This window comes from Lepidochelys kempii, chromosome 14, assembly GCF_965140265.1.
Source record: "Lepidochelys kempii isolate rLepKem1 chromosome 14, rLepKem1.hap2, whole genome shotgun sequence".
NCBI lineage: Eukaryota > Metazoa > Chordata > Testudines > Cheloniidae > Lepidochelys > Lepidochelys kempii.
Window position 1 is genome coordinate 24,393,554 of NC_133269.1, and position 70,955 is coordinate 24,464,508.

Sequence of the window (70,955 nt, forward strand, 5' to 3'; positions counted from 1 at the left end):
AACAGCTGCTGGAGCGGCGTGATTCCTCTGCTAACCTGGGGGAGATGCCCCAAGCGCCAGGGTGGAAACGCAGACCCTGGTGCCTTCTGAATTGATGTCCAGCCCCTGCTGCTCCAAGCTGCTCCACTCCAGCCTGTGCAGGCAGGGAAAGCAAACCGAGAGTTGGAGCCAGCAGGGCACAGTGCAGGTAGGGGGCACTGAGGAGCTCTCTGGCATGAGAAGATCCTGGCGGTGGCAATGGATTAATTGTTTGGCAAAGGCTCCCCTCTCCGACAGGTCTCTGAGGCCTTAGGGGGCAGGAATGGCTCCAATGCAGACATTTCTTAGCATGGGCATAACCCTGGTGTCCCTGAAAGGAATAGGAAATGGGAGAGGGACACATCCTGGTTGCTTAACGGACCTCAGACTCCATCGATGGCATCCCTTTGCCACAGCTCACAGCACCTTCTCCCTTTTGGGCAGTGGCTTGCTCTTGTGTGTGGCACACCCTGCACCCTGAGACTGCCCCCAGGCCTCAGCAGCATATACCCAGCCAGTGCAGCCGCTTCCCGAGGGGCGACCCCCTCCTCCAATGGGGGGAGCTGAGGCAAGCAGGGCTGGGATGTCCTGCCAGCTCCCTTCTCTGCCCAGCCCCAGCCAGTCAGGGCTCCGGGGGCAGGGCCGCCCCGTACAGCTCTGCTGCTGCCATGTGGAATGGGGGCTGCACAGGTGGCTTTGTATTTTGCAAGCAAAGACACAAATAGATCCCTGCTGAGTGACAACAGTGATGGGAATGGAGCACTAAATGCCTGCCTGGGCCAGGGCGTTTGCACAGTTACACCACGGGCCCTCAGCCCACCCCTGAATCCACATCTGCAGCTTCGTACTGACAACTGACTGCAGGCACCGAGTGAGGGCACAGCCAGCTGTAGGTGCAAAGGTCACTATGTAAATGTTTAGCTGCCAGGTTGGGCCAGCATCCATGGCCCTTCTCCCTGCTGCCCTACACACTGAGCACACCTATACTGTGGAGCATCGCATCTCATATTGCCCTAGACACAGGAAGACCGGAGCGCGGCTTCCATGCAGAGAATCCAGAGGCTGGCAAGGGGATGGCAAAACGCAAGGAGCTAGCCTGCAGGCAGAGCTGCCTGTGGGCACGCCTGTGATAACAGGGCAGTGGGACAGGAGAGGAAAGGCACAGGGACGGGGATAAAGGGAAGTTGAGGAGGAGAGGCAGGAGGAGTGTGATTGTGGGGAAGGGATGAGGTGACAGTGGGGTGGCAGGAGGGTGGGTTAGTCTCTGTGTGAGGCCAAGAGATGTTAGCGACAGACCGGAGTTGCTACATCAAACCCTACCAGGCTAGAGCTTTGCAAGGAACCTTTCTCGGTTTGCTGGCCGTGCTGAAACACGGGAAAACAGATTTGCTCCTGCCTGACCCACAATGAACATTTTTTGATGTTTGGCAAACTGAAAAGTAAAAAAAAACCCAAAAACCAAAAAACCAAAAAGAAACCAAAAAAACCCAGAACAAAAATCATTCTGGGTTGGATGAAATGTTTTGCATGGTGGTTGAACTTTTTAACCTTTCTAAAAAATAAAATTGAAAGAAATTTCACATTAAAAAACTGTTTCAAATAGAAAATGACAAAATGTAACATTTTGGGGTTCGGATTTTTGTTTTTCTTTTGTTTTAGGTATTTAGTCGCCTGAAAGAATTTGGCAAATTCAGCATGGATTTGCGATATTTCACTCAACCTGAAGCTGATTTTTTGTCAAAAAAATGGTTTGGATGAAATATTTCAGCCAGTTCTCTATTAAAGACTAAGGTACTAAAGGCCAGCAAAAGTTAGAGTCACCCAGAGCAAATGGGCTGGACTGGCAAAGCAATGATGTGACACACCAAGCCCTTTGTTCTGTTAGCGAGTTGCTCCCAATCACAGCCTGATGTTAACACACGTATTCACTTTGTTCCCCAAACAGCTCCTGCAAACAACTTTCATGGGTAGCTTGAGAACCATTCTGTCGACCGTTTGCTATTCACCAGTGGTGGCAGGAGACCAGCCATCTCAGTGTTCTTTCTGCTCCCTGACTGGCTGATGAAACATTTTTAAATAGGTGAATAAAGAATGAATATGATGAACAGTAAATAAATAACAGATTCTCTTGTTCACAGAATCATAGAAATGTAGGGCTGGAAGGGATCTTGAAATGTCATATAGTCCAGGCTCCTGCAGTAAGGCAGGACGAAGTCAACCTAGACTGTCCCTGACAGGTGTTTGTCTAACCTGCTTTTAAAAACCTCCAGTGATGCGGATTTCACAAACCTCCCTAGGTCACCTGTTCCAGAGCTTAACTATCCTTAGAGTTAGGAAGTTTTTCTTTGATATCCAACCTAAATATCTCACTTGTTGCAAACTAAGTTGATTTCCTCTTGTCCTACCCACAGAGGACAGGAAACAATTGATCACCCTCCTCTGTGTAATAACCTTGTATGTATTTCACGGGGGGATAGCTCAGTGGTTTGAGCATTGGCCTGTTAAACCCAGGGTTGTGAATTCAATCCTTGAGGGGGCCATTTGGGATGTGGGGCAAAAATTGGGGATTGGTCCTGCTTTAAGCGGGCGGTTGGACTAGATGACCTCCTGAGGTCTCTTCCAACCCTGGTATTCTATGATTTGAAAACTGTTATCAGCTCCCCCTCAGTCATCTCTCCTCTAGTCTAAACATGTGCAATTCTTCCAACCTTTCCTCACAGGTCAGGTTTTCTAAACTTCTTCTCTCTCCTCTGGACTCTCTGCAATTTGTCCACATCTTTCTTAAAGGATGGGGCCCCAAACTAGACATAGTACTCCAGACGAGCCCTGACTGGTGCTGAATAGAGCAGAACACTTACACTCCTGTTACTGCACACCAGAATATTTTCCTTTTTCACAACTGCATCCCATTGTTACCTCATATTCAACTTGTGATCCACTATAATCTCACCTCACCTCACTCACTCCATGAGTTCTCGGAGATAGTTGCTAATGGTTCAGCGATTGCTCTGGCTAGTTCCTGGAGAACTGTAGGGTTAACTTCATCGGGCCCTGCTGACTCAAATACATTTACCCTATTTAAATATTCTTTAACATGTTCTTTCCCTAGTTTGGCTGGCGTTCCTTCCCCCATTATTATTAATGCTAATTGTGTTTAGTATCTGGTCACAATTAACTTTTTTTTTTAGTGAAGACTGAAGCAAAGAAGGCATTAAACACTTCAGCCTTCTCTGTGCCATCCGTTATTTGCTCCCCTTGCCCAGTAAGGAATGAATGCACATTTTCCCTTCATGCATGAGTACAGAGAACAGCTGTTCCCCAGCCACAACAAAACTCTTTCTGCAGTGTTTCCAAACAGCTGGGTTGAAGGGAGTGAATGATCCCACCTACTTTCTTTTCAGCATGTGACCATTTTGTGGAAACACTGATATGTATGACACATGGAGAATATTTAGCATAATTTGCACTCTCAGGTGCTCAGCAGAACAAACCACAATGCAGCCTCCAGTCATAACTGGACGCTCAGCACCCTTCAGACTTTAGACCATTGACCCTTTGTTCTATATGTTGTGGGGTGGGGGGAATTAGGCCATTTAAAGATGTTCCAGACGTGACCTGCTTGAACGTTTTCAGTCTGCTTATTGTTTGGAGAGGGCACAGTTCAGGCAGCTCAGTTGACACTAACTTTAGGTACCTTTAAGCTGCATAGCCTTGTTTGTGCATGAAGTTGCCCGAGTCAGGCCCATCCCACCATAGGACTTCCTTTGCCCCCACAGAGAATAATAAATAACAATAAAATACATTTAATTATTGAAGATGGTTTCTAAGTACGACTCCGATGGCCAATTTATAGTTTTATTTGAAGATTCCCAAACTAATTCGGAATGTGTCAGTGGGTTCCAGAGCATTGTTCTAAACACGTTTCACCTTCTTACTCATTAAACGGTTTAAATTGATTTAGCAATAGGAAAGGAGACGGGAAATGGAGGTTTCCAGACCTTCACTCTCACCCACCAGTTAAGGAATTCCACTTGTGCAAGCAGCTGCATTTTGCTATGGAGCAAACCCTTCAATGATTTAATCGTAACTGTGGTGCAGGAATCTGTATGGTCCTTTTAGCTTCGCGGGAAGGAGCATTGTTTTCTCTTGTGCCCCCACCACTTCCATATTTGTCTCTAGTTCTTGTTTCATCTGGCCATTGCAACTCCTTTCAGTTTGTTTACTGAATTTCAGGGTTGCCTTCATCCTAATCCAATAGACAAGCTGAAGAAGCCTTGAGATCAAGAGTCTGCATGTCCAGATCAAACAAGAAGCAGAAGATGCAAGTACGTGTCTGTCCTTTTCCCACACCTGGGACTATATTAGATATCAGCATCATGTGACCATTTATTGCCTGGAACCTCAAGCCATGAGTTACTCCTGTACACACATGCTCAGATAAATCATGGTTTCCAAAACCAAAATGGCCAATGCAGCACACAGGATTTAGGCTGGACAGGGGTGGAAGAAACCCCAGAGACTAGAGTTATGAACCATGGAGTTCAGCTCCAGCCCAGATTTTAGTAGTCTTAGAGTATGGAGCAGGCTCCCCGGAGCCTTGGTCTTGATTCAGCCCACGGCGGAGAGGGGCTGGAGTCGCAAAACTTAGATCCAGACCAGAACGACCCTGAATTTGAGGATGTATCTGGGATCCCTGCAGAGGGGGAGACGAGGTATTGTGCCTCTGCAATTGGAGCATGCTGGGAGGACGCAGCCAACAGCAGGAAGCCAGGAAACCCGGCTCCATTTGCAGAGCCCCATAAAAGCAAGAGATTCCTCGATCAGCACCCGACTAGGGAAGCAGCTGTGGCATCCCTGGCAAAAGAACCAGTTATCCCCTTGGAGGGAGACTTTGTCCCCCAGGATGGTACAGGCTGTTCAGCTGAAGCTTTCTTAGGAACATGGAGGCATCAGATTCAGCTACACAAAGAGTGGTAGACGCCTCTCCCTTCCCGAGGGTAGCGGTGGTCCGGGCCAACAGTCGGAAATGCTCAGCCCAAGGCAAACACCTTTTGTTGGAGCACAGAAAGGGAGCCATGGAGACGTCTCTGTGGCAGGCACATTCCTTGACACCATTCACTCCTCAGCATGATCCGTCCCCCTCGGTCTTGTTTCACAAAGGCCATGGGAGGACAACGCCCCAGCAATGCTGCTTCTGTCCTTGATCATGGGATTGTGCTTCCTGGGGTGCTTGTAGACAAGGCAATGGCAGAGCCAAAGGGTCAGAAGTCTCTTCTCAAAATCAGTCAAAGATGGTGCTCAGTGTTCTCCACAAACCCAGGCCTTCTTTTGTCCCTACGGCCACCAATAAGGAAGCAGGGATGACTCATCTTCTTGGGTACGAGCTGGTCCACAAGCATAGAGGAAGAAGGGATCAGGGTTTAACCCATCGGTCCTCTTTCCCTTTCTAAGAAAAACACCCTCCAAATCTCATCCCTGTCAGTATAATGCTGCCCGGGTAGGGGACAGGTTTTGACAGTTCCTGGAGGAATGGAGGCTTCTGGAGCTCAGCATCCCCTCCCACAAGGCATCTCAGAACCTGTCTACATGGCCAGCCAGTGTGGTTAGACAGGTGTAAACTCAGCGTGTTTGAGATCAGAATCAGGCCCTTTGACTCTGGAGAATCAAAGATTTCAAAATCTTACATGGTTTGGCCCTTTCTGGATACAACCCGCGGTGCGTTGCATGGCAGAGGGTGCAAACTCCACGGCTGTCCAAACTGTGGCTGCTTAGATGGACCCAGAACTAGGGGGCCAGGACAGATAATTGTGGCAGTGGGTGGGTATGAGATGGGCAAGAACTTTGTGCCCAGCAGATTGGCAGAGGGCTCCTTTGTATCATAACTGTTGCCACAGACACAACTTCAGGATCCAACAGAAACAATAGCAATCTGAGTGTTACACAGTTGCGTCAGAAGCAGAATGTTCCATCAGTTGCTTTTAGTGAACCAAGTGTTTCAATGAGGCAACCCTGGGGTTGGATTTTGGGAATCCGGCATATAATAATGCATGGAGGAGGCTTCCACCTTTGATTTGCTATGGGAGGGAGAGCTTGCATTCAGGAGCATTTGAGAAGCAAAGAAAAGGGGAGCAATGTGTTGATAGCAGTAGCGATAAAAGAAATACGAAGGTCTGAATAAAATTGCTTACGTGCTTAGAAATGAATCCTGATGGTTCCAGATCTTCACTCAACACCACTTAAGGATTGAAACTGTGCAACCAGCTGCACTTTGCTATGGAACAAAACAAGAATATTAAAAATAAATAAATGAAATAGAGGCAAGCACTCTGCCTGTATCTCTCTGTCGCTGACACTCCTGGAAAGGAGATGGTAGTGGAAAACACTATCTCTCTGAGCTGGCCCAGAGCAGGTTTGCAGAAAAATGTGGCAAGAGGGAACCAGTTTTTCAAAGGAAACAGTGAATGTTCCTTCCCTGGGTTACATATTAGTCTGGCAGAGCAAGAATGTGAACAGGCGAATGAAAGCTACATGGCAATATCTTTGGCTAGGATGAGCCCGTAAATATTTATTTAACTGCAGACTTTCATGTAGTTAAGACAGAAAACCCAGAGTAGCTTTTCTTGCCTGTGTCTCTCCACAGAGCACGGTATGGAGAGAGAATTCAGAGTGATTGTTTGAAACACAGAGTTTAATTTGAAAAAAAAAATCACCCTCCCACCCAATCCTCAGAAAGGAAGAAGGTTATATTGCTGCTCAGGTAGGGAGGCAAAGGAGAACTTGCTAGCATTAGTATTTACTAGAGGTGGGGTGGCCTAGTGGAGCATCCATTGGCCTAGGGTGCAGGAGAGCTAGGGTCTATTCCTGGCTCAGCCACTGGCCTGCTGGATGACCTTGCACAGTCAGTCAGCCACCCCGTGCCTCAGTTTCCCCATGTGTAAAATAGGAATAATAATACAGACCTCCTTTGTAAAGTGCTTTCAGACTGAACACTATCTGTGTAAGAGCTGAGCATAATTATTACTCACTTATCTCTAGTTCAGAGCCAGCCAGTCACTCAGAGTAGGTGCACTGGGTGGATGGCTCCAGTGCATCTATCAGCAATGACTGTTGGGATTTTTAAAGGAGGGTGCAGGAGGGTGGCTCCCCGAATCCTTTCAATGGAATTTAGGTACCTAAATTCCCAGAGGCTCCTTTGAAAATCCCAGTTGAAATGACTAATGGGGCGTTTATCGGCTCCTTGAGATAAGAGGGGTGAGAGGCTTCAGCCATGAAGGGGACACCTGGGAGCCATACAGGGGAGCAATGCTTTTCCTCTTTGTAATGGTTGCTGGCAGGTTCAGCTGGAAGCATTGGAATCCAGCCCTTTAGCCAGGGCCGCCCCAGCGTGGGGTGTGAGGGGGGGAAGTGGGGCAATTTGCCCCAGGCCCCGCAGAATACTATAGTATTACAACTTTTTTTTATGGAAGGGGCTGCCAAAATTGCTTTGCCCCAGGCCCCCTGAATCCTCTGGGCGGCACTGCTTTTGCCCATCTGCATGTCCCTCCGTGCTACACATTCATAGTCACTTCTGCAGTGTCTGGTCACCTGGATGCGGGAGCACCTCACTGTGTGGCATCAGCTCTGTACATGTCCTCTGCTCACGAAACTGACATCCCATAAAATACCGGAGTGTGTCAAGTCCAAGGTCTTGGTGCTTATCTTCACGACGCCTAACAAGCTGGGCCCAGGATATCTAACAGATCACCCTGTAAACAGGGATGCGGACTGCAGTTGTCATCTCCACTCCTCCAGCACAAGGAATTGTTCACCTTGAAGGGGCAGAGGCTTGGTGCAGGGGACAGAGCATTCTCAGAGGTTGGGCCGAATCTGTGGCACTCACCACTGCAGGGGCTAAGAACTACCTCACTCTGCTCTGCTCCCAGTGCAAAGTTCTCTTCTTCGCACTGCCCCAGCTAATAAAAGCTCCTAGCATTTTACAAATACCCCCATTGACTCCCCATCCTGGGGAGAGGAACAGGGGGAAAGGAACAATGCAACAGGTAGTGGTCATGTTGCTTAAGGAATCTCTGGAAGGTGCTCAGATGCCATGGTGATGGGCACAGAATAAGAACCTACACAGAGGAGATTATAATGAGCCCTGTAGCAGGGGGAGGGATACCTCAGTGGTTTGAGCATTGGCCTGCTAAACCCAGGGTTGTGAGTTCAATCCTTGAGGGGGCCATTTAGGGATCTGGGCCAAAAAAATTGGGGATTGGTCTTGCTTTGAGCAGGGGGTTGGACTGGATGAGGTCCCTTCCACCCCTGATATTCTATGATTCTCTCCTGTGAGAACAGCTCAAGAGGCCAGCCACCTCTCCCTTTTCTGTGCTTCCCTGTGGCTGACTACCGTCGAGCCTGGGGATGGATTCTCTTCTCCACTGGGTCTGTGGGGTGAGTCCGATGAAGGCAAGGGTAGGAATCTCCCTCATCTTGTCAAGGAAACCTTCAGATTGCGATTGCCCCAGCTCAGCATAGGCTCAACCCACAATGTGCTGGCTGGAGCGTCACTGCATCACTGCCCTCTGCTGATAAAACACAGATGCAGCACTTTAAGTGCTCAGCAGTTTGTGATGGAGGCTGACGGCCTGTATAGAGGAGTCTCGCTGTGACCAGCAGCCAGTGAAGTGTCTCTTTGAGATCAGTAGTTGGCAAGCTGGGTTTCTGGAACCAATGGCCATGAGTTCTAGTAGCCAGGATCTGTGTGGGGTTAGGAGATGTGGTGGGCTCTGCATCCAGATGGACCAAGAAATGTTAGGATGCATGTAATAAAACTAAATTGCAATACACGTGCCAAGTGGTAGCTGGCGACCATTTGTATTCACGCTGATGGCAGTTAGAGGAGTGTATCATAAGTCACAACAGTTGGATCCTGCTGGACAGCTAGCCAGCCAGCTCCCCCAGTGCATGCAATGTAATCAGCCATGTAAAATTCTCCTTGTCTTCGCAATTGGGCAAGGCAAGTATAAATGCTTTCCCTGTCATCAAGGTAGGAGGAGATTTTGTGACTGGGCCAGTACATCTACAGAAGAGACTGGCAAGGCTGATTGTAGATACACAGGTTTTTTTGGTTGTTATACATTAAAGGAATGTTATTTAGGTTTCCAAGTCACGCACTCAAAATGTAGGAAATGCCAAAATTCAGGTTGCCGATCCAACCTTAGTTGTAAAGTTCATTAGCATACAGCCTGTGATCCATCGACCCCTGGGGGTACGCAAACTACGTTTAAGGGGTCCAAGGAAGGGTGTAAGCATAGAACAGTAGTTTTCAACCTGTGGCCTGCGGATCCCCATATCTAAGATTTCTAAAGGGCTCCGCACCTCCATTTGGAATTTTTTAGGGGTACACAAATGAAAAAAAGTTGAAAACTACTGGGATACAGTCTTGAATTACGTGGTCATATGCTATTTCCATAAGATCCCTGCCTCGTTCAGTGCACAGAATGGGCGGTGCTCTGGGAACGTGCGGCGAGGGAGGCTGCTGTCTGTAGGCCTCCAGCCGCATTTGTTGGAGAAGTTGGAAGGTGTGCAGTGAATGAGGCGGGAGATTGCAGGAAGAAAAAGATGGTCTCATGGTTAAGGCAATTGAATGTTGCCCAGGGGAAGGAGATTTTACCCCTGCCTGTGCCACAGAGTTCCTCTGTTATGCTGGACAAGTCACTGAAACCTAATTTTTCACACTAATTGGGTGATCCTCATTTTCTGGGTGCCCAACTTGAGGCATGTGGGATCTGACTTGCAGAAGCGCTGAGCACTCTTGCCATGCCACTGCAGGCAGTGGGAGCAGAGCTTTGAACAAATATAGTGCTACTAAATGCTAAATGCTCTGAAAAACCAGGCCCTAGGCATTTCAAATTGGGCCCCCCAAATTAGCGTATGTTCCCTACGTTAATCCTCCTGTGCCCATGTGCTGGGTCTGTAAAATGGGGATGAAAGCACCCCCTCATGTTCCCGGGGGGCTGTGGAGCTAAATTCAGCAATGTTTTGATGCATGCAGTACTACGTGATTAGTGCCAGAGAAAAGCCCAGGAGGGAATTACTAGCCCTGTGTTCAGAGCAGGGTTTGGATGGTGTGCAGTAGATAGCGCCTGGGGCCATGCACTGACTGACAAGGATACAATAAAATATTCAATTCATGCTTATTCATGGGGTGCTGTCCTCCCTGTGCACTGAATGAGGCAGGGTCCGGGCGGGGGTGGGGCGGGAAAAGAGTGTGTGATTATGGAATAAAAAACCATATCATCATCACCCAAGCAAATCACAAAGGGACGTAACCTCCTTGAAGATCAAGCGCCATCTCGATCGAGCTCCAGCTAGGTTCTAAAGATGGTCTGGCTGGATGTGTCTGTGGGAATCACTAGCGGCCTTATTGCACCACCATAGCTATGGGTGACCACGTGACTGGTGGCCGTGTGGCAGCATTCCTTGGTAAACATGCTTCGTAATTCATTGGCCTTCCATCCTCATCATACGTTCATGCCAATAAAGCTGCGGAACCTGAGCCAGTGCTGATGAGGGCAGTTGCAGGGTTCAGCGACGAAAATCCTCACCATTGATCTTGTCCTGCCACTTAATATGGAGCAGGTGGTGAAGATGACGAGAATTGAAAACATCAGTCTGCGGCTCTTCAGCCTTCCTCAGTCCACGTTTCACTGCCATACAATAGAGCTGTTATAAGCATGGCTCTAGTCTATAGATCCGCAGCTTTGTGGTAAACTTGATGTTGTGACATTACCATAGAGGCAGCTGAAGGGACTGGAACATGGAGGTGGCTGTTGCTATAAGAATACCCACCTCTTTTGAGCATCCTCCAGCTGCATCATACATATGCATAAGGAGGCTGAATTAAGTTTACATGGGCAACCTTAATGCTGGCTTTTCCTAACTTCTGAAGGCTTGACTTTTCGACCTTCATAATGTTCTTGTAACTTTGTTTTATAACAATTTCTTACTTTTAAACTTAAAAATTGAAAAAACAAACAAACCAAACCTTCCCCAAAATTCCATCCTGTAAAACCATATTGAGTCTTCACCTGGGTCATCAGCAGAGTTTGGAATCTTCAGATCCATGGTCCTCTAACACTTGAGTTAACAGAGTAACTGGTAGTAGTAGAAGGTTGTTACCTTCTATGTGGACCTGTTATTAGAGGGTGATGGGGACTTTGCCAGCAGGTTTCACAGCTGTTTTCTGAACAGCAAAGGAATGCTGCGCTAGTGTTTACAGCCTCTTCTGCCCCCGCCCCAGCTCCTATCCCTGCTGCCTCCGATGGGATCATCTCAGCTCCTGCTTGTCTTACCACTTCCTCCCTTGCTTCTGGCTCTGCCCTCCTCCTTTGCCCCAACTCCTTTCCATGTTCCATGCCTCCTGCACCTCTGCTGCCATCTGCTCCTGCTCTGTTCCCCCTCCCAGCTCTTGCACCTAACTCTCCCTAGCTCCTCAGCCCCTTCCCGGTGTTTCTTCTCTGCCTCCCTGATCCTCCCCCTCTGCATCTGAGTCCAGTGGCTTTCGCCTTTCACACTGCCTGGGTGCCAGCAAAGGGGGCACCAAGAACCCTGCTCTCAGCTCTGGAGCAATTGCGAAGAAAGCACAGCTCAGCCCTGGGGTGGAGCATGCTCAGTTGCTCTTTGGGGATGTCACATGCATAGTCCTGGTCCATACACAGGAGCTGAGGGGGTGGCACATGCTCAGTGCAGAGGGAACCTCAGTGCAAACTCTAAGAAGTCACTATGGAGCAAATGTGAGCTGAGATTTTTTCAAAGGTTTATAATTTGGCCAAATTTAGGCCAAGTTATTCCAGAGATGGCAAAAGGCAGATCCTTGACACAAACATCACTTGCAAGCATGTACACAGAGAGAGAGAGAGAGTCCCTGATCCAAAGCATGGGGGCACGAGAGCATCTCAGTGAAACAATGGCAAGAATTTAATTATTTTGAACACAGGCAAAACACCACATTTTCTCCAGCCTCATTCTCAGACAGGGTCCAACCACTATAGTGGAGGTGGACACCCGGGCCTGGGAAATTTCAGCCCAAATGGTTTGAATTTGGCAGTTATAATAATTTGAAAATGGGGTCTTATAATGGACAGTGCTGAGTAACAACTACAGGAGTCACTACCAGCACTGCTGAGAATATACACACATTAAATACTTTCAGACTTTTATTACTTTCCCTTATCTGCCTAGCTGTAAGTCTTAAGAGACAATCTCCTATACCCACCACACACACAAAACCACTGCGTGCATCCTTCCCCGCCCACTGGCTTTTGCCAGTTGCTGACTGTAGCTAAAAGATCTAAATACACCAGGGTTCCTTTGAATCACAGCCGCTGTCCGGAATTGCTGAGCAGATGATTGCTTGGCATATGGAATGATATTGCCTTACCAGTTATTAATTGAGGCAAGCTGCATTGCCTCGGATGTTCTAATGGCAGCAGTAAATACTGATTTTCCTATCAGAGAGGGAAGAGCTGCTTTCAAGTGTAACTGATGAGATTTTAGATTACCCAGCGCTCATGTATTATTCCTTCTAGGATGCACTCTGGCTTTCAGAGCTCACAGCAGGGAATGGAAGTGACAGCACCGCTTTGTGCCCAGCGGACCAGCATCATCCTGCACAGGAAACAAAGTAACAACAGATTCTAGCCTAGCAGAGTAAGAGGCTGCAAAGCCAGTTTGAGGCTGTTCTTTCCTTCAGCTGTCTACTGTGCTGTGCAGGCAGCACAAGAGGGGACCTACAGGCGCCTAGTCTGTTAGAGAGATGGTTTCTTGCGGTGAAAAGTTTAGCACTAAAATCAGTTCTTGAGGGCAAGTATTATTAGCAGGACCTTCCTTTGGGTCCATCTCTTCCTCCATCCATGTCACTGGGACTTTTGTCTTTTACTGAAACAGATTCAGGCACCCAGACTTACCAAGGGCTGGTCACACATAAAGCAGGGAGCTCATAGCATTTCTCCCTCTCCCACTGCAATCCCAGCATCAGGGCTTTTGGGGATGTTGGCTGAGAAGTTCCCTCTCTAGGGCTGTCATGAAAACAAAATAAAATAAAAACCAAAATGCAGGTGGGTGCACATGTTGGAGTCCTTCTGTATCAAGCCAACACCAGCATCATCCCACAACCCAGACACGTGGGGAGTATTTCTAAAGCCTTGACTCTACACCATACTTCACCGCATGGCAGGGTTACCAGCCTAAAGAAGTGAGGTTTGTCTATGCCCTGGTCTACACTAGGACTTTAGGTCGAATTTAGCAGCGTTAAATCGATTTAAACCTGCACCCGTCCACACAGTGAAGCCCTTTAATTCGACTTAAAGGGCTCTTAAAATTGATTTCCTTACTCCACCCCTGACAAGTGGATTAGCGCTTAAATCGACGTTCCCAGCTCGAATTTGGGGTACTGTGGACACAATTCGATGTTATTGGCCTCCGGGAGCTATCCCAGAGTGCTCCATTCTGACCGCTCTGGACAGCACTCTCAACTCAGATGCACTGGCCAGGTAGACAGGAAAAGAACCGCGAACTTTTGAATCTCATTTCCTGTTTGGCCAGCATGGCAAGCTGCAGGTGACCATGCAGAGCTCATCAGCACAGGTGACCATGATGGAGTCCCAGAATCGCAAAAGAGCTCCAGCATGGACCGAACGGGAGGTACGGGATCTGATCGCTGTTTGGGGAGAGGAATCCGTGCTATCAGAACTCCGTTCCAGTTTTCGAAATGCCAAAACCTTTGTGAAAATCTCCCAGGGCATGAAGGACAGAGGCCATAACAGGGACCCGAAGCAGTGCCGCGTGAAACTGAAGGAGCTGAGGCAAGCCTACCAGAAAACCAGAGAGGCGAACAACCGCTCTGGGTCAGAGCCCCAAACATGCCGCTTCTATGATGAGCTGCATGCCATTTTAGGGGGTTCAGCCACCACTACCCCAGCCGTGTTGTTTGACTCCTTCAATGGAGATGGAGGCAATACGGAAGCAGGTTTTGGGGACGAAGAAGATGAGGAGGAGGAGGAGGTTGTAGATGGCTCACAGCAAGCAAGCGGAGAAACCGGTTTTCCCGACAGCCAGGAACTGTTTCTCACCCTAGACCTGGAGCCAGTACCCCCCGAATCCACCCAAGGCTGCCTCCTGGACCCAGCAGGCGGAGAAGGGACCTCTGGTGAGTGTACCTTTTAAAATGCTATACATGGTTTAAAAGCAAGCATGTGAAAGGATTACTTTGCCCTGGCATTTGCGGTTCTCCTAGATGTAGTCCTAAAGCCTTTGCAAAAGGTTTCTGGGGAGGGCAGCCTTATTTCGTCCTTCATGGTAGGACACTTTTATCACTCCAGGCCAGTAACACATACTCGGGAATCACTGTAGAACAAAGCATTGCAGTGTATGTTTGCTGGCATTCAACCAAAATCCGTTCTTTCTCTCTCTGTGTTATCCTCAGGAGAGTGAGATATAATTCATGGTCACCTGGTTGAAATAGGGTGCTTTTCTTCAGGGACACATTCCTGCTGGGCTGTTTGCCTGTGGCTGAACAGAAATGTTCCCCGCTGTTAGCCACGGGGAGGGGGGAGGGTTGAGGGGGTAGTCACGCGGTGGGAGGAGGCAAAATGCGACCTTGTAACGAAAGCACATGTGCTATGTATGTAATGTTAACAGCAAGGTTTACCCTGAAAGAGTGTAGCCACTGTTTTATAAAATGTGTGTTTTTAAATACTGCTGTCCCTTTTTTTTCTCCACCAGCTGGATGTGTTTCAATGATCACAGGATCTTCTCCTTCCCAGAGGCTAGTGAAGCTTAGAAAGAAAAAAAAACGCACTCGAGATGAAATGTTCTCCGAGCTAATGCTGTCCTCCCACACTGACAGAGCACAGACGAATGCGTGGAGGCAAATAATGTCAGAGTGCAGGAAAGCACAAAATGACCGGGAGGAGAGGTGGAGAGCTGAAGAGAGTAAGTGGCGGGCAGAAGACAGGGCTGAAGCTCAAATGTCGCGGCAGCGTGATGAGAAAAGGCAGGATTCAATGCTGAGGCTGCTGCAGGACCAAACCAGAATGCTCCAGTGTATGGTTGAGCTGCAGCAAAGGCAGCTGGAGCACAGACTGCCACTGCTGCCCCTCTGTAACCAACCGCCCTCCTCCCCAAGTTCCATAGCCTCCACACCCAGACGCCCAAGAACGCGGTGGGGGGGCCTCCGGCCAACCAGCGACTCCACAACAGAGGATTGCCCAAAAAAAAGAAGGCTGTCATTCAATAAATTTTAAAGTTGTAAACTTTTAAAGTGCTGTGCTTAATGTGCTGTGTGGCATTTTCCTTCCCTCCTCCACCACCCCTCCTGGGATACCTTGGTAGTCATCCCCCTATTTGTGTGATGAATGAATAACGAATGCATGACTGTGAAGCAGCAATGACTTTATTGCCTCTGCAAGCGGTGATTAAAGGGAGGAGGGGAGGGTGGTTAGCTTACAGGGAAGAAGAGTGAACCAAGGGGCGGGGGGTTTCATCAGGGAGAAACAAACAGAACTTTCACACTGTAGCCTGGCCAGTCATGAAACTGGTTTTCAAAGCTTCTCTGATGCGTGCCGCGCCCTCCTGAGCTCTTCTAACCGCCCTGGTGTCTGGCTGCGCGTAACCAGCAGCCAGGCGATTTGCCTCAATCTCCCACCCCGCCATAAACGTCTCCCCCTTACTCTCACAGATATTGTGGAGCACACAGCAAGCAGTAATAACAGTGGGAATATTGGTTTCGCTGAGGTCTAAGCGAGTCAGTAAACTGCGCCAGCGCGCCTTTAAACGTCCAAATGCACATTCTACCACCATTCTGCACTTGCTCAGCCTGTAGTTGAACAGCTCCTGACCACTGTCCAGGCTGCCTGTGTACGGCTTCATGAGCCATGGCATTAAGGGGTAGGCTGGGTCCCCAAGGATACATATAGGCATTTCAACATCCCCAACAGTTATTTTCTGGTCTGGGAAGAAAGTCCCTTCCTGCAGCTTTTGAAACAGACCAGAGTTCCTGAAGATGCGAGCGTCATGCACCTTTCCCGGCCATCCCACGTTGATGTTGGTGAAACGTCCCTTGTGATCCACCAGAGCTTGCAGCATTATCGAAAAGTACCCCTTGCGGTTTATGTACTCGCCGGCTTGGTGCTCTGGTGCCAAGATAGGGATATGGGTTCCGTCTATAGCCCCACCACAGTTAGGGAATCCCATTGCAGCAAAGCCATCCACTATGACCTGCACATTTCCCAGGGTCACTACCCTTGATATCAGCAGATCTTTGATTGCGTGAGCTACTTGCATCACAGCAGCCCCCACAGTAGATTTGCCCACTCCAAATTGATTCCCAACTGACCGGTAGCTGTCTGGCGTTGCAAGCTTCCACAGGGCTATCGCCACTCGCTTCTCAACTGTGAGGGCTGCTCTCATCCTGGTATTCATGCGCTTCAGGGCAGGGGAAAGCAAGTCACAAAGTTCCATGAAAGTGCCCTTACGCATGCGAAAGTTTCGCAGCCACTGGGAATCGTCCCAGACCTGCAACACTATGCGGTCCCACCAGTCTGTGCTTGTTTCCCGAGCCCAGAGTCGGCGTTCCACAGCATGAACCTGCCCCATTAGCACCATGATGCATGCATTGGCAGGGCCCATGCTTTCAGAGAAATCTGTGTCCATGTCCTGATCACTCACGGGACCGCGCTGACGTCGCCTCCTCGCCCGGTATCGCGTTGCCATGTTCTGGTGCTGCATATATTGCTGGATAATGCGTGTGGTGTTTAATGTGCTCCTAATTGCCAAAATGAGCTCAGCGGCCTCCATGCTTGCCTTGGTATGGCGTCCGCACAGAAAGAAGGCGCGGAACGATTGTCTGCCGTTGCTCTGACGGAGGGAGGGGCGACTGACGACACGGCTTACAGGGTTGGCTTCAGGGAGCTAAAATCAACAAAGGGTGTGCCTGTACATCAAGGAGTATTTCAGACAGGACTGCACGGAGGGTTCCAATAAGAAATGGTGCACCAAAGTTATCGTTCTTATTGGAACAAGGAGGTTAGCCTGGCCTCTGATTGATACATGGCTAGATTAACCTCGCTGCGCCTTCTCTGTGACTGACTGCAGTGTGATCTAGACAGGGGAGGAGGAAAATGAGTCCAAAACAAATCTGGTCTATGTCTTGTTCTGACCCACTCCATCGATCCTTTACATCTTTGGCTGGCAGCAGACAAAAAAGGCGCGAAATGATTGTCTGCCCTTGCTTTCACGGGGGGAGGGAGGGTGGGAACGGGGTCCTGACGACATGTACCCAGAACCACCTGCGACAATGTTTTTTGCTGCATCAGGCATTGGGATATCAACCCAGAATTCCAATGGGCAGCGGAGACTGCGGGAACTGTGGGATAGCTACCCACAGTGCAACGCTCCAGAAGTCGACGCTTGCCTCGGTACTGTGGAAGCGCTCCGCCGAGTTAATGCACTTAATGCACTTTAGAGCATTTTCTGTGGGGACACACACACTCGAATATATAAAACCGATTTCAAAAAAACCGACTTCTATAAATTCGACCTAATTTCGTAGTGTAGACATACCCCTGTTAAATAGAAATATGCTGAAAAGTAAGTCGAGACCAGGGATCAGGGCCAACGTTTAGGCTTGATAATAGTGTGGCCTGATAAACTGTGGATAAAGTCAAAAATTGTGGGTGAAGTCAAGCAAGATAGCTTCAAGGCAAGTTAGACATAACCCCAGGTCATGTTGTAAACGTGTTTGGTTCTAACTGATTTTAATCACAGCGTTAGCTGAAACGGGACTGTTTTGGGAGAATAGTGATCTTAGGAAGGGTAGCATGCTAATTTTAAGATTAGCACACTCCTCCACCATCACCATACCATTAGCGAAAAGACGACAAAGGATTACAGACCCATTCTTTTTGTCCAGGACTAATCACCCCTGCATGAACTACTTCATCTTGGAATGTGAGAAGAATTGCAGCATAGGGTTGTACTGTAATTCCTGTTTGCTTTAACCAACTATTCTCTTTGAAATAAAGTCTTTGATTCCATCACACATTGTCTCTTTATTCTCCCCTACAGTAAATTATTTGTAACTACCCCAGAGGTCAGAACCTAAAGAAGTTGATTTGGTTATTGGTATTACTTCCACTTGAAATTTGAACTGAAAATATTTAAATCGAAGGTTACACAGGATACTGCCTGGACAATGAGTTTTCAATACATCCTACCAGGTTATCTCAGCCTGGGCCAGGGCACATGACCTCGGGGGTGAGGGGGAGGGAGAATCTCACTCTCCACCTATACTCACTGCTTTTGCTTGTTGCCTAGTCTGGACATTGTCTATGTTTACAGGTGTGTGTGTTTTTAAAAGAGGAGCATACTATTAAATCCCTCCTGATCTTTCACCCTCCCATGCACCCTCTCCCCACCATGATCCCTTGCTGCATTAGATCCCAGGAGCCTGGTAGCCAACACTCCTCCATACACAGGGGAAACAGTTCATCAAGCTCTCCTCTTGCCTAGCCTCATGCTCAGAGCCCACATGGAGCCAGGGGCCTTGCCTATACCCTAAGGAAAGCCTGGATGAAGAGACTGATCTTGGAACTTGTGGGGCACCACCCCAGTAGCCCCTGAATGCCGAACACTCTTATCCTTACAACGCCCCTGGAGAATGGAGGCTGCAGAAGAAATAAGAAGCAGATTTTTGAAGGTATTTAGGTGCCTAAAGCTGTAGATACAGGGCTTTTCTAAAGCACCTGTGATAGGTGCAGGAGGATCTCTTGCCTTACACCTAAAGGAAGCAAAGACTGCACATGTGTGTATTAAAGGGGCCAAGGCTTTATTTGAAAATCCCACTAGGCATCTGCCAGCTCCTAAATCCTTTGGCAATCCAGGCCCTTGCCCAGGTCCCACAGGAGGTCAGTGGAACAGCAGGAATTGAATCCAGCTCCCCATAGTCCCAGGCCACCAGCAGCTCCTCCACCCAGAGAGCACTGTGCCCAGCTATTCTAAGGGGTAAGCTGCACTATGCCATCAGTTGCCATTCTCAGGGATGGAGCATGAAAACTCACAGAGAGCTGGGCTCTGTAATCACATCTCAGGAGCTTGGAGTGGACTCAGAACAGCAGAGATAGCCAGCAAGAGGCCAGGAGCACTGGTAGGATACAGGCAGCCCTAGTTTACTCTTGGTGTGGATGGGCAGTGAGGAAGAACAATTGATTAGGCTATAAGTATGCACATGAGGGGCAAATTAAGTAATGGACTCTTCACTCTAGCAGAGAAAGGTCTAACAATCCCATATTTGGACACTGAAACTAGATTCCAGAGTGGAAATAAGGCATACTTTTATCAGTAAGTAATTAACCATTGAAACATTTTACCAAGGCCTGTGGTGGATTCTCCATCACGGACAATTTTTCAATCACGACAAGATTTTTCTAGGAATTATTCTTAGGCCTGTGAATTGATACTGCTGTGCCCTGTCCTGCCTCTCCTCCCCACAGCTAGAGTAAAGAAAGAGCAGGAGGTTTTGCACATTTGCTTTCTAAGCCCTTCAGCATCACTTCTAGTGTCCCTTGCCAGAGCCAGCAGAGGATAGGGGAGCCCCAGCACTGATTGGGTGGTACAGAAAGTTCCCTCTCGGACTTGCTTTTCTGTTCTTTCACTTAATGGGTCTTTACTCAGCTCCTCTGAAGCGCACAGGTTTGGAGAGGTCACTAAACACACCCAATCCTCACCAGGGTACCCGTTCCTCAGAGGAGCAGGCAGCCCTATCCCAGGCTAAGGTTACCTAATACTTTCCCCTGTAAGAGCCTATTCACCTGTTAATTTTGCCAAACTCCAGCTATTCAGGTTGAAGTTCTCCACAGCAGCCCCTTTGCCAGAGTTTTTTGACATTTCAGCCATTTTAAAGAAGGAGGCTAGAGGGTAAAAAAACCCCATTGTTTGATTTGTGCCCAAGAGATTCTTGGAGCTGTTTTGCTGAGACACTAACACGTCCTTGCTTTGGAGCAGGGACTTAAAACTTGGCAGAGAGGTGCCTTTGATAATCCACTGAAAACCTACCCTCCTTTGACAGTTCTAAGCCTTGGAAAAATCTGTTTTAAAACTACTTTAAAAACCATCTCCATTAAGGGAGTAGTAAGGTGGCAGAGTCATGCACTCAGAAGTTTGCCTACATTCAGGCAGTTTCTCTCCATGCACTGTTAATTCAGCCTGTATACATGACAACAGTAATTACATTACCACACACTCTGTTTTCCGTAAGACCCATCCCTCATTCCCTTCCACGAGGGACAAAGTCTAGAAAAACATTTCGCATGACACCAGTTCACAGGGCTGTTTGGAATATTTCAATCTATCCATCATGTTCTCAATAAATATAATTTTAATATTTAAAAACTCAAGGTCCCAGTCCTCTTATATAAAGAGCTGCACATAAAATTAAACTGTAATACCTGTAAACATTAGGAAGACAGCATAAAGAATTGGTGAATATTACTTCAAAGGAGCAAGTCTCAACATGGGTCTCATACATCACATACAAGAGGTAAACACTGTACACAGAGGATGTCATACATACTGGGGCAATATAAAAAAATAATGGCATACAAAATAAATAAACTTTACTTAAGGCTCGGCTTGTGAAAATGCTTAATGAAGATGCAATTCTGAAGTCATTGACCAGTCTCAAGAGATCCCTATTGTGTGAGCACATGTCCTAGGTCAGCAATCACATCTGTGCACATTTCAGTTTTAAAAGGCTGTGAAGTATAACACTTCGGCAGAACGGCCTTAGCAAAATGAGCATCCTCCACCAGACAGCTTGACAACTCCAACCAGGATTCTTCCAGCTCAAGATTCCACACGAGTGGTGAGTATGCACGAGGACAATATTTCCAGGTATTCTAGAAAGCAAAGGTACAACTTGATTGGTTTCCATTCATCCATTCCCAAAGTTCACCTTAGTAACTCAGAGGACTCTATTGAAGCACTACTGCCTTCAATGTTTGCAAGCATCAGGACAGATGGAAGAAGCAGTCAGTATCAGAAACAGCATCTGCACACGCAGTGTGAAGTGTTATTTTAACAATTTTTAGGTTTTCTGCATTAGAGATCGATCAGATCTCTGGCCATCAGCTGAGGCAGGGAGAAGCTGGGTATGAGAGAAGCAGTTTTGTCTACTCTTATTCTCCATGTTTGACATCTAGCCAGAAAGCCACGGACATGCTACGGTGCAGGATGAGTAGAGACTAAGTTGGGCCAAGTACTAGTGCTGCAGGGTCCTAGCTCTGGTGAGCACCTGGTCAAGGCCAGTTTAAAACTATGTAAAAGTACATCAGTATGGTCAACTCCACAATGCATTCTTGCTGTGCAGAGGGTTTCATTGCAAGAACGAATATTAGAGTTAGGCTAGGTCTACACTTACACCACTACAGCTGTGCTGTTGTAGCACTCCAGTGTGGACACTGCCTACAATGGAAGGATTCTCTTATCAGCATAAGTGATCCACCTTCCCAACCCCAAGAGTAGGTAGGTGCTAAGTCACCAGACAAACTCTTCTGTCAACCTACTGCTGTCTACACTGGGACTTCGATTGGCTTAACTACACTGCTCAGGGGGTGGATTTTTACACCCCTGGCTGACCGTTAAACCGGTCTAATTTTCTAGTCTAGACTAGGCCTAAGCGGACAGAAGAATTCTTCTAGTGACCTAGCACCATGGACATCCGGGTTAAGTCACTAGAGCTACATCCCTCAGATGTGTGGATCTTCCATACCCGGGAGATGGAGCTATGCCAGTATAAATTTCCAGTGTAGACCAGCCTTGAGAGGGAGATGGTTATTCTGCTATAATAGATCTATACAACTGCTTTCAAAACACTAGAAGTTCCAGTCTGGTCCACCCTGGAAGATTCCAGTGACTGGAGAATTAGTGAAATTATGACATCACAAGAATCTTTTAGAACATTGTTTCTAAACTTTTGTCCCCTTGATCAGTCTGTTAAATTCAGTGTGCACAAAGCTCATGCTCTAACCCCCATAGGACCTTCAGGAAAAGGACAGCTTTGACCAGAAGTGACATTCTTAATATTTCTAAAGGTAGTAAACAAGTAGGGAAGAGATGCTGAGGTTTTTGCTTGTTATATTCTCCCTTTGTGGGCAACAGCATCCAACATGCTAGTGAAAAACAGAATAGTATGGCACATGAGATCTAGATCTACATCTAAAGACACAAATTGGAAAAGAGCTTAAACATTGAGCTTTAGATGTATTTCTGTGTCAGGGAAGTGGAACTAGGCAAGGGTTCCTTAAAGAACTGGAGTTGATTAACATGATAGTTGCTTCAAACACCTATGTAGAGGAGGAGGTAGGAACCTCAAAACCTGTGATCTAGTCTGTTTAGAATGACACCAATTTGCAAAGTAGCTTTGTAATAGCATTCAGATTTCTTCCATTCCCCTGCACCCTGCTGATACAAATCCTTGGGGTGTGGAAGGGGAAGTCCAGCAGCCCTGAGACATTTCACACAGCTGAGTGAGAGATCAGCACCATTCATATGCCAGCCAAAGACATTAACATACAGCTGGAAGCCAGCTGAGAGAAGTCCCCATTACACCCCAGGCTGACTGTCAAGGATTTTACAAAGCAGTCACCTCATCTTCCTCTCTAGACTGAAATCCCATGAGATTGGAAATATATTATGAGTTTGGCTACACACCAAAGTTATTCTGGAAGAAGGTAGGGGGTGAATTTAAAGCAAAATAGCTATTTCTGAAGAACTATTTAGCTGCACTCCAAGAAATCCACCGAAGACGGATCTGGAAAACAGTGACAGACCCTTTCGTCCTAAAGCAACAGCGCTAATTTGTTACAACACAGGGTTTTCCCTTAAGGTACAACTCAAGGCAAGTTGAGTCAGTGTGCAAGAGCAGCTAGCAGGCATATAAAACACCATATTAAATACTCCAGTTCATTCAGAGCCGTAACATTTTCCATATTGTTTGAAGCTTGCACAAGCTCTGCTGGTGCCCAAACCACTGCATCAATGTAAATTGTATTTTACAGTGGGACTCACACCAGGGCATCCACAGCAGTGGCTAGAAAACACTGGAAATAAATGGGCATAAGCATTGGACCTTAAGTACAGATGTACTGGTCTCTTCAGTAAACGCTCTCTAATGCTACTTAAAGCATCCATCCCCTTGCCGCAGTAATTGAACAATATCAGTTTACATAGGCCACAGTCCAATCTGGTCACCCAGGGGCCATCTATTGATCTGACACAGAAGAAAATAGTGAGGCATCTATGCTAGACATACCACTGTTGGTACAGCTTCCAGACAGGTCACAGAGGGGAGCAGTTGCTTTGGTTCAAGTCAGCCAAGGAATTGGTGTCCTTACAAAAGTGGCTTTTCCTATACTGCCGGCCAAAAGACTGGGTAGGGGGTGTGTAAGGTGCAAGAGAGTTTCTGCTCACTAAAGGGTTAAACAGATACTGCCACAGGACCTTCTTGGGCTCCTTTGCTGTTCTCTCCTCAGCAACCTCACCCTCAGAGGCAGCAGGGTCTAGCGGGCTGAGCAGGGGCTCAGAGAACATCTAGGTTCGAGTCCCGGCCCCTGTGGCTTGTACAGCCAGCCACCATCGGGCATCACCCCATAGGACCGCCTGGCTGTTCCAGCTGGGGACCCAGGCCTGCGCTCCAGGCTCGCCCTGCCCGGTACACAGCTCCTGCGCTGGAAACTCTGCGCCCCTGCGGCGCCAGCGGACCCGCGCTGCGTCCCGAGGGTCCTGTGCCAGCTACCAGCTCGGCACCGCGTCCGCGGCCACCGGGGGCTCGCCCTGCTGTGTGTGCGGCAGCGGAGGGCACGGGCGGTTACCTGCCTCTCCGGGCGCCGCGGGCGGACTCTCACACCAGCCGGTCCCCGGGCTCTCCATGGCGCACAGGCGGCGGAGCTCCAGCGACCCGGGGGCCGGCGGGGAAGGGCCGGGCAGCGGCGGGCGGCGCTGGGACAGGCGCTCCGAGAGCTTGCTAGCCAGGCGGAGCAGGCTAGAGCGTGGCAGCTGCCCGGGGCTGCGGGCCCCCGGGGGCAGCTCAGAGGCCGGCACCCCGCGCAGGTTCCCCGCGTACCACAGCAGCCAGCAGAGCAGCGAGAGGAAGAGCAGCAGCGCCCCGGACAGCACCAGGCAGTCCCCATACGGCCGCCCAGCCCGGCTCGGCTGCACCACCGACCCCACCAGCACCAACACTAGCCCGGCCGCGTCCAGAGCCAGAGCCCCAAGCAGGAAAAGTGCGCAGCGCCCGCAGCTGTACGCCATAGCGGCGGTACCTGCAGCGCCGCGCACCTGAGTAGAGCGGCTGCTAGCCCCGCCCCCTCTACATATAGCACAAACCACGCCCACTCTGTAGCCGTTTCCCGCCCACCTGGTCTATATAAAGCCTAGACCACGCCTATACCTCCATGGAAAGGGATGGGCTCTAGATACATGAGCCAACGTTCAGGGCTGGGCCACCTTTCCTCCGACTTAATAGTTAAGGGGTTGGAGTGCAGATGGGGGCTCGAAGTCCCCTTTAAGGACTGTGCAGTTCAGCCCTGAGCTGCAGTGCCGCCCTGGCTTTACACAGCTAGGCGGTAGGGAAGGTTAGGAGTGAGAATGGGTATAACCGGCAGCAGCTGTAGCTGGTGTTTGAACAGGAGACTCAGTGGTGCGTAGAGGGGACTTATCACGCTTGTGTTGGTCCTATGAGGAACCTTAACACTGCTGCTACACTGCACAATGCTAAGCTGTGCTGTGCCTCAGTTTCCCCTTCAGTAAAATGAGGATCATAAGCCTGTGCCTTTGTACAGAGCTTGAAAACTGGAAGAAAATCCATGCACCTGAGAGATGTAATTAAGCAGACTTGAGCCTCGGTACAGACACTGCTAAATCAATGGAAGAATTGTTTTCTCCACCTGGCTACTGCCTCTCAAGGGGGTGGATTTACTAATGATGGAAAACCTCCTTCCCTGACTACTGAGTGTCTAGACTACAGCAGTGTAGCAGCAGCACTGCAAAACTTGCAGAAAGTAATGTAATTTCAAGGGCCATAATCTGTTTGAATGTGTCAGTCCAGAGTGGTGATGCCAAATTGTATGTTTTAGTACTATAATCTGCAATCCTTACCTGTTCAAACCCAATGTAATCTCTCAGCAGAATTTAGACTCTTCTTAGGTTTCTCTACTCATGGATCAGAGTAACAGCTGTGTTAGTCTGTATTTGCAAAAAGAAAAGGAGTACTTGTGGCACCTTAGAGACTAACCAATTTATTTGAGCATGAGCTTTCGTGAGCTACAGCTCACATGAAGTGAGCTGTAGCTCACGAAAGCTCATGCTCAAATAAATTGGTTAGTCTCTAAGGTGCCACAAGTACTCCTTTTCTTTCTACTCATGGAGTTATTCAGGAACAGCTATTCCTGAATAGCTCCATGTGTGGATACTATTATTCTGGAATAGGAGCACCTTGTTCCTGTTTAGCTTGACCGATAGTTAACTTCATGCATAGACAAACCCTTAGATTGTCAAACCAGGATGAGATGTATCAATGCAAGTCAGTTTTTAGGTGGGGGATCTACCCTAGGGGTTTGCATCATGGTGCTATGGTGGTGAAAGTACAGATTGTAGACAAGGCCACAGCTTTCTAGCCTGCCAGAAATGGTGTGGGGTGTGTGTGGGGGGGGGGAGGGAATATGCAGGAGACCATGAGAGCTATTACTGTATGTAGGCTCTGAGATTTGGGGTGAGGCTCATGGATTTGTTCAGATTAATTTAATGCCATATACAGACAGTAACTCACAGCATATTCAGTGTGAGGGAACAACCTTTTTGTTGCCTAAAGGCGCTTGTAGCAGAGCGGGTCAACCACTAATTGGTGAAAATGATACAGATAAACCCAGTGATTTGGGGAGTGTTCAGCTCAATTTGAACATATTTTATATAAAACACTGCAATATTTCCTAGTAAGAGCTCCCAACACTGCACCATTGTAAACTGTCCTATTCTGAGGCATTACTGCAGAATACTCCAGCACTTATTTATAAAGCTGACAAATCCACAAACTGTCTTTAAAAAAAAAAAAAAAATCAAGGCCATATTGCTTTACTGGTTCCTGCTATGTCTAACCAGTAAATCTCCAAGGTAGCAGGCAAGATATAATCCAAGCAAACACAGAACACTTGCTCATGGGTTTTCCAGGACAGAGCATTCTGGTTTACTGTAGGCTCTGAAGAGAAACACTTACTTGGTGCCTCAGTCTCACATTGTATGTAACCCCAGGGGCAATTGCTAATTGCTCTGTTATCACTAATTAGTTACACTGTCATAGATTCCAATTGCAAATCTTATCCAGTGATGGTATCTCTCACCAGGGCTAAGCCTTGATCCAATCCCCACTGAAGTCAATGGCATGGCTTAATTTTCCCTTTCCAAAGGTGGTCTGAGAACCCACTGCTCCCTTTGACTTCTCTGGGATTTGTGGGTGCTCACTGCTTCAAAAAACAAACAAACAAACAAACAAAAACAATGGCTAATCTCCCAGCTGTCTAAAGGGTATAGAGAAGGAACTCCCAAAAGTGTTAAATTTAACAGTTGTTTGCCGCATTATTGTAGCCATGTTGGTCCCAGCGTATTAGAGAGACAAGGTGAGGGAGGGAATCTCTTTTATTGGATCAGTTTCTTGTCTCTCTCCCCAACAGAAGCTGGTCCAATAAAAGACATTCCCTCACCCACCTTGTCTCTTCAAACTTAAAGGGACAGACACCATCCATTTGCAAATCACTCTGAAAATATTTAACCTGTGAAAAGAAACCAATCACTAGAACTGAGACATTAGAGAGAAAAAAGCATTTGTCTCTGGTTTTCAAGGTGTTTACACTGAATTTGCTGGCGCTTTGTGTCTGGTCTGTTCCACTCTTTCTCCTAAGTAATCAGCTGAGCTCACTGGAGCCAATGTGAGTAAAGTCACTGGTGTGTAAGCATTGGCAAGATCTGAGCCTCATTGATTTATTTGTATTGCAGAATACTGAGGAGTCTTAATCACAACCCAGGCTTCCATTGTGCTGGACAAACCGAACAAAGGGATGGCCCCTGCCTTGGTTTCCCCTCTTTGTGTGAGTCTTTCACTCAGTAATAGGGCATAGGACATTTTCTTTTTAAGTACAAAAAATGTGACTGTAGAAATGACAGCCAGTGGCAGGGGGCCCAGGGGCAGAGCCAACAAGTGGAACTATTTCAGTTTCACATTTGGAAACTGACTAGAGAGTGCCCCTTGAAAGACACAGGTTGCCTATTTACATGCTGAGAAGGGCAGGGATTTTTACTGTGCAATTCCAAGTTTCATTCAGGATACAAAGGGCTGGTATTTTAGACCGGACAAAAACCAGGCTACGCTGGAAATCTCTGGAGAAAGCCTGTTCCTGTGACATTACCTGCCCAGCCTCCAGACAAAAGAGGTTGGAAAACAGATAAGCATCTGAGAAGCATCTGGACTTTTAGCTTTTTAGGCATGCTGAACCTCTGACCCTTTTGTAGTTCCCCCCACATGCCAAGTTCACCCAGCATACAAGACTGCTCCCATCCTAGATAATTCTTCTGCTGCATATGGCTTACAGAAGATCATAACCATAGAAGTGCTTTAAATGTCCTCAGTCAGGGCATTTTTAAGTAAACAATTCCCCCTTCTGTGCTGGCTTCTGCTGAAACATGATATGCCCAAGGAGTCGGTGAGATCCATCAGGAAAATCAAGACTACCTGCATTGCTGCAACACCTGGCTTCTGATGAGGGAATTTCCCTGAGCCTGCAGGCCCACCACCCTTAAGAGATAGCACCCAACATCACAATGACTGCTGTAGGGCCACTGGGATCTCACGTCCTCTTGTTGCAGCTCTCACAGTGGTGTGATTTTCTGCTCTGTGGGTACTTGGGCTGCAGAGTCTGTTGCTATTAATGTTGGGGCCATGTCTACACTAGAAAGGCTTTACTGGCATAGGAATACTAGGGCACTACACTAGCAAAGTGCTTCTAGTGTGGCTGCAGCTGTACCAGAAAAGCTGAGCATTTACCATTGTATTGAACCTGCCCCCCACGAGTGAAACAAGCTATATCAGTAAAAGTGCAGCCTTGCAGGTAGGGCTGCATCTACACTAGGTGCTAGTCAGGGATCACACTTTTTCCTATCCCTGCCCGACACGCTAGCAGAAGTCTAACGTAAGCATAGCCTAGGATTGAAATAGAGATTGGATATTTGATATGAAAAGGAGTACTTGTGGCACCTTAGAGACTAACCAATTTATTTGAGCATGAGCTTTCGTGAGCCACAGCTCACTTCTGTAGCTCACGAAAGCTCATGCTCAAATAAATGGGTTAGTCTCTAAGGTGCCACAAGTCCTCCTTTTCTTTTTGCAAATACAGACTAACACGGCTGCTACTCTGAAACCTGATATTTCATATGGATATCCAGCATATCCCTAGTTATTGTGATTACTGACAGTACACATTTTGGAAGGGACATTGAATCTAGCATGAAAACATGAGGAACTAGCTTTTCCAGAGGTGGTTACATTGACTCTGCAGTAAACAGAGACAGGTAAATACCTGAGGTCTGGGTTGCACTAGGAAAGTGGGTCGGTATCACCGTTGTTCTGGAGTGTGAAAAACCCACACCCCTGAGCAATGCGCTTAAAGCGACCTAACCCCTTGTGTAGACAGCATGATGTCATCAGGAGAATTTTCCCATCGACTTATCTACGTCCTCTCTGGGAGCTGGATTAGCTATGCCAGCTGGAGAAGCCCTCCCATTGACGTAGGTAACATCTTCACTGAAGTGCTACAGGTATGCTGCTGCAGCATTTTAAGTCTAGACAAGCCCTGAATGCTGCTGGGACATAGGTTAAATACATGGAAGATACTTGCATTCCAGCAGCACCTTGGTGTAAACATGGAATTAGACACTGGATTAGTGATTCCAGCTCTTTCACACACGGGTGACACTGATCTTTGGATCCAGGCTTGGAAAGGAACATCCCTCCATGACTGGCACTCTAGGGCTGCTTCCTCCTTCTGTGGGCCCCTAAGCCGGGATTGCCTGTTAGACTGAGATGGGTATGTGGCACTGATGAATTCCCTGTGATGATAGGGGCATCTCAGGCATGGTGCCCACGCTTGTTTCTTCCTCTCTTCCCCCTTTGTCTGCTGCACAATTGTTGTGTTTGCGTGCTCCAGCATCCCCCGGGGACATGGTCAGTATACAATAACATGGATCCCTGTAGAAGTGGACAGCAAGGGTGTCAAATTCAGTAAAGTTACACTAGGGATGACTTTGGCCCCTCTGTGGTGAAATGAAACCCAATTCATAGTAAGAGGAGACACAAACACAGCCAGACATAACACCTGCTTTTGGGCTTGTCTCTGCAAATGCTGGATGACAATGGGCTCAACCCTGCGGCCATAACCCACGTGCATAAAGGCTGCCTGATCGCGCCCTGACTTTTCTATTTGTGCTAAAAAAGAGAACTTGAGCCTTTCCCAGAAGATCTGCAATAACCGACAGCCTAAGGTTTAAACCAGGGACGAGTTGCGGTCAACAGGTTTGGCTGGGTCACGACCTTTCACGTGCACATTTGAACTGCTGATGCCCAGCACTATTGAGTTGTGTAATGAATTTCCTTCTTGTTTTATAGAACCAGGGGAGGAGGCAAGTAGCATCTAACCTTGTTTTAGCAAGAGTTGGAGATAATCAGATTGGGCGTGTCACCTGATACCTTCTTAAAACAGCTCTTCTGCCCCATCCAGACTATTCTGGAAAGGACTCACGTACCTTTATTCTAGAGTCTGATGAGCTCTTTTTTCAGTCTTGCTAAATCCTTCACCGCTACAACTTTCCGTGACTGTGACTTCCACAGTCTAGTTGCACATTTCCTTTTCTCGCTTTCAGGTTTGGCACCTTTTAATTGAAGTGACGCTCCCCTTGTTCTTGTGTGACGACAGGGAGAAGAGACGTTCCTGAGCTACTTTCCTCTAGACCACTAATTATTTTACGTAGTTCTATCACATCCCCTCTTATCTGTCTCCTCTTTAGGTCACAATCCCAGTCTTTTCAATCTCTTCATAGGAGAGTTATCTAGGCTCTCGGTCATTCTCAAAACCCTTCTCTGATCCCCTTCCAGTTCCGCAATGTCCTTTTTGAGATGGGGTGTCCAGTACTGCACACAGTACGCCGATAAGGGGGCACCATTGATTATATAGAGGCATTACTCTGCTCTCTGTGTTATTCTCCATCCTGTTCTCTATGCATCCTGACATCTCCTTTGACCATAGCTGCACACTGAGCAGACACTGTTAATTGAACTGTGTGGGCCCTTTGTAGATCAATCAATAAAGACACCTGTTCAGTGGGAAGCTGCAGCCAAGAAAAGCAAACACTGTTGGGATGCACAGGCAATGGGAGGGGAATAATACAGAGCATATGATAAAGCCTTTACACAAAGCAATGGTGCACCTGGAAAATTCACCTGAGTAGAGGGGTCAGCACAAGACCCAGGCATTGCTCAAGTTTCACAGCAGCCCTGAGGGGCCCCGGGAGCAGTTCTTACTCACATGAGTAGCCCTTGCTCATGTGGGCAGGCCGTCTTCAATTTTTGAAGGCAGGACAGCTTGTGACCCCAGCAGCAGCACAGACTCGAACGCCCTCTTCTCAGACTGGGCTGGGAGCGGTGACCCCTGGGGGTCTTTCCATCACCACAGTTACACGCAAACAGCGAGGGGAGTTTGGTCCAGTACTTTATTCATTGCATTCGGAAATCAGGCACCATCCGGCCAGAGCGATATCCACCCCCCCCAACAAGGCATTAGCAGGCACAGGAGTAAAATCAGGGCATGGGAGAGATTTAAGAGGAAGCCACCCTCAGCTTGTCACATCCCAGATGCGGACTCCCCTATGGACAATCCAACCACTTCAGAATACAGTCAGATACCAGTAAATCAGCTTCTGGCCGAGTGCTCTGCCCACGGCAAGGTTGGGGTTTGGTGTCTTGTGCGCACGGCACTACCGTCCTTTAGCAGGTAGTGCTCCGAGCCCGGGGAGCATCTCAACCCTCTTGGGTACCTCACCTCATCTGAACCTTCAAGAGACGGCTGGCTGAGCTGCATTTGTTTCAGGCAAAACTGAGGGGACTCCCAGGAGGAGTCTCAGACAAGGAGACTCCCTCACAGAGCCAGAGTCAGTGGAGCTGCACCTATGAACGTCAGTGGATCTGAGAATCTGGAGAGTCCCAGACACCTTGGAGTACAAGGGATGTTAACCCGCCAGAGGCTCTCCTTTGGAGTAGAGCTGAAATTTAAGGGGGGAGGGGCAGGGCATTTGGGTGGGAGTTAATCATTTCCATGCCAGCCAAGAAATGGCTCGGATTCCTTCGGGATCTGCTCATGGAATACTGAACAAATTCACCAGGGCCGCCCCCCAGAGCCAGGGCTGTATACTTTCTTATCTTGAATATTGGGCTCCCTGTCCCCACCTGCCACCCACATTCGCTATTAATATGAAACCCCAGGGCTCAAACCAGAGCAGCATTCTCCAGGATCTATTAACCCTAAGGCCCCAGAGCCCCTGCCCAGGCCCAGCACTGCACTTGCTGCAAGAGGGTGAATTTCAGTGCATTAACATTAATGCAGCTGGATCCTTCCCTTTGCAGCTAAGGGCTAGACCCACGCACCGGGTGCTGGTGTCCATGGAAGGAACTTTTGTGTTGTGGCAGCTGGATTTATTTTTTGGTTGAATTGCTTTGGAAGCAGGCCTGGTTGGCTTAGCTCTATCAGCATTGTAGTAGGTAGAGGGCTCTGAAAGAGACTTTCCTCTTAGCTCAGTTTAATAACAAGCCCGATGGACATGTTAGAAAACTGTCATTCCGAGGAAAGAAAATAGGATACAAATGTGGTTAGTGCAAGAAACACTCAGCATGGTCTGATCTCAGCACCCTGCCCCAGACTCAATGGGAAGCTGCCGCTGTGAGTGCAGAATGCCATGCATTGTGACAGGGCTGCACTGAACCCAATGTGATCTTCTAATAGATGCTCCAGTTTCTTCTCCAGCTTAAGATCCCTTCATTTCATCAGCAGGGAACAAGCGTCTCAGCTTCTCAAGCAGCAGTCCTGCTCTGTGGCTGGGCAAGGGAAACGCAGGCTGTCCCCAGGGACTGGTGTCAGTTCTCATTGCTCCATTGCCTTGTAATGGTACCTGGCTCTTATATGGCACTTTTCACCAGAAGATCTCAAAAGCATGTCACAATCTTCCGTGTATTTATCTTCCCAACCCCCTTGTGAGGTAGGGCAGGAGGGGAACTGAGGCACTGAGAGGCTGAGTGTCTTGCCCAAGATTGCACAAGGAAGTTTGTAGCAGAGAAGAGAATTGGATCTCAGTCTGCAAAGCCCTAGGCTAGCGCCCTAGTCACTGGACCCTCAGTGGCATTATGACAACATGCAGCAGCTAAGGGTCTTCCCCACAGATTTTAAGGTCCAAAAGGATTGTTCAGATCACCAGAAGCGGTGGCAGTCTGATCACCTCTGACGTTTGAAACAAAATCGTTAAGCTTTGTGAAGACTAGAGAGGTTCTGCAAAACACAACCAGCGCCACACAGACTTTCATTCCTCTTTCTCCTAAGGAATTCAACTTGCTATCCAGGCTGAATGGCTGCATTTGGCTCAGAGGAGGGTTCTCGTTGCAAAGAAGAGCCAGACTGTGCCTTTTCCATGAGTCGCAGCCATTTGGTCTCGGATGAGTGTTGTTCTACATCAGAAAACATCTGGGGCTGTTACAATACCACCTCACCAAAGCTAGACGCGTCGGTGCGTGGCCGTGTCCTGACACGGGAAAAAGAGTGGTCTGCATGCAGGTATTGGTTTACTCAGTGCTATGCTTATGGGGCTAACCAGAGACACAGTCCAATTGTGGTCGCTGAGTCTTCTCAGCTCCCATTGACTTCAGTGGAGTCAACAACAGCTCTGCTGCTTTGAAAATCAGGCGATTTATGTAGGCGCCTAACTACGAACTAGGCGACTATTTGTAAAAATCTTGTCCCTAGTATCCAAACCAAAGACCAGTTGCACAGTTGGATTTGCAGCTGGAATGTTGTATTTACAAGTTTTTTAAAACTAACTGGGCCCCACTGGAAAAAGGCAACTACAATATTAACCAAAAATATTTGGTAATGATTCCCACTTTTGTAGGTAAATTTCCCAGGGTACATAATTCTTAACAAGAGGAGTTCAATGGCCTTGAGTTAAACAAGGCATCTCCTTTACATTTGCTCTTGTTCCGCCCAGGTGGAATGTTTGAGGTTTGTGCTGTGCTGGAATCCATCATGACAGAGACAATCACTCCAAACCGAGATAAATATGTAATTGGTGCAGTATAGCCTTGCAGCCAGAGACCTTGAGGAACGGAATTTCTTAGACAGTCTGTAAAATTGAACAGAGAAATGTTACGTCTGTGCTCAGTTGCTCTTCAGCTTGGCTGTTTAGGTAGAAATAAATATCACCCCACACTTCATCAGAAAGTCTTGAGTAAGCAACATACTGGAATGCCCTTTGGAGTAGCATCGCACACAGACGCTCGTTTCATAGTGACAATTATGAGATGAACTTCATACACATCCCCATCTAAGTCCTTTCATTCTCAGCTGTGGATCATGCATGTTTATCATTCTGGATGTATCCTCTGAGGTCCAATGCAGGGTTGGCTAGAAAGAAATGATTCTGTTTGCCCTTGCAGAGCATTCTGAATGCATGGTCTCCTCCAGATCCCATTGACATATCCTGGCACTATGGATCGTCTATATTTGAAGTGTTGTACTTGGTCATCTTAGCCAGAGAGGAGTTGTAGCCATATGGCTGATGGAGAACAATCCAATCCCTTCCTAGCGTAGCCCTGTTTCCCCTATTAACACAGCACGTCCTGAACAGCTGAAATCCTTTCCGGTGATACCCTGTCAGACCTGTCCTGTGACTCTTACTCAATGGAGCAGTCCCATGGATTTGAATGCCACTACTTGTGTCAGTAAGAGCCAGTCACCTGAGTAAAGGGTTACATTTTCTAGTGAAATCCCAGTCATAGAGTCATCGAAATGTAGAGCTGGAAGGGATCTTGAGAGGTCATCAAGTCCAGCCCCTGAGACCATCCCAGACAGGTGTTCAGCAGTACAGGTGCCGGGTGTTGATGAATACAGTTCAAAGCTTTGTCCTCTATAGGACATGGTCAATGTTTGCAGGTTTGCTCAATGTACAGTCAAGAGCAAAATCTAGCGCTTGGGCCCAACCTGCTTGTCTCCACACCAGTATTCTGCTCTCCTAGCACATAGTGTGAAATTTACTTGCCCACAGAGGACCTGCATGGGGATGAATGTCACCTATGGGGAGAGGAGAAGGTCAAAGTTGGGGATCCACTAGGCATGTCTAAGAGCAGGATCAGGCCCTAATAATCTCATGGCAAATCCAGCCAGGCTGAAAGAGGCATTGCTTGCCACCCGCGAGTGCTGAGCCTGAGCAGCCCTCAGCGGTTAAAGAAGAATGACTTGATGTTCTGAAAAAAGCGTGATTTCTGTCTCTGCCGTTGCTTCTTCCGGATGACGGGGATCCAGACAAAGCCGCAAACCAGGAGCATCAGCCCCAGGGACAGGAATGCCGGGCCACACATTTTGTAAACATTCTTATTGATCGTTATGAAGCAGGACAGGCTGGTGACCACCACCCCAAAGAGGAAGATGGCGCCTCCAACAGAAACCACCACGATGGGCTTGTGGTAGATCTCCCACTTGTTCCTGGGTGCATTGGCCCAGACGGACTCACTCCTGGAGCTGATGCACAGCGTGCTGGCTGTGTTGCTAGTGATCAAATCCTTGGATTCAGGGGACTTTTCACTCCCATCCAGGTTCTTGGGGTGGGTTTCCATGGTGCTGGGCATTGCGGGTCTGGGGGTTAATGCCTGAGAGGAACAGAAGAGGAAAACAGAGGGGATTAGCACTGCGGGGACTGACATTCATTCACAGGGTCATGCCGTTTGGAGGGGTCACTGATTAGGTGGGGCCAAAGGCCACCCCAGAGCCAGAGCACAGAAAGGCTCACGGGGTTGCAGCTGAGAGAGGACTGTATTGCTCCTGTGGGAACACCGCAGCTTAAAAATACCCCAGCTGGGCCCAGTTGTGCCCGGGCATTGAGCAGGCCCATAGGAACTCCCCACACTGTGCCCCTGTGCATGGGTCCGGCACAGTTTTTGCTCCATGGATCACAAGAACCCAGCTCCCACTGGGGCACTTCGGTGAAATGGCCAGTTTTCCAAGGGTGCTCTACACCCAGCACCTCCCAGTGCTCTTGGTGGGAGCTGCTGGGCGCTGAGCACTTTGGAAAATCTGGCCCTTTTGGGACCACCCCTAGGGCAAGGCTAACAGCACTAGCTAGCAGCCCCTGCCCTGCCTTAGAGCAGCCAGCAGAGCTGACCAGGTACTGCGGTCAGTGTGTGCCACATTCTCAGAGCAGGCATCAAAGGGATGGGAGGAGCAGAGCTCTGGAAGGCCCGGTGGCCTGTGTCTCCTTTCTCATGCCCTGCATTTCCACCTGAATCCCCCGCTGCTTACACCAGAGTGAGAGAAGACCCCGCCCATGAGATACAAGGACCCCAAAATGCTTCACCAGGGAATGTGTCATTGTCCCCATTTAACTAATGGGGAAACTAAGGCACAGAGTGGGGTGATGGCTTGCCCAGGTCACCCGGCAACTTGGAGAGCAAGTTGGGAATGTGGTGCACATGCCAAGCTGCCCCGTCCAGTGCCCTACCCAGTGGGCCACGCTGCCTTCTCACAAGCCTGTGCCATGGCTTCCTCAGACATACTTGCCCCCACAGGCTTTCTAACCCAGAATGCACTGGAGGGGCCTAGTGACAAGCTTTCCCTAGCCAGCACCCCCAATCCAGCCTGGTTTCTTGCTGGGACCCACCCTGTTCAAATCTCCCAACAGTAGTGCCTTCCTTGGGCTAAACACTCTAGGCTAGACAAGGCCACCTGGGGAGAGAGAGAGATGAGAGACCAAACAGAGCAGTTGGTAGGACTGGGTCTAACTTCGCCTTTGTGCTGTCTCCCTGCTTGTGCATCTGGGCAGCAGCTGGCCACAGTCAGTCCCAGAACGTGGGACTTGTCAAGGCCACATGTAATTTTAGTTTAGGGAGGCAGTGTGTGGCTCAGCAGCTAGTATGGTAGGCTGGAACTGAGGACACCTGGCTAGGTTATATTTCTGGCTCTGCCTGGGGCCTGCTGGGTGACCTTGGGCATGTTGCTTCCCCTATCTGTGCCTCAGTTTCCCCATCTGTACAATGGGGCTAATAATACTGGCCACCTTTGCAAAGGGCTTTGAGCTCACTAGAAGAAAAGTGCTAGATCCGGGCTAGGTGTTAATACGCAGCCTTTGATTTGCCAGGAGGAGAGTGAGAGACATTTCTGGGCTGGTGAGTGGTTTGCGCTCCCCGAGGTGCTGTTAGCTGCAGGATCTGCTCATGTATGTGGAAAGGCTCCGATTCTAAGTAATCCACACAGCAAATTGCTCTCACTGGCATTGCTGGGGTCAGTGATGCTGCCTCCTCATGGGCCCCAGGGTTGCAGTTACTTTCTCACCAAATCAAGAAGGAAATCCATTTTCTCGGAAGCCAGCAGTGTAATGCAGAGAAGCCATTAGGATAAGAGGGAAAGTGGTGGGGTTTCTATAAACTGCTATTTCTACTGGGCTCTGATTGGTTGCTGGCTGTTGCTGAAACACAGAAAGCAGGCAGATTAACCCCTCAATGCTTGCTGTCTGCCCTTTGGAAACTTCAGCTGGTATGCAGCAGAAAATGCCAGATCCACCCGCCGTGGCCTACAGCCCAGAGAGCGGCAGATCATGGATGCCAGTCTAGCTATTTCGTTCATCAGTGTCTGTGGAATAATTCCAGCCCAGCTGCAGGTGTAGTTTGGCTTATTTCACCTGGAGCGTAGGCCTCTCAGCCATCACACCGGGGGCTGGATGACCCAGGAATGGCTGGGTGACACAGAGAGCGATGCCAGCTTTGTAACTGTGGCCAGCCCCCTATCCATCTAAGGTTCAGGGCTTTGTAATTCTCCTGCAAGAACAGAGGGAAGACAGAGTGCATAATGTGTGCAGGGAAATGCTCTGCTTTAGGGGTCTCCTGTAGGTATCTATTTAAGGGGCAAACCCAGAACCTTGCACTCAGGACTCAGCAGGCATGCAAAGGAAGAAATTACATTTAACTGCTTTGGGCCCGAATCTAAAGACTCAGGCCCATGGCTAGCTTTAGGCACGTCAGTTACTCCAGTGTTTTCAATGGGCCTGTCATGTGAAGTGAAGCACTGTCATAAGGCTTTGCAGGTGCAGGCCCATGTTTTTTAGTACAGCCCACAGTCGTTTGCTCTGGGCAGGATTTGTGATCCAGAGCAGTAAGCTTTTGAAAACTCTTCAGTCCTCATTTGACATATGCAGGGTGATTAGCTTCATCTGCATTCTTTGTTCATCTTTGGGGCTGCATAAAATTGCATCTCCTGCATTTGGCTGGGGTTAGGAGACATGGAAAACTGCCTTGTCAGTGCCCAGGGCTGGACTGTGAACCCTGGAAAGTCCTTCCAGCCAGCTGTCAGATCAGAAGTGGGCTGAGACCTCAGAAAATTTCCCATTGCAAGGAATCAATGAGGGAGCTGATGCTGTGTAAATGGAGTGCAGTTAGAGAGGTTACCAAGCTGGCACAGCTGCTAAGAAATCCTGTCCGTATTCTGGTGTAATGGTCCAAATGGAGCAGCCAGTGCCCGATGCCAGTGGCTCCTAAGATTTGCCCCCTGCCCATGTGTTCAGTTTATTGTGAACAGTGTCCTCCCTGTTCTGGCCATGGTCACTTTCCTTCTAGTGCACCCCTTTGGAAAGGTGGAGGAATAATGCTGGGAACAATAGCTAGGATCCCCAGTCAAGGGTCAGGGCCCCACTGTGCTAGGGCTGTACAGACAAAGAACGAAAAAGACAGTCCCTGCCCCGAAAGCTCCCCATCTACATGCCAGACAGGATGTAACAGGTGGACAAAATAGATCCAGAGGGTGGGGAAAGGATGAGGAAACACTGTGAGAAAAAAGCAGAATCACAAAATGGATCACATCTCTGTCTGGGAGTCTGAGAGAGGCTCCCAGATCTGATGCAAATAAGTGACTGTCCTGGATTCTCATAAGCCCCCACCCTCAGTACTTCATCCCCACTAGAGCTGGGTGACTAACCAGTCCCTGGCAGTTCAAAAACAAAACTTGGTTCGACCCAAAGGGAAATAAAACATTCCAAAACATTTTAGTGAATCTAGAATCAACAAGAATTTAGCTTTGTTTAAGTTTCTGGGCACTTTTTTCACGTAAACGCAAAGGAAATAAAGGGCTAGATTCACAGAATGGAGGCGGAGGAGGAGTTGGTGATGATTACAGGATTAGAAAACATCTTATAGTGATGGACTCAGGGAACTCAATCTGTTTAGTTTAACAAAAAGAAGGTTAAGGGGTGACTTGATCGCCGTCTGTAAGCACCTGCCTGGGGAACAAATATTTGATAGTGGGCTCTCAGTCTAGCAGAGAAAGTCATGACATGACTCAACGGCTGGAGGTTGAAAACAGACAAATTCAGACTGGAAATAAGACCTACATTTTGAACAGGGAGAGGAATTAATCGCTGGAACAATTTACCTAGGATTGTGGTAGATTCTCCATCACTGGCAATTTTTAAATCAAGACTGGGTGTTTTCCTTAAAGCTCTGCTCTGGGAATGATTGTGGGGCAGGCTTCTGGCCTGTCAGACTAGCTGACCCCAATGGTCCCTTCTGGCCCTGGGATCTCTGACCCATATAACTGCCAGCCCAGTAATTAGGTTGCTGCCCTGCAGTGGGTTCAGTCCCTCCACTGCCTGCCATGGAAGAGGAATCTGAACTCGGGCCTTCTGTGTTACAAGAGGTGCCCCAGTCACTGGCCTATGGGATGGTCTGGGAAGAGTCTCTCTGCTGGTGAAGCTGCTCCACTGTGTCTGTAATATTTGAATAGTCACTGGGGCAGGCAAAGCAGATGCTGATTCTAGAGCACCGTGGCGAGGGCATGTGCTTATACTAGGGGCCACCCCAGTCCAGCTCCCTTTGTACTCCAGGCAAAGGAGGGAATGCACTGGCGTCTCCCAGACCCCAGTTATGGGCCCTAACGATGGGGCTAGGGTGGGTGGAGGCAAGTGGGCCCCCTCAGGGTGTTGGAAATCCTGAACGATTGTTTTTGCAGAAACTATTTGGCAGATTCATGTCATATTTGTGAATAGAGCCGGGGCGACAAAACGGTATTTTTGGCAAATAAAAAATGTGTCCCAGCTGTAAATCCAGCCCCTCTCTTCTCCTCGGCAGACTCCCCGTAGCAGTCAGTCAGGGCTGCTGGGGCTGTGTCCCTTCCAAATAATGACCCCTCAAGAGGGCTGAGGTGGGTGGGTGGCTGGCTGGCTTCAGGGGGCCCATTCCCCTGGACATAACCATCCCCCGGCTGAGGGGGAGCGACTTGTCCCGCCTGCACTGGGAGCCAGTGTTGGAGCTGGGAATGGATCCCCAGGCCCAGAACTACTTTGCTGAGTGCACAGCGGGTGGAAGGCAGCATTGTGCGTCCGAGACCAAGCTGGCTAGGGCCTCGGGCAGTGCCACAGCCACCCAGAATGGGCCAGAGTTGGTCAGGAGGGCCAGGAGCTGTGGAGAGCCCTAGGGGAAGCTGCTTGGGGGTTGGGTGAAGCGGGAAGTTCCCTGGCACTTGGCTGCGCTGAGCACGGCACAGGCCCCCATAGCTGGGGTGCGTGGCTCACAGCCCTGAGCGGTGCTGCCATCTCAGCGCTGCGGGCCCAATGCCCTGGCAGGATGGCTGATGCCTGTGCCTCACGCTGTGCAGAGAGATCAGCTTTCCCCCTTTCCAGCCAACCCCTGCCCTGCCCCGAGTGCTCTGCAAATGAGTCCCTGGTGCCACAGCGTGACTCCTGGGCCTGGTCGCCACGCACAGGTGATGAGCCTGCTACAGCCTGGCTAACAGAGCCAGGACTTTTAGCTCAGGTAGCAGAGGCCTGTGTATTGCAATCTAGAGGACTCAGGTACAATCCCCACTGCTGCTGACACAGGGGCAGTTGCATGCCCCCGCTGCCCTTAGAAAGACCAATGCCCAAGGCTGGAAAAGACCAGCAAGTCCGCAGCGGGAGCAGCATTGTTCCCACCATTGCCCACTCTGTCTGTCCCTAGAGATAGGGCCTCTTCCCGGTCTTCCCCGCCTAACACTTCTTTCCAGCCAAAGGGGGGAACCAGGAGTCACAAATGCCACATCCCCAACTCCAACATCCCAGCAAGGTGCCTGGCTACTGGCAAGAGCCCTTAGCAGGTTGTCAAGAAATACCCAAGGCATCATTCTCCTCTCGCTGCTGTGCTGCGTGGGACTCTGGGAAGGTCAATTATTTTGTGCAGGAAATTCTCAGCATCTCCTGGTTTGTCTAAGTTTCCTGAGACATGTTTTTGGGTATTTTTTTGTCCCCTCCACTGATTGCTAAGAAACGGAAATCAGATTTGACTTCCAACTGCTAGGAAATCTAGAGATTCTCAGTAACAAAAAGAACAAAATTGACTAAGTCAGTCAACAAATGGAGAGCTGGTAAAAGTGGGAAATCCTTTTCAACAATATGTATTTTGCATTTCAAGGCTACTGGATCCCAAGTTATTACGCTCAACACAGGAGCAACAGGATGAATTTCTCTGATCTGGGTTATGCAGGAGGTCACATTAGATGCTCTAATGGTCCTTTCTGGCCTTGGAATCTGTGAATCTCGGAATCTCTCAATGCGCCATCTGGATTTACAGGTGTCTTTGTGGTGGATGGAAAGGAGGAATTGATACAGTGCGACGTGCATGGGATCATAAAGAGAAGGTGTGTGGATCTCAAACTGCTCTGGAATGGCAGCTCTCCAGCCTATGGAGACACCCCTCACTGTGTCCCCTGGATTCTCTGCCCTTTTCATGCGTGTAGAAGTTTTATGGTGCAGTTAATAAACAATGCCTTTGCACCTGGGAATGATTCCTATTGTTCCTTAACATGTTTTCAATAGATCTTGGAGCCCTGGGGAAACTGCAGAAGATTGGGAGAAAACTAATGTGCCAATTTTCAAAAAGAGTAAACGGGATGACCCCAGTAATTCTAGACCTCTCAGCCTGACCTCGATCCCAGGCAAGCTGACAAGCTGCTGAGACAGGAGCTGAGAAATAAAGAATTAAAGGAGGGGAAGTTAATTAATGCAAATCAATGGGGGTTTATGGAAAATAGATCCTGTCAAACTAACTTAATATCTGTTTTTGATGAAAGTACAAGTCTGGTTGGTTGATAAGGAAATAGCGTTGACATGATTGATTGCAATGTCTGTAAGGTATTTGACTTGGTACCGCACAACATCTTGATAAAAAAACTAGAACGATATAAAATTAACATGGCACACATTAAATGGATTAAAAGCTGGCTAACTCCAAATGTAACTGTAAATGGGGAATCATCACTTAGTGGGTGTGTTTCCAGTCGGGTCCAGCCAGTATCACTTTGTGGCCCTACATTTACATTAACATTTTTATCAGTGACCTGGAAGAAAACATAAAATCATCACTGATAAAGTTTGCAGATGACCCAAAAATTGGGTGAGTGGCAAATAATAAAGAGGGCAGGTCACTGATACAGAGAGACCTGGATCACTTGGTAAACTGGGTGCAAGCAGACAGAATGCACTTTAATACAGTTACATGTAAAAGTATGCGTCTAGGAACGAAGAAAGGCCATACTTACAGAATGAGGGACTCTATCCTGGGAAGCAGGGACTCTGAAAAAGATTTGGGTTTATGGTGGATAATTATCTGAACATGAGCTCTTAGTGTGACACTGTGGCCAAAAGGGCAAATGTGATCCTGGGATGCATAAACAGCAGAATCTCAGGAAGAAATAGAGCAGTTATTTTACCTCTGTATTTGGCACTGGTGTGAACACTGCTAGAATCCTGTGTCCAGGTCTGGTGCCCACAATTCAAGAAGGATGTTGATAAATTGGAGAGGGGTCAGAGAATAGCCATGAGAATGATTAGAGGATTAAAAAACTTGCCTGGACTCAAGGAGCTCAATCTATTTGGCTTAACAAAGACAAGGTTAAGGGGTGACTTGATCACAGTCTGTAAGTATCTGCATGGGGAGCAAATGTTTAATAATGGGCTCTTCAGTCTAGTGGAGAAAGGTCTAACATGATCCAATGCTGGAAGTTGAAGCTAGACAAATTCAGACTGGAAATAAGGCATACATTTTTAACAGTGAGTAATTAACCATTGGAACAATTTACCAAGGGTCATGGTGGACTAGCCATCACTGACAATTTTCAAACCAGGACTGGGTGTGTTTCTAAAAGCTCAACTCTAGGAATTTCTTGGGGGCAGTTCTCTGCCCAGGGCTATAAAGGAGGTCAGCCTAGAAGATCACAATGGTCCCTGCTGGCCTTGGAATCTTTGACTCTCTTTGGGTTGTTGGCGACATCAAGGAATTTACTATAATTAACGCCCCCCACCCCTGGTTTTAGGAGTTTAGAGCCCCTGTCACGGTGACTCTGTCCATGTTTGGGTTTTCTATAGTCCTTTCACCACACAATCTAAGCACTAGTGAATGACACAGAAACTGGCTTGTTCCCCTTCTCTTTGTGCCAGAGGTGACATGATCCCAAGCTGGGCAAAATGAAATATACAGACAAGGTACTGGGAGCCCCACCTTCATCCACCCCACTGAGCAGGTACATCAGTGAGATGACCACACATGGAACGACAGGTTTGTTTTACCTCCAAGTGCAGCAGAACTTAAAGGAGCAAGCCAACCGGTCACTGACCTGCACTGGTGCTGAGACTGTCTAGGAATAAAGCATCTGGGTGAAGGGCCACAGAGTGCATCTGATTATTGAAGGAATGAAGGTTTTAAAAAGTGAACTCACCATGGATGATCCCGGCACGTGGGCACGACACTCTCAGAGACAAGGGAACCGGCTACATTAACTATCTCCTCTATGCTCAGGGGGCAATCCAACGGTCAGCCCTCCCATCAGTGCCCCCAGGAGCAGATGTTGAAACACCCCAGGATTATTGAGCTTTGCATCACTTTGTGTTGATCCTTTTAGAGCAGGATCCTGCAGTCCGGCCCCAGGCAAAGCTCTTGCTGACTTCAGAAGGCGCTTTGCCTGCACAAGGCATGCAGGATGGAGCCCTTCAAAAGCAGTTCAGCACATTAAACCAACCACCTTGCCCCTCTGCAACTCCCCGTGTATGACAAGGTCTCTGGTGTGGCGTGTGCTTGGGAAGACACAGGCTATTTAGACTCCAAGACTCTGGCTACAGATGCAGAAATAGGGGAAATATACGGTACAAAGGGTTTTAAGCTGCCCAGGAGTTGTTCAGTGACGGATGGGGGGCCAGATTCTGATCTCCATTACACTGATGTAAATTCAAGTCACTGCTGAGATCCATGCAGAGTTATTCTGCTGGTGTAACTGATAGCTGGGTCTGGCCCTGTGGACTGAATCCTGTGATTGCAGGTTTTTAGCATCCTCTGGAGTCAGAGACAGTTTAGAGGGTCCCAACAACTCACCCAGTGTCACCTGCCCATTAAGCATCAGATCTGGGACTATTTGCATATCCCTTTTCGGTGCTTACTTTGCAAAATATAGGTTCCTCCTCTCTAGAGACAAGAAACTCCCCAGCCCCCGAGTCCGGGGTTCAGTGATCCTCAGTTCCAACATGCATCTCCCGCCCATCCACAGACCTCCGCAATCCCAACCCGCAGCCCCTTCCTATTCATGGTGCTCCTCAATCACCACCCATAACCCCTTCTTATTCACACTGCCCCTCAATCCTGACTCGCAAGCTCCTCTTATTCATGGTGCTTCTAAATCCCAATGGTAAAAGATTCCTACTTACATGGCTAGCAGCTCAGGACTGGCTCCTCTGCCCCACACCTGGATGGAATTTGGAGTAAGTGGGTGTTATGATCTCCCAGCTCCAGCTAACTGTGCCCCACCCCCGACATTGTCTACAGGGCTGTGTTGAGTGGTTAATAACCAAGGGAGCATAGTCCAGCTCCGATGAGCTCACCAGCTATCAGCGAATGGCTTAACTCTTCCTTTCCCTGCTTCCAGGCCTTGAGAGCACAGGATTGGCTCCAGTGCAGCTGCTGGTGGGTTAATATAATGCCAGGCCTCAGCGGTGAGTCTAACTACATTGCAGGGGAGGAACTATGGTCAGTGGCTAGAGAAGCGAACAGGGCAGCAGAACTCCTGGGTTCAGTGGCTGATTTAGTGTCTGAGACCTTCAGCAAATCACTGAAACCTTTCTGGGCCTCAACTTCCCATCTCTAGAATGGGGACACTGCTACCCCCCAGCACAGGAAGCTGCAATTAACGTCTGGAAAGGGACTGGAGATCTGTGACTGGCGGGCACTACGGATTACACAAGATAGGAACCATCAGTGATTCATTCTTATGCCTGCACTGCCACAGGGCTGGGGCAGCTCTCACACACTGCCTTTCTCCTGCATAGACCCAGGGCCAGATTCTGATACCAGTTATCCCAGTGTGAATCTAGAGTGATTCCACTCATTTCAGTGGAGTGAATCCAGATTTGCATTTTAGGCAGTGAGATCAGAATATGCCCCCTGGGTCCTGCATCCTTGCTCTGGTTGTCCCAGCTCAGTTCCAATGGATCGTTGTTAATTTGGCACAGTCAGCAATGTCTACGCAGCCAAAGCCAGCACTGAGATGCTGTGTGCATTGGTTTTGTCTCCCTTCCAATACTACATGGCTATTCTGGTTATCCAGATAAAGGTCCAATCCCTAAATGAATCTTGCTAAATTCTTGGTCTCAATGACATCATGTGGCAGTGAGTTCCACAGTCTGACTCAGTGAGCAAGAAAGCATTTCCTTTGATCAGTGCTGAAGTCTTCACCTTTCACTTTCATGGACCGTCCCCATGTCATTACAGTCAGAGATAGCACCCATTGCTACCCAGACCCAAGGCGCCAGGCTACCTCATGGGAGTGGATCTGTGAGGAGTTTAGGCTGAAAGGAGGCTGAATCTCATGGGCCAGAACTGCCCCAATGCTGCGAACATGGAGGATGGACTCCTCACCTCACTGACATTGATGACAAAACTCCCATAGATTCACCAGGCCAGGATTTTCACCATGACTGAGGAACATTCTTCTGAATGTTTAGCCCAGTGCTCTGTGCCCTTGTGGCTCTGTTGGTTTCCACTCCCCACAAAGATCCTGGCGCCACTTTACCCCAGGATCTTTCACAGACACCCTGGATTTCTGGTGACTGTGTCAGATGTTCACACAAAGACCTGACTCCTAGAATTACCCCCCATCCAGTCAGTGAACAGAAACAGACCACATGGCTTAGGGTGGGCCGGGAGCTGTGAATTCCGACTCCTTTCTGCTGAGAAGGATTTATGATCGCTAATATAGTGGTAGCATCCAAAGGCCATGACCAGGATCAGGGCCCCATCGTGCCAGACACTGCACAAGGCCCTAGTGAGAGACAGTCCCTGCCCCAAGGAGCTCCCAGTCTGAGGAGCAATAACCACAGTGAGCAGCTGATGGAGGGGTCACAGGCTGAACTAGGGCCTGGGCTGCATGCAGGTCTCCATTGTCTCCAATGGAGAGTCACCCGTCAGGCCTAGAACCCGGCGAACACAGAACATGACCCTGGAGCTGTCCCAGCCCCTGTAAGTTCCTGCTGGCATCTGTGTGTCACAATGGCCCCACCAGACATGGTCCTTGCCTGGCCCGGGCTCTTCATGCCCCTGAGCCCCAACCCAGGTGTCAAGGTTCCTTCCCCACTCTGAACTCTAGGGTACAGATGTGGGGACCTGCATGAAAAGCCCCCTAAGCTTATTTTTAACAGCTTAGGTTAAAACTTCCCCAAGGTACAAACTATTTTACCTTTTGCCCTTGAACTTTATTGCTGCCACCACCAAGCGTCTAACAAATATATAACAGGGAAAGAGCTCACTTGGAAATGTCTTTACCCCTAAAATCCTCCCAAACCCTACACCCCCTTTCCTGAGAAAGGCTTGATAAAAATCCTCACCAATTTGCTTTTTCATTGTTGTTAAGATCCAAGAGTTTGGGTTTGTGTTTACCTATGCAATCAGGTTCTTAAAAGAAGAATTTTAATTGAAGAAAAGGTAAAAGAATCACTTCTGTAAAATCACTTCTGTAATCAGATTCAAAACATAGAGAATCCCTCTAGGCAAAACCGTAAGTTACAAAAAGACACAAAAACAGGAATATACTTTCCATTCAGCACAACCTATTTTATCTGCCATTTAAACAAAACAGAATCTAACGCGTATCTAACTAGATTGCTTATTAGCCCTTTACAGGAGTTCTGACCTGCATTCCTACTCTGGTCCAGGCAAAAACAACACACAGACAGAGAGAACCCTTTGTTTCTCCCTCCCGCAGCTTTGAAAGTATCTTGTCTCCTCATTGGTCATTTTGGTCAGGTGCCAGTGAGGTTATCCTAGCTGCTTAACCCTTTACAGGTGAAAGGATTTTTCCTCTGGCCAGGAAGGATTTAAAGGTGTTTACCCTTCCCTTTATATTTATGACACCAGGTTTGCTCCCAGAGTCAGGGAGGTTTGCTGACCTGCCCTACACCCCTGGAGCTGACTGGCTCACTGCAAAGCCAGTGATGCCAGGCAGAACTCGTCTGAGCCAGACCTTGGAGGGGGCGACTGTGGTTATTACTCATGCCGGGAGGTGCTCTGGCCCTCCAGTGGTGCCGAGGCCACACAGAGAGGCTAACGAGCCTGTTACAGCCCAGCCTTACGGAGCTGGGCCTTTTGGCTCAGGCAGCAGAGGGTCGTGCGAAGGCACAGAGGTGACAGGTACGATCCCTGCTGCCGACACCCTGCCCAGGGATAACGTGCTACCTGAACCCACCCCAGGCAGAGCTCCCCCAAAGCGCTGAGCTCTCCATGTGCCCGGACTCCCGTCAGTGGTGCTTTTCCTGCGCAGCTTCTTCGGCTCTCCCCACAGCAGATGGTGGCTCCGCTCCCCAGAGCGCTTCACCACGTGCCCAGCTTGGCTGCGCTGTCCTGATGCCCGTGGCATGCTCTGCCCCAGCCACATAAAGCCCTTTGGAGCTGCCTCTCCTGGTGCTCAGAGGTGGGGCTGCTCAGTTACCCGGAGCAGGGAGAAGGGTCCTACCTTGCTCAGATCCAGGCATTGACTCCATGAGCTTGGGCCCAGATTACCCTCTCGCATACGTCGCACTAACTTCAACCCCAGAGGAGTGACTGGTCGGCGTGAGGAGGAGCCTGGCCTCATCCCCTCAGCCTACCTAGGCCAGCTGGATTCTCCATCACTGGTTGTTGCTTTCTGAAAGACATGAGGTCAGGGCTGGATGCAGGGAACCCTGGGTGAGGGTCTCTGGCCTGTGCTCTGCCCAACGCTGAGCACCCGCTGCTCCCAGGGATACGAGGGAAGCTTGCAGCTCAATGGCCTGGAGGATCAGCCCCAAGTGCTGCAACTGACCAAAAGGCCCATGGGATTTGGGGGGCTCAGGATTTGGTTTCAGCCAAAATGTCCCTCAACTGGGAAGTCCCTAAAGGGGCGGGTCAGCCCTCCACCCCAGGCCTCGAGATCATTCTCTCTCCTTCGCCGGGCCTGGCAATTGTTCTCTCTCCCTGGGGACAGGGCACAGTCAGGACCAGCTGCTTTGTTGCTGGGTTTAGGACAGTTCACGCCCTTGGCCATGGAGAGCTCCCTGCTGCTGTTCTTCACACGGCTTCCTCCTCTGGAGTGGTGCTGTCACCTTGTGGGCAGAGAGCTTTATTATTCTTTATTTATAGTAAGATGTGACCGAGGGGCCAAGCGACAGCAGGACCCATGCACTAGGTGCTGTACAGACAAACCCAGCACCAAGCCCCGCTCTGGGATGCAGTCGGGTGCTTGTGGATTTCAGGCACAGCATTGTGATGATTGTCCTAGGGACTCTTATCATTTCATCATCAGGGAAAAAAACCAAAGAACAAACTCAGCCTTTGGGGGTTTATTGCAGGGGCCTGGCTGGGGCAGGTAGGATTCACACAGAGAGGCCTCACGTCTGGGAACTTTATTAATGTCCTATATTCCAGCTGGAAGAAGGAAAAATCAGCTATAAAGGAAAAGTGAATGACATGCCACAGCCATCCACACACACACACAAAGCTGTGCACACAACCATGAACACTTGCACCTCAAAAAGCATGCACACAGGCACATGGAAATACACACCCACCCATGCACACACAAACACATACAATGTAGTCACTATTTGAATTAATGGTTCTGGTTGAAGCCACAGTGAGTTCGGCTCCTGGTGTTAAAGTTTCAAGCTCAACAAGTTGACAGTCACCTTTAGTGATTTTCTGAGATTGGGAGGCTCTATGAATGCACAAAAAATGAGGACAGGGACCACAAACACACTCACAAGTTCAGAGTCTCGTCTGCTCTAGAAGTTTTATTAAGCAAATGATGCAAGTTGCAATTACCAGCTAATGCATAAACCCTAAGGAAGTCCATGGAATGCCTAAAACCATATTCACACTCTGATCCCAAAGATCTTACAGAGTCCAATGGATCTCCCAACAGGTAGTCATCTACAAAGGGGTGGTTCCTGCTGGGGTCTTCCCCCTTTAGCCCAACCAGGGAATCTCTCTTACCTTGTTGTTTTGACCATGCCCACCACCTTATGCATATGCATGAGGGTTCCAACCCTCCTTTTCCATATCTGTACATGCACGTTGCGTAAAGGTTGGGTGCCCCGCTTTGCAGAGGTTGTTCTCTTACTGCCCCTTATTCTCATTAGCATCTATGCAAACATGTGTACATGGCAACCTGTGGTCAAAGCAGAACATCCCATGATGTAACAACCAGGTGTCTTGTGGTTCAGACTGGTACATGGCCATCTAGTTTTCTGGCACATCACCTATTGGCACATTCGTTCCAGTAATCTTGTAACCTTCCTGGCATTTGGTTATTCTTAGATCACCCCCTTATGTCAAGTTTCCTTAAACCTAAGGGCTAGTGTGGCTTAGCTGAAATCTTACAGGCCTCAGCATGTAGACCTCACATTACATCCTTGCTTTACTTATATATCTAATACACACTCAGCACTCCTGAATACTTGTCAGTCTTATAATTCTATAATCCTATTCTGTTTATATCTATACTGATACATCCGTATAGCCCACATTGATTACATAGGAAATACCCATGCCATAGATAATACAGTGCTAACTGAATGATAAAATGAACTAATTGGCTACAGAAATCATGTGCAAACTACCACACAAACATGCATGCATGCACACACAGAGAAAACCATGCCCATGTGGCCACACGAATGTGTACATACATGCATGCACACACAAATATACCCAACCCAACATATACAAATCCACACACACACACACACCCCGACATGCACACTCAGCCATGCATGCTTTGTGCCACTATGGCAATGCCAACCAAAGAGCTGGACACAGCTGAAATCAATGGCTCACAATTCAAAGCATCCCAGGCACCCTGTTTCATCTGGCTTCACCAACCTTGGGACAAACTTTCAGCCCAGTGACCCGCTGACCTGTGCAGTGCAAGGCTGAGGGCCAGGAAATGCCTTTGGTTGGGCCAGGGAAGCGGGGATAGCCAGCCATTTCTAGCTCTTCAGCACCAGGTGGGAGGAGGGCTCACTGTGGGCTGCTTGGGGCTCATGGGATGGTGTTGGAGATGAGTGCATGGGTGAATACAGCCCTTACACAACTGCACAAGTTTCTGGCAAGGTGCCTGCACTGTGGCAGCTTTGGGGCACGAAGTCCCTTTAGCCAGTGATTCTGTTGTGTTTATTATTATTATTATTATTTATTGTATTATGGTAACAAGGGAAGGTCATGCCTGACTAATCTAATCGCCTTTTATGATGAGATTACTGGTTCTGTGGATGAAGGGAAAGCAGTGGATGTATTGTTTCTTGACTTTAGCAAAGCTTTTGACACGGTCTCCCATAGTATTCTTGTCAGCAAGTTAAGGAAGTATGGGCTGGATGAATGCACTATAAGGTGGGTAGAAAGCTGGCTAAATTGTTGGGCTCAACGGGTAGTGATCAATGGCTCCATGTCTAGTTGACAGCCGGTATCAAGTGGAGTGCCCCAAGGGTCAGTCCTGGGGCCGGTTTTATTCAATATCTTCATAAATGATCTGGAGGATGGTGTGGATTGCACTCTCAGCAAATTTGCGGATGATACTAAACTGGGAGGAGTGGTAGATACGCTGGAGGGGAGGGATAGGATACAGAAGGACCTAGACCAATTGGAAGATTGGGCCAAAAGGAATCTGATGAGGTTCAATAAGGATAAGTGCAGGGTCCTGCACTTAGGACGGAAGAACCCAATGCACAGCTACAGACTAGGGACCGAATGGCTAGGCAGCAGTTCTGCGGAAAAGGACCTAGGGGTGACAGTGGACGAGAAGCTGGATATGAGTCAGCAGTGTGCCCTTGTTGCCAAGAAGGCCAATGGCATTTTGGGATGTATAAGTAGGGGCATAGCGAGCAGATCGAGGGACGTGATCGTTCCCCTCTATTCGACATTGGTGAGGCCTCATCTGGAGTACTGTGTCCAGTTTTGGGCCCCACACTTCAAGAAGGATGTGGATAAATTGGAGAGAGTCCAGCGAAGGGCAACAAAAATGATTAGGGGACTGGAACACATGAGTTATGAGGAGAGGCTGAGGGAGCTGGGATTGTTTAGCCTGCAGAAGAGAAGAATGAGGGGGGATTTGATAGCTGCTTTCAACTACCTGAAAGGGGGTTCCAAAGAGGATGGCTCTAGACTGTTCTCAATGGTAGCAGATGACAGAACGAGGAGTAATGGTCTCAAGTTGCAGTGGGGGAGGTTTAGATTGGATATTAGGAAAAACTTTTTCACTAAGAGGGTGGTGAAACACTGGAATGCGTTACCTAGGGAAGTGGTAGAATCTCCTTCCTTAGAGGTTTTTAAGGTCAGGCTTGACAAAGCTCTGGCTGGGATGATTTAACTGGGAATTGGTCCTGCTTTGAGCAGGGGGTTGGACTAGATGACCTTCTGGGGTCCCTTCCAACCCTGATATTCTATGATTCTATGATTCTATGAACACCTGGGACCCCACTCCTGGACCTGGACCTCATGGTGTAAGGCGCTGTATAAACACAGAACAAAATGTCCTTGCCCCCAAGAGCTTTGAATCTAAGTAAATGAATTCAGTAACCTATGTACGCTCTGTGATCTAAGGAAATTTGAAATGAAGCTTGTATTTTTCAAGTCAGCTTCAATGGACTGAGAGTAAAAAGTGATGGGGAAAGCAGACAGGACCAACACATTCAATCATTTAGGAGACTCAAGACAGGCAGGGAAGGTAGCCTTGGGGTTAACATGGTAGACAAGGACTTGGGTTGCCAACTATCTACTCACCCAAAACTGAACACCCTTGCCCCGCCTCTGCCCCGCCCCTCCTCAAAGGCTCCGTCCATGCCCCCCCCACACACACAGGTCACGCGCTCTCCTCATCTTCACTCGCTCATTTTCACTGGAAGTGAGGGCTCCGTCTGGGAGTGTGGGTTCTGGGGTGGGGCCAGAAATGAGGGGATTAGGATGAAGTAGGGAGCTCCGGGGTGGGGCAGGGATGGTGAGAGCTCCGGCTGTGGGTGCAGGCTCTGATTTGGGGCCGGGGATGAGGGGTTTGGGGTGCAGAAGGAGGCTTCGGGCTGGGACTGAGGGGTTTGGATGGCGTGAGGGGGATCAGGGCTGGGGCAGGTAGTTGGGGCACGGGGGAGGGAGGGCTTCAGCTGGGGGTGTGGCTTATGGGGTGAGGAACCTTTCTTCTGTCACAGGCCATTGACCCACATTAAAAAATCAATCATGGGCCACTCATCCAGCCAGGGAGATGCGGAGGCTGAGGGCTCCCTCCCATAGCAAGGTGAGCAGGTGCTCGCGGCTCCAACCCCGCAGGGTGGGGAGGGGAGGGCGCCGAGACTCAGGGCTTCCACCCCCGCAATGGGGCAAGCTGGCACTTGCGGCTCCAGCCCCATGGGGGGGGGGGTGCTGCGGGCAGATGAAATGAATCCTGGGGCTGGATCTGGCCCGTGGGCCATAAGTTCCCCACCCCTGCCCTAGGCGTAAGAGCCGGAGCGGGGACATGACGGCTGCTTCCCATGAGCCGCGCGGCACAGAGGCTAGCAGGGAGCCTGCATGGGGCCGCCAACCAGACAGTCAACGGCGCTGACCGGAGCCACCAGAATCCCTTTTAGACCAGGTGTTCTGGTTAAAAACTGGACACTTGGTCACCCTAACAAGGACCCAGCAGGCCTAGCTTCAAATCCCAGCTTTGCCCAGGGTCACTGTGGGTGAGTCATTTAACCTGAGTCTCTGCTCTCCATCGCCTTAATGCATAAAAATGGGGACTCCTTCCCACTGTGTCAGGCCCAGAAATACTTTGGGGATGCGCAGCAGCAAGCAACAGGGGCAGCACTTGGACGGAAGGGGAAGGGGTGGTGAAAAGATATGCTGTTAAGATAAAGAGGCATCTAAACTATGTTGACTGGCCTTAGTTTAAGAGGTAGGTAAAAAACCTCATTAGCCTCTAATGTGCTTTTCCCACTGGGGATGGGAACTGTCTACACGCAGACGGTTGCAGTGCTTTAGCTATCCTGGCACTGCTCTGTGGCAGAGATGCAGCTATACGGGCATAGATGTACTTGAACAAGTGCAGCTATTCCTGTAAGGCAGGGGAATCAGCTATACTGGCATAAGGCACCTTTGTAACCAGTATAACGGCACCACACGCGGGGATATATCAGCCAGAAATCTCTCCCCAAGTGACAGATATACTGACAGAAGGACAGGAGAGCAAGGGCGAGCCAGGCCACTGAAATGTGCCATGGCACTCACTGGCCCACTTGGTGGCACTGTTGCTCTATGAGGACTCTGGTAAAAAATGAGGCTTCATGATAGACAGGTGAATTCCCCCCAGTGGGAGAGCTGAAGTGGAGTTGAAGCAGTGCCCGGGCCTCGAGCTGGCCCTTTGCCCCCTGGGGTTGTTGTATCCCAGGTACAAGAGCTTACCCAGTACCCCAGGCAGACTGCAAAGGGCAATGCTCATTAGCAAGTGTGTGCAGAACTCCCAAACCAGAGAAATGGCTGAGATCTCTTAATAAACTCCTTAATAAACTCTTAATAAACTCCAAGCCACTAAGTGTCCCCATCTCTGCACTGGGGGTGGGCTTTGCAGTACATTATACATCAGTTTGCGCCTGCTGCTCCCCAGCCGAGGCTGATCCCAAACAGTGGATGCAGCCAGCTCCCTGGGTGTTTGGCTCAGGCAATGGTGCTTGTCAGACACATGTTACGACAGAGAGAGGGAGCCCAGTGCAGCCTTCCTCCCTGCTGGACATTGCTGGGCCTGCCTGCTCCCTGGCTGACATGGGAGGCAGTCACTGGCCTTGAGATCTGCAGGACAAGAAGTCTCCGACCACCACATGGGCATCAGCTGTTAGCAACAGCTGCTCTTGAACATGCTAGTCAGGTTGGAGGAATTGCTTTCCTGTGCAACATGACGGTTCTGTGGGCTCAGGAATCCAGGTCACCAATTCCCTATGGAAGGCAGGTCTCTTGGGTGGCAGCTATGGCATACGCAGGCATAGAGCCTAGCACGGGCATCCTCCAGCAAAGATCTCGCTGTCTGGGAGGGACTCGAGCAGAGTCATTTCTGCTTGGGTGACTCCTGCAGCTAGCGGTGCTCCGTAACTAGAGCTGCTCCAGATTTTTCAGCTGAAGCATTTTCCCATCCTTGAAGGTGACATCGTAGAAATCAGAATTTCCAGCAGGAAAATACTGATTTTGATTTTTTTTAAAAAATTTGATCAGGAAAATCAACACCCCAAATTTTGTTTTGACTTAAAAAGTTTTATCTTGATTTTTGGAAACTGAAAAATACAGGGTTTTCTTTTAATTTCTTTCCAGGTTTCCTCCCCCTCCTGTTTTCAATTCTTTGCTCTATTTTCCTACTGGAAAAAGGGGAGAAAAGATTTAAAAAAATGCATATGAAAGCAGGGAAAACCCAAACGTCCTCCAAACCAAAAACAGAAATGAAAAGAAAACATTTTAAATTGCAACCCAGTGAAAATTCCTGTGGAACATCTGAGTTTTTGGGCTGAAAAATTTCAAAGGATAATTTTTCCTAAGAACTATTCTGTGGGAAATGTTTTGGGTTTCTGACCACTTCTGTCAGTAATGTTGGGAACACTGGGGCATGGCCACTAGGTAACTCGAGGGGATGGAAGACCACAAATGTCGATGAAGCCCCCTCGCACTAGGCCCCGGTGTCCTTGCCCCCCCCCCTCCTGCCTGGAGGCACTCGCAGCAGCTCTGTGTGCTAGGCCCAAGTGTCCTTGGCCCCCCGCCTGGAGGCACACACAGCAGTTATGCTGAGAATCTGCAACAGTATGTTGCAGAGTCAGACTGCCTGAAACTAAGCAAGGCCAAACAGGGGAGATATGGAAGAACAATGCTGAATAAAGCAGCTTTATGTATAGTTTAACAAATGATACAGAGAATCAGGGAACTAGCTGGGAACTGGATTGGCTGGCTATATGGATACTTGGGGCAGCTTGCTATTGGATAAGTATGCTGGGAAAAAGGATGTATAAAAGCCTGTGTAACTTCCTGCTCTGTTGTGCAGGATTTGAGATTTTATTCTCCCTGTACCTTTTTGCAGCTGCAAATAAACTTTTCTGCTTCTCCACCCCGTTGTGATTATTGGGTGTAGCACACCGGGTAACGAACCACTCAAGCTGTTGTTCAGCCTCTCGGCACTGGGTGCTGGCAACAGCTTTTGGCGTCCCTGGGTGGGCTCGAGGCTGCAATTTAGCCTTGCCCGGACCCCTCCTGGAGGTCAAGGATTGCGGCGAGAACCGACGCCCAGTGCGCACCGGTGAGTTCATCGGGGGCCTCGGAGGAGACGCAATTTGATCGACCCCAGAGGGCACAACGGTGCAACGCACTCATATAGTGGAGAAGCTGTTGTGGACGGCGGTGAAGAACCGGTCCCTTAGACATGGGGGAGGAGCAGCTGAAGGCCACGGTGAAGAACCGGTTCCTTGGATAAGGTAGGATCCTTTAAAATCCGGATTATATGCTCTGTTGGAACCTGGGGACGCCCAGAGTTACCCTGTAGGTATGGGACAGGGACAGAGCTCAGGGGTTAGGGCACGGTGTACGCCCCTAGAGTGCATTCTAGCAAACTGGAAGGTATTTGGTGCGGATCCGATGACTAAGAGCCAATTAAAACGATTCTGTACAGTTGACTGGCCTCAATATCAACTAGAGGACCAGGAGTGGTGGCCACAAGGAGGGTCAATTAATTACAACACGATCCTTCAGTTACTCCTGTTCTGTCAGAGAACAAGGAAATGGAATGAACATATGTATGCGCATTTGTTTCTGACTTTATGTACTCGACCAGATATTTTACAGCACTGTAATCTAACTCCGACTGGTTTGGTAGCAGCTAATGTTAGTCCCCAGACCCCCACCCCCACTGTAATGGCAGAGCCGGTGTCCCCTTCGGCCCCTACACCCACACCTTGTAAGTCCCCAATGGTTGGCCTATACCCCTTAATCACTGAAACTAAAGTCGCCCGGTCTGGATCAGACAGGCGTCCTGCCACAACTATGCAGGTTTATACTCATGTGCCCTTTAATCCTGTGGATTTGGCTGCTTTCAAAGCACAGGCAGGAGAGTTTTCCACAAACCCAAGCAGGTTTATTTCAGTCTTTAAGGGGTGCCTCAGTAGTCACAAGCCGATTGAGATGACTGTAATATCCTCCTGAGAACCCTGTGGTCTGAGGTGGAGAGGGATCAGGTTACAGCTAAGGCAAGGGGAGCATCAGCTTTCAAGCAAAAGAAAGGAATCTATCTGTCAAGTTCCTCTCCAAGTAACCGTAAGCGGCTCAGGGCATTTCTGGGTATGGCAGGCTTTTGCAAGATATGGATCCCAGAGTTTGGACTGTGGGCTAAACCCCTGTACGACTGTGTAAAAGGAGCAGATCATGACCCTTTCTATTGGACCCCAGAGGCTGACAGGGCATTTAAAATCCTGAAAAGAAAATTGATGGAAGCCCCGGCTCTGGGCCTGCCAGATCTCTCTAAGCCGTTTCAGTTGTATGTACATGAACGAAGGGGGGTGGCGCTAGGAGTGCTTACACAGCTGTTAGAAGCATGGAAGCGTCCTGTGGCTTATTTTTCTAAGCAATTGGATCAGGTTGCAAAGGGTTGGCCGGCATGTTTACGGGCGGTCGCAGCTACTGCCCTATTGCTTGAGGAAGCCGAGAAGCTAACATTGGGAGGGGTTATGCAAATCTATACTCCCCATATGGTCCGAGCCTTATTGGATGCAAAGGGAGGGCTTTGGCTTATCCAGGCTCGGATTGCTCGGTACCAGGCTAAGCTGTTAGAGAACTCTGAAGTCACCCTACAGCCTTGCCCCTCCCTTAACCCAGCCACTCTCTTGCCAGAAACAGAGGAACAGAAACATGACTGTTTAGAGATCATAGATGTCCAGTACTCCAGCCGTCCGGATTTAAAGGATGTACCTCTCCCAAATGCAGATTATGAGTGGTACACTGATGGTAGCAGTACTGTAATAGATGGGCAAAGGAGGGCGGGTTATGCTGTTGTGACCCTCCATGACACTGTGGAAGCTGAAGGTTTGCCTGCTGGGACCTCTGCCCAGCTTGCTGAACTAATAGCCCTGACCCGTGCACTTGAACTGTCAAAAGGAAAGCGGGTCAACATTTTTACTGATTCAAAGTATGCTTTTGGTGTGCTGCATGCTCATGCTGGCCTATGGAAGCAAAGGGGAATGCTGACAGCCCAAGGCTCCCCAGTCAAGTACGGGCCCCAAATCCTCCGGCTCCTAGAAGCCGTACAACTCCCCTCGGAAGTGGCGGTGGTACACTGTAAAGCCCATCAAAGGGAGGATCAAGATGTGGCCAGAGGTAACGCCCGGGCAGATAGAGAGGCTAAGCATGCTGCCACCCTGCCATCCCCTCAGGCTGAGAACGCCCATATGCATGCCCTTATCCCATCAGTAGGGGAGCTTCCAACCCCTCAGTACTCTGGGGAGGAGAGACAGCTAACCGACAAACTCAGTCTCTGGGAAAAGGAGGGATGGCTCCATTCCCCGGAAGGGAAGGTCCTCTTACCAAAGGGCCTAATCCGGCCAGTGCTGCAGAAACTACATCAAACCACTCATGCTGGCAGGGAAGCACTTATCCAGCTAATGGGAAAATACTTTATCACTTCCGGACTCCGACCCCTGGCTGCCCAGGTACAAGCGGACTGCTTAGTCTGCCAAAAGAATAACCCCCGACCGGGACATCCTGTGCCACCAGCTGCCCTAGAACCCACTCCGGGCCCCGGACAAGTGTGGCAAATAGACTTTACTGAGTTTCCCCGGACCCAAGGGTTCAAATATCTCCTTGTTATAGTGGATCGGTTCAGCGGATGGCCAGAAGCCTTCCCATGCCGTAACTGCACTGCCAGGACAGTGGCCCTCAAGTTTGTTAAGGAGCTCATTCCTCGCTTTGGACTCCCACTGTAAATGGAATCTGACAACGGGACACACTTCACGTCAAAAATCATTCAAAGCATCTCACATGCCTTACAGATCCCCTGGAAACTCCATACGCCCTGGAGACCGCAAGCCAGTGGGGTAGTGGAGCGGACCAATCAGACCCTTAAACGGCATCTCTCAAAAGTGTGCCAAGAAGCCTCACTGCGATGGCCTGATGCTTTGCCCCTCGTCCTACTCCGTATCCGCGTTCTCCCAAAGGGTAGATTAGGGCGTAGTCCCTTTGAAATTATGTTTGGAAGGGCATGGCCCATGAATGGCACCCCGGTTCTGTCAGGGGAATGGGAGTTGGGTAATGTTTTTTTGTCACAGTATATGTGTTCCCTGTCTGCTGTTCTTTTGTCTCTTCATAGGTATACCAAGGATTCCCAGCCTCTCCCCTTGGACTCTCCCATTCACTCCTTACAGCCCGGTGACTCCGTGCTTGTTCGCACCTGGAAAGACGAGCCTCTCCAGGAAAAGTGGAAAGGACCCTATACCGTCCTGCTGATCTCCCATACAGCGGCAAAGATCGAGGGACACAAGAACTGGATCCATCACTCTCATCTGAAGGCAGTACCTGCCCCCTTGTCAGCAGAACAGTGGACCGTCCAACCTGCTGACTCCTCATCTAGTAACGATCTCGGGCTAAACCTACTGTTTAAAAGGCACAAATAGCGGGCACCTTAATGCTAAAATGGGCCCACCCAGGTACTGGAGACCCTGGGTTGGGAAGACTCTGGTAATAATTAATTGGGTAACATTGTTATTCTTTGTATTGGTATTTCCAAATTGTGCATATCGGGAGCATAACTCCTTTGTTTTGCTTGCGCACCATGTTGCTACTTTAACAAACCAGACTGATTGCTGGGTGTGTGCTCCGACTCCACTGTCCCCCAAAACGGGAATGCCCCTTGACATGCTGCCCTTGACCCTAGCAGAATTAGCCACCACCAAAGAGCAGGAAAGAACGGACTCACCGTTCTGGAACAAGACCTCTTTACAGCAAGCCACCTATCAGGACCAGGAGTATTCAGTTGCAGTACTCACTGAGGGAGTGTTATGTTTTACCCGAAACCAATCTGATCCCTATGGGCATCCTGTGGGAAAGAGCTCCTGTGTTATTACACAGTGGGCTGATGGGTATTGGATAAAGACCAAAAGGCGAGGCCAACAATGTGGGTGTAATGGTTCCTCCCCTTTTAGAGAAACACTTACAAATAATCTTACCACAAAAAAGGGGTTTGGAAATGTAACTTGCCGTCCAGTTAATATCTCCAATGTAGCAAGCCCAAGTGAGAAAACTCAGAGCCAAGGCTGTTGAGTGTTCTCAAAGGGGGGAGTTGTTGGGAACACTGGGGCATGGCCACTAGGTAACTCGAGGGGATGGAAGACCACAAATGTCGATGAAGCCCCCTCGCACTAGGCCCCGGTGTCCTTGCCCCCCGCTCCTGCCTGGAGGCACTCGCAGCAGCTCTGTGTGCTAGGCCCAAGTGTCCTTGGCCCCCCGCCTGGAGGCACACACAGCAGTTATGCTGAGAATCTGCAACAGTATGTTGCAGAGTCAGACTGCCTGAAACTAAGCAAGGCCAAACAGGGGAGATATGGAAGAACAATGCTGAATAAAGCAGCTTTATGTATAGTTTAACAAATGATACAGAGAATCAGGGAACTAGCTGGGAACTGGATTGGCTGGCTATATGGATACTTGGGGCAGCTTGCTATTGGATAAGTATGCTGGGAAAAAGGATGTATAAAAGCCTGTGTAACTTCCTGCTCTGTTGTGCAGGATTTGAGATTTTATTCTCCCTGTACCTTTTTGCAGCTGCAAATAAACTTTTCTGCTTCTCCACCCCGTTGTGATTATTGGGTGTAGCACACCGGGTAACGAACCACTCAAGCTGTTGTTCAGCCTCTCGGCACTGGGTGCCGGCAACAGTAACATATAGTTACTATGGTGACAATTATAAGAAAGAGAGAGAGAGAGGTCTTCATCCATTCAGGTAGTCTGTGTTGCTCCTCCAAGAAATTAATTATTTGAGATCCAGAATTCTGGCTGAGGAATTTACAGACCTGGTACTTGAATGGCACCAGCCCAGGGCCTAGCTGCTCATTTAGAGGCTGAGTCTGCAGTCCAGCCTGACCTGGATCAATGAGACGAACAGACAGTGAGGAATATGATTTAACTAGAGAAACCCAGAGTAGCCCTGGCCATGCCACCACTCACATGTGGCTCTGCCATGGGACACTAGTGGGAATGTGTCAAGAGAGCTGCAGCTGTGCGAGGAGGAGTTTGAGGGGAAGGGTACGGACTGACTGGTGAAACTTGGGAGAGGCGTCACAGAGCCCTGCTCAGCCGGAGCGCTGCTCACAATACCTGCTGCCCTGTCAACCCTTCGTGTGATCACGCTGACATCCTGCCCAAGCTGAGAGTGGACAAAGAAGGACACAAAGCCTGGCTCTGCTCTCCCCTGCACCTTTGTCAGCTGGCAGAGACTCAGCAGGTGCCCATGGGATGGCAGTGCTGCACAGTCAGCACTGTATTGGGAACAGAGCCTGAAACATAAGCCCTTGTGTCAGAGGCCCGGTATGAGGCCTGAGGCCTGAACTAAAGTAGTGGTCAAAGCTTTGCTGCTATAAAGCAAGTTAAGTTGTGAGCAAGAGGCAGGCCCTGCTCATACAGTCTGGCAAGAACAGGGCTGATACTGCAGAAACACACAGTGTTAGGCACAAGAATACACATGCAAACACATTCCAGAAGGGTGGTCCCAGAACACCTCGATACCTACATGTACAAGGTGATGGGTGGCACCTAAATACGTCAATGGGGCAATACGTAATTTGGTTGTATCAGTGTATAAAGAGATATTTCAGAGGTATTCAGAGATATTTGGCCAGCTGAGGGGGGAATGGAAAGTCCTGCCAATCACTGAGCTGCATCCATTGTCAAAATGTCCATACATGTCTTAGTATCCTTGTAGAGTCTGCCAGGTGCTATTACCTTGCTTCATTGACAATAAACCTGGCCTGGTGCCTTCATCCCTTAATGGATCTTGGTTGTCATTGGGTGGTTCGCTTGAGGTCTGCTGTGCCAGTTACCTGCGCAGAGCTGGGACAGCATACAGAGGGAACACACGTAGCCAACATCTAGCAACAAGCATGAGAGAGGGCAGACCCAGAGCAATAGATCCCAGACCTAGGCAGGGTAGAGAATTGGCTTTGGGGGGGTCTTTTTAAGTTAGTTGATCTACAATCTTTGGAAACCCATCCTGAAAAGGCAAGGGCCAGAGCTCAACTGGTGTGAATCTGGGTACATTGCCTCCAGGGTAGTGATGCCAATGTACACCTACGGGGATCTGACCTTTTGACTCAGAATGGCACTGATTGACACCAGTGGGGGATCTGGCCTATTGAGTCCAGTGGAGCTATGGCTGAGAGGCTGGCCTCACACACCAGGTCGCGGCTCTTCTTTCTCATCGTCTCAGCTGTTCCATCGGTTTCTTGTTCAACTGAAACATTAAAAGTTTGTTTTGTTTGTCCTTCCTACAGCAGGCCCCTGCTCCATGGACCAGGCAAGAGCCCTGGGCTCTCATGAACCGCTCTTCCATGGGCACTTCAGGCAGGAATCTGCACAGAGCGAAGGCCTAGAACAAAGACAATCGATGTGGTTTGATCCTGGAGCTTCAAGGGGCTCAGCCTAGGCAAGGATGCAATAAAAATGGGCTCTGCATCCTCCTGAAGTAATGAGAGCAGGAACTATTCTGATCCATGTGATTTTTCTGCTAATCACCAACATGACGAGCTAGAGAAGGGAAAGGCAGCATGAGCTCGTTGTTCATGTCATTGTCAGTTTCAGCCTCTGTTTAGACCAACTGGCTTGGGCAATGGGTTTCTGCCCTGCACCTGAGGTTCCTTAGATCTCATGGCTCGTGCAAACCCACATGGCAGCCAGTGCTGTGGATCTGCTGGAACCCTTGGCTCTATGCAAATCAGGACCTGCCTTTGCATACGCTCAGTGGGCAGCTGCATGCCTGGATACCCAGTCTACATGTGCAAATGCTGCTTTGTGAGTGGGAAGGGGTCTGTGCACATAACCCTGTGAAAATCTGGCCCTCTTGTGCTGTGATGCACTGGCTAAGGCCAGCCTTTTCAAAAGTGGCCACTGATTTCGGGTGTGTAACCTGAGATTGTGGGTGGCCCCAGCCAAGCACCCCAGGTCATTGGTCACTTTTGGGAAGGTGGCTTCGTGTGTAGCTGTGGTGCCCTGGGTGGACTATCAAACCTGCCCAGGTGTAAATGCTTATGTCACCCACTTGCATGGCAGCTGACCCCAGAGTATATCATCCCTAGTACATGACTACAGCTACCAGAGTCCCCTCTAGCTCATGGGTAGAGACCATATGGAGTGTCCAATGTAGTTACATAGGCAGGAGATCACCTGCACATAGCAGCTGGCATCTCTAGCCTCAACCTTCCTTCTGGCGCGTGTAACACTGGAGCGAAGCGGCCAGACGCTTGCCAGTTTGCAGGGACAATCTGTGCTTTGGAAGGTGCGTGAGAACAGGCCACCAAACAAAATGGGCAGAGACACCTAGTAAGGGAGATCCAATGGCGACAGGCATTCACATGTGACACACACAGTGTGAGCAAGAGAAGTGGCACCACTCTCACCTAGAGCTGGAGGACGTTTTAATCAAAAATATTTTTAGATAAAAAATGGCCTTTTGATAAATAATAATAATAATTTTCCTTAGGAAATTTTTGGGTGTGATGGGGTGGCCTGCATGGCAGTAGCATGTAGAGGCCAGCCCCCTTGCTATCTGCCATGGCCCTTTAAAAGTGTGGAAGGGTCCAGTAGATATAGAGAGACCACAGGGTCCTGTGAATGAATGATGCATGGGGAAGGAATCTAGCCACTGTACCTTTAAAGGCCTGATGCCTTGCAGAGAGGGTGCGGCAAGGCTCCTCTCCCCCCCAACCAACTGAGAAGGAGTGGGGAGCAGTATAAAGGCAGGCTGTGGCAGAAGGTTGCCTGCTAAGACCTCCGAGTGGAAGGCAGGTTGCAGGGGTGGGGAGCTGAAGGGAGCTGGCAAAGCCTGAGTGCAGGACGAGGGGGAGCTCCTGACTGGAGGAGGGAGGTACTGACCACTGGAAAGGTGAGAGGCAGAGGGACTGCTCACTGTACAGCTGGCTGCCGTAGGGAAGGGCTGGGAGTGGTCTTTGAGAAAGCACCGTCATAGCTGTCTCAGGACAGGCCGTGAGGAACCACAGGTCTAGGCAGGAGAGCACAGCCCAGAGACCTGGGGAAGGTAGGAGCAGCTCAGGGAAATGGTAGAAGGATCAAAGAGCCTAAAACTGGCTCCTTGGGTTGGAACCCAGAGGAGAGGGCAGCCAGGGTTCCCCTACCACTCCCTCAGGCCAAGAGGGGTGTGCAGGTGTTAGAGTACCAGAGGCCAAGAACGGCAAGTTCCAGATAGATGCTGGGAGATGGGATTGAAGGCCCTTCGATTTTGAGTTTCCTGTATTTGGACTTTTCTACTCAGTCTGGAAGGGGAATGACTGGGTGAGCTGGCCAGGGGGCTAGGCCATGGAATGTGACAGATTGTGGGGGAACCAGGACAGTGCCAACCTAAGAAGACCCTGCAACGCCACATCTGGCTGCATGGCAGCGCCCTGCAGGTGGGAGCCTTGTTTCCAGAGGGTTCCATTTATTGATGAAAACCTGAAACATTTCTAAGGGAGATGAACCCTTTTGCCTGTGCTGAAATGTTTTGCCGCCTGATGATTTAGGCTGGATTCTGCATTCCAGAGTGACTGCATGGGTGTCAGTGGAGTTACACAGGTGCGAAAGGGATGTAAACTGGAGCAGAACCAGGCCCTTTATTTGCCTGGCTACCGAGCTGGAGACCATCACAGTTACCTGGCTGCTGCTGCCGATACCAGGGGAGGTTGCAGAGACAGTCTAGTCCAGGCCAAGAATCCAGGATAATGTTGGGTGGAGTTTCATGAGGCCAATGTGGGCATGAATGACTCGCAGGAGCCAGTGGAGAATCTGTCTCTATACCCAGCAGGAGGACTTTTCCCCTGGGAAGCCTCCATTAGCTGAGCTACTAAGTGCTTAGCTAGGATCTGTGCCATCCGCTCTTTCCCCATTGCTGCGGTATTGGGGAGTGACCCAGCTGCTGTAAAACGGCTAGGCATCTCAGTGAAGACCCATGCTAAATTAGCTCACCTCGTTGGTGTGGCTTTATCCAGCGCCCGCCCCCTCCCCCATGATAAAGGTACACATCTGCAACAGTGTATCCTCTCCCCTGCTCCAGATCCCTCTGCCTGCTGTACCTGCAACAGAGAACATAACAGCGGCCATACTGGGTCAGACCAATGGTCCACCTAGCCCAGTATCCTGTCTTCCATCAGTGGCTAGTGCCAGATGCTTCAGAGGGAATGAACAGAACAGGGCAATCACTGAGTGATCCATCCCCTGACATCCAGTCCCAGCTTCTGGCAGGTAGAGGTTTAGGGACACATAGAGCATGGGATTGCATCCCTGACCATCTTGGCTAATAGCCATTGATGGAACTGTCTTCCATGAACTTATCTAATTCTTTTTTGAACCCAGTTATAGTTTTGGCCTTCACAACATCCCCGGCAATGAATTCCACAGGATAACTGGATTGTGTGAAGTTCTTCCTTTTGTTTGTTTTAAACCTGCTGACTATTAATTTCATTGGCTGACCCCTGGTTCATGTGTTATGTTGCAATTTCCTGTAATTTTTCCAATTCTAATATATCTTTTTTGAGATTGGATGACCAGAACTGCATGCAGTATTCAAGACGTGAGTGTACAACGAATTTATATAGAGGCAATATGATATTTTCTGTCTCATTATCTATGTCTTTCCTAATGGCACCTAACATTGTTAGCTTTTTTGACTGTCGCTGCATACTAGGCTGATGTTTTCAGAGAATTATCCACAATGACTCCAAGATCTCTTTCTTGAGTGGTAACAGCTAATTTAGACCCCATCATTTTGTATGTGTAGTTGGGATTATGTTTTCCAATGTGCATTACTTTGCATTTATCAACATTGAATTTCATTTGCTATTTTGTTGCCCAGTTTTGTGAGATCCCTTTGCAACTCTTCACAGTCTGCTTTGGACTTCACTATTTTAAGTAATTTAGTATCATCTGCAAACTTTGCTACCTCACTGTTTACCCTTTTTTCCAGATAATTTTTGAATATGTTGAACAATACTGGCCCCAGTACAGATCCCTGGAGGATCCTGCTGTTTACCTCTCTCTGCTGTGAAAACTGACCATTTATTCCTACCCTTTGTTTCCTATCTCTCAAGCAGTTACTAATCCATGAGAAAACCTTCCCTCTTATCCCATGACTGGTTACTTTGCTTAAAAGATTTTGGTGTGAGACCTTGTCAAAGACTTCCTGAAAATCCGTGTACACTATGTTCACTGGATCACCCTTGTCTACCTGTTTGTTGACACCCTAAGAAAATTCTAATAGATTGGTAAGCCATGATTTCCCTTTACAGAAGTCATGTATGTGTGTCTGATTGTTTTGTTCTTTACTACAGTTTCAACCAATTTGCCTGGTACTGACGATAGGTTTATATTCTGTAATTGCTAGGGTCACCTCTGAAACTTTTTTAAAAGAAAGGTTTTCATTAGCTACCCTCTAGTCATCAGGTACAGATGCTGATTTAAGTGATAGGTTATATGCCACCATAAGTAGGTCTGTAATTTCACATTTGAAATTCACATTCACCTTCAGAACTCTTGGGTGAATCCCATCTGGTCCTGGTGACTTGTTACTGTTTAATTTATCAATTTGTTCCAGAACCTCTTCTACTGGCACCTCAATCTGGGACAGTTCCTTATATTTGTCACCTAAAAAGACTGGCTCAGGTGTGGGAATCTCCCCCACATCCTCTGGAGTGAAGACTGATGCAAAAACTTATTTTAGCTTCTCTGCAATGGCCTAGTTTTCCTTGAATGCTCCTTAGGTGCCTCGGTCGTCCAGTAGTCCCATTGACTGTTTGGCAGGCGTCCTCTGTCTGATGTACTTAAAACAATTTTTGATGTTAGTCTTTGTGCTCTTAGCTAGTTGCTCTTTCTTGGCCTGCCTTATTATAATTTTACACTTGACTTGCCAGAGTTTATGCTCCTTTCTATTTTCCTCAGTCCGATTTAACTTCCAATTTTTAAAGGATGCCTTTTTCCCTCTAACTTCGTGTTTTACTCTGTTGTTTAGCCATGATGGCATTTTTTCGGTCCTCTTACTGTTTTTTATTGGAGGGGGGGCATTATGCATTTAGTCTGAGCCTCTGTTACGATGTTTTTAAATAGTCTCCATGCAGATTGTAGGCATTTCACTCTTATGACTTCCTTTTTATTTTCCATTTAACTAGCTTCTTCATTTTTGTGTAGTTCCCCTTTTTGAAGTTAAATGCTACTGTGGTGGGTTGGCATTTCTCCCCTACAAGGATGTTAAATTTACATTATGGTCACTGTTACCAAGCGGTTCAGCTATATTCACCCTGTGGCCCCCTTAGGACTAAATCGAGAATTGCCTCTCCTCTTGTGGGTTCCAGGACTAGCTGCTCCAAGAAGCAGTCATTAATGGTGTCTACATATGTTATCTCTGCATCCCATCCTGAGGTGACATACACCCAGTCAGTATGAGGATAGTTGAAATTCCCTATTATTATTGTATTTTCTGCCTTTGTTGCCACTATAATCTCCCGGAGCATTTCACAGTAACCATCCCCAGACAGTCTGGTGGTCAGTAGTATATTACTATGGCTATACTCTTATTGTTCAAGTATGGAATTTCTGTCCATAGAGATTGTTTGTTTGATTCATCATGATTTTTACTTTATTTGACCCTACGCTTTCTTCCACATATAGTTCCACTCCCTTACAAACGTGCCCTATTCTTTCATTCCTATATATTTTGTACCCTAGTATTACCGTGTCCCTGTTTTATCAATATCCTCATTTAATGCCAGGCACTCACATTCATCCATCTTAGTATTTAGACTTCTAGCATTTGTATATAGGCATTTGTGTACAGTTGCTTACCTTCATGTGTTATATTTAAATGAGACTCTCTTATGTTTGACTGTTCCTCGCTAGCTCCTATCTGTACTTTACCAACTTCTTTCCTATCCTCGTTACTAGGATATAGAGTTCCTCCCTTAGTAAATTCATCCCTAAGGGATGCATCCTCCCGAACCATGTGCTCCTCTCTGTGTCAGCTTTTCCCCAGCCCGTAGTTTAAAAATTTCCTACAACCTTTTTCATTTTACATGACAGCAATCTGGTTATGTTTGGTTTAGGTGGAGCCCATCCTTCCTGTATAGGTTCCTCCTTTCCCAAAAGGTTCCCCAGTTCCTAATAAATCTAAAACTTTCCTCCCATCATCATCGTCTCATCCATGCATTGAGACCCTGCAGTTCTGCCTGTCTAACTGGCCTTTCGTGTAGAACTAGAAATATTTCAGAAAATGCTACCATGGAGATCCTGGACTTCAATCTCTTACCTAGCAGCCTAAATTTGGCCTCCAGGACCTCTCTCCTACCTTTTCCTATGTCACTGGTACCACAACAGTTGGCTCCTCCCCAGCACTACACATCAATCTGTCTAGGTGTCTTGAGAGGTCTGCAACCTTCACACCTGCTAGGCAATTCACCATGCGGTTCTCCAGGTCATCATAAACCCAGCTACCTACATTTCTAATAATCAAATTCCCCATTACTACTATCTGTCTCTTCCTAATAACTGGGGTATTCTTAGTGGAAAAGGACATCATGACATCATCTGGAAGGAAGGTCCCAGCTATGGGATTGTTTCTTTCTGCTCCAGTTTGATGTTCTCCTTCTCCAAGACCTTAATCCTCTGCAACAGCACAGGGTGGGACCACTCTACTGTGTCCCAGAATGTCTCCTCTATGTACCTCTCTGTGTCCTTTAGCTCCTCCAATTCAGCCACTCTGATCTCAAGAGCCCACACATGGTCTCTGTGGGCCATGAGCTGCTTGCACTGAATGCACACATACACCACCTGGCCACAAGGCTGCTGAACTTCTGCCTGCATTCTCTTTACTCCTGAAGGGTTTGGGTTTGTTTTGTTTTGGGTTTTTGGGTGGGGTTATTGGCCTAAGTTTAGAGTATGTTTCTTAGGTGTATCTGACTCTCACGCTCCCTCTCTAAACTCCCCTGGTTGCTTAAGACCTGGCTTATTAAATCTCCTCTCCCTGAGTTAGCCCCCACGACCCTTGCCAAGGAAACCTAAAGGGGTGAGAGATTGGATGACAGTAGGCTAGAGCCTCATTAGGAAGCTCTCAGCCTCCTCTTGCAGGCTGCTCTGTTCAGCACACGGCTGCCACATCAGATCACACTATAAACTGCAGTCAAGCAAGCATACAACAAACAAACTAACAGACCAACTCAACCCCAGGGTCACAAAGCTGCTCCTCCTTCCCCTGGAGCACTCCCTCACAAAGCTCCCCAGTTTGCTGCTCTGATTCCCAAGTTCCCCTGCTCGCTTAGGGGCTGGCTGTTACACCCCTGTTCTCCCTGAAGTGCACTGAGAACAAGCCAGCAGCTTGTTCCAGGTTCTCCTGTCCTTGGCCACTCAGGAGTTGTTGACACCTGACTCTGGTTCCGGTCCTTTGGGACAGTCTGCGAGGATGGGGAGTGTCAGGGCCCATCGGTGAGGAAAACTTTGGGCACTATGATTGATGGATCCCGCCATGTATGACAGGGCTGCCTGCCCAGAAGAGCTTTTTAAACATCACTTTCTAAAACAAGACAGGGCTAAGAACAATCCCTGGAACTCCCTGGCCTGGAGGTTGACAAGACCCCCAGAGAGAGTGCTGAATTTAGCTACACTTGGAACCGGGAGGGTGAGTCCCAGCACAAGGAGACAGGCGAGGGCCAGCTTTCATCGAGCTAGCACACTAAAAATAGCAGGGTAGCCACGGCAGTGTGGGCAGTGGTGGCACAGGCTGCTCCCCGAGTACGTACCCATGTGGTCTGGGTGGGTTTGTATGCAGGGCAGCTAGCCCATGCTGCTGCTGGCTGTGCTATTGTTAGCATGCTAGGTGGGTGTGTCCTCTCCCACCCAGTCCTCTCTAAATATTCACCCAGATTCTAACCTGAATCTCCCAGTTTGGCTTCTCTGCCCCCTCCTTTCGCAGGGCGGGCCACTCCATCTGCTCCCCCAGCTCTCAGGGCTGGTCCACAGGGAGGCTGCAAAGCCCCAGAGGGAGGGTTTTTCCCATAGCAGGAATTGCACAGCACAGGGAGGAGTCACAGACTGCCCCCCCCAGCTGAGACTGCACTTTGATCACAGCCCTGTTGGGAAACTTGGAGAAAGAGTCATCCCCCAGGCAATATCTATCAAAGCTACTTATCTGGCCCCCATCACCACATTATCTGAGCACCTCACACACTTTAACCCTTCCCTGGGAGGTAGGGAAGCCCCCGATGTACAGATGGGAAACTGAAGCACAGAGAAGCTAAGTGACTTGTCTAACTCTAAGATGACACAGGAAGTCTGTGGGAGAGCAGGGACTTGAACCCAGGTTTCCTGGGGCCCAGGTTTGTGCTTTAGCCATTGGACCATCCTTCCTTTCACCTGCTACAAGCTCACTTGTACTGGGCTTGAACGCACTGTCTCTCATTCGCTATTCCCTGAGCCAGCCCATGCCCTGTGCTAGTGGTTTCTTTAAACAAACACCTGCCCTAGCAAGCTCACTGCACAGCATGCTGTTATCCCCAGACAATATATTCATTGTAAAATAGATACTCATTTTGACTCAATCGCCTTTATCATTAGACTGCCTGACAGCAAAATACATAGAGGGAATGACAATGAGAGCAAAGGTTAGGAAGGAAGGTAGAAAGCTGCTTGGGCTCCAACAGATCAATTTATTTGAGAAAACCCCAGTCATCACCACAAAAAATCCCAAGGGTGGAAGGTCAAAAGTAATCAAGCCATGGAGTGCTGAGGGCTGGCTGAGCAGGGCAGCGTTTCCTGGCGCCACAGCCCCGGCATGGTGGTTTTCTGAGGAGGGTTTGCCATGAATAAAAAAGAGTGCTTTTCAACAAGAACAAGTGCAGAGTCCTGCACTTACGATGGAAGAGTCCCATGCACTGCTACGGGCTGGGGCTGACTGGCTAAGCAGCAGTTCTGCAGAAAAGGGCCTGGGGATTACAGTGGACGAGAAGTTGTATATGAGTCAACAGTGTGGCCTTGTTACCAAGAAGGGTAGCGGCATATTGAGCTGAATTAGTAGCATTGTCAGCAGATCGAGGGAAGTGATTATTCCCCTCTATTCGACACTGGTGAGGCCACATCTGGAGTGTTGCATCCAGTTTTGGACCCCCTACTACAGAAAGGATGTGGACAAACTGGAGAGAGTCCAGCGGAGGGTAAAGAAAATGATTGGGGGCTGGGGCACATGACTTGTGAGGAGAGGCTGAGGGAACTGAGCTTATGTAGTCTGCAGAAGAGAAGAGTGGGGGGGATTTGATAGCAGCCTTCAACTACCTGAAGGGGGGTTCCAAAGAGGATGGAGCTAGGATGTTCTCAGTGGTAGGAGATGACAGAACAAGGAGCAATGGTCTCAAGTTGCAGTGGAGGACGTTTAGGTTGGATATTAGGAAAAAACTATTTCACGAGAAGGGTCGTGAAGCACTGGAATGCGTTACCTAGGGAGGTGGCGGAATCTCCATCCTTAGAGGTTTTTAAGGCCTGGCTTGACAAAGCCCTGGCTAGGATGATTTAGTTGGGGACTGGTCCTGCTTTGAGCAGGTGGTTGGGACAAGATGACCTCCTGAGGTCTCGTCCAACCCTAGTCTTCTATGATTCTAACTGATGAGGAGTGTTTGGAATGAAGCACACACGTGCAGTACACACTTTTAAAGTAAGATTCCACAGACCTCCGGTGTAAGCCTGCAGCTCACAGAACACAGTGTGCCACCTCTCCCTTTGTAGCTCGCTGCACTCTCGCCAGTCAAAACCCAAACCTGGGATGGACTAA

General features: G+C 48.8%; 3 protein-coding genes across 3 annotated transcripts; 1 reads left to right on the top strand and 2 right to left on the bottom strand.

Annotated features, from left to right (window-relative positions):
• The first annotated feature begins 13,559 nt into the window (after positions 1-13,559).
• LOC140898054 (uncharacterized) lies at positions 13,560-19,556 on the top strand. Its single transcript, XM_073311495.1, has 3 exons — positions 13,560-14,206; positions 14,782-15,107; positions 19,548-19,556. The coding sequence occupies exons 1-3, from the start codon at positions 13,624-13,626 to the stop codon at positions 19,554-19,556; spliced, it is 918 nt and encodes a 305-aa protein (XP_073167596.1). The 5' UTR covers positions 13,560-13,623.
• Positions 19,557-20,898: 1,342 nt separating this feature from the next.
• TMEM238L (transmembrane protein 238 like) lies at positions 20,899-24,363 on the bottom strand. Its single transcript, XM_073310764.1, has 2 exons — positions 23,925-24,363; positions 20,899-20,951 (listed from the first exon to the last, which is right to left on the bottom strand). The coding sequence occupies exons 1-2, from the start codon at positions 24,361-24,363 to the stop codon at positions 20,899-20,901; spliced, it is 492 nt and encodes a 163-aa protein (XP_073166865.1).
• Positions 24,364-30,858: 6,495 nt separating this feature from the next.
• On the bottom strand, positions 30,859-44,191 carry PIRT (phosphoinositide interacting regulator of transient receptor potential channels). Its single transcript, XM_073310525.1, has 2 exons — positions 44,116-44,191; positions 30,859-35,056 (listed from the first exon to the last, which is right to left on the bottom strand). Exon 2 carries the CDS (start codon positions 35,033-35,035, stop codon positions 34,625-34,627), a length of 411 nt encoding a protein of 136 aa, XP_073166626.1. The 5' UTR covers positions 35,036-35,056; positions 44,116-44,191; the 3' UTR covers positions 30,859-34,624.
• Positions 44,192-70,955: the final 26,764 nt, after the last annotated feature.

Bases quoted from the DNA above. Each gene is read 5' to 3' on its own strand.
- LOC140898054 (XM_073311495.1), top strand. From the start codon at position 13,624: ATGCAGAGCTCATCAGCACAGGTGACCATGATGGAGTCCCAGAATCGC. The intron at 14,207-14,781 runs GTGAGTGTACCT...TTTCTCCACCAG, and splicing joins AGGCGGAGAAGGGACCTCTG to CTGGATGTGTTTCAATGATC.
- TMEM238L (XM_073310764.1), bottom strand. From the start codon at position 24,363: ATGGCGTACAGCTGCGGGCGCTGCGCACTTTTCCTGCTTGGGGCTCTG. The intron at 20,952-23,924 runs GTAACCGCCCGT...TTTGCTTTCTAG, and splicing joins CGCGGCGCCCGGAGAGGCAG to AATACCTGGAAATATTGTCC.
- PIRT (XM_073310525.1), bottom strand. From the start codon at position 35,035: ATGCCCAGCACCATGGAAACCCACCCCAAGAACCTGGATGGGAGTGAA.